The sequence below is a fragment of the Procambarus clarkii genome, chromosome 9 (genome assembly GCF_040958095.1).
Source record: "Procambarus clarkii isolate CNS0578487 chromosome 9, FALCON_Pclarkii_2.0, whole genome shotgun sequence".
NCBI classification, from domain to species: Eukaryota; Metazoa; Arthropoda; class Malacostraca; order Decapoda; family Cambaridae; genus Procambarus; species Procambarus clarkii.
In genome coordinates, this window is record NC_091158.1 from 38,801,288 (window position 1) to 38,873,376 (window position 72,089).

The 72,089-nt window shown below is 44.2% G+C and overlaps 3 protein-coding genes across 3 annotated transcripts; all 3 read left to right on the plus strand.

The window, feature by feature from the left end:
• Positions 1–13,440: 13,440 nt before the first annotated feature.
• On the plus strand, positions 13,441–14,121 carry LOC138362892 (putative surface-exposed virulence protein BigA). Its single transcript, XM_069321468.1, has one exon. The coding sequence runs from the start codon at positions 13,441–13,443 to the stop codon at positions 14,119–14,121; it is 681 nt and encodes a 226-aa protein (XP_069177569.1).
• A 150-nt stretch (positions 14,122–14,271) lies between these two features.
• LOC138362893 (uncharacterized) lies at positions 14,272–14,778 on the plus strand. Its single transcript, XM_069321469.1, has one exon. It carries the CDS (start codon positions 14,272–14,274, stop codon positions 14,776–14,778), a length of 507 nt encoding a protein of 168 aa, XP_069177570.1.
• A 3,457-nt stretch (positions 14,779–18,235) lies between these two features.
• LOC138362894 (trichohyalin-like) lies at positions 18,236–59,607 on the plus strand. The gene is made up of 5 exons (XM_069321470.1): positions 18,236–18,328; positions 25,010–25,322; positions 25,476–25,618; positions 30,019–30,331; positions 59,486–59,607. The coding sequence occupies exons 1-5, from the start codon at positions 18,236–18,238 to the stop codon at positions 59,605–59,607; spliced, it is 984 nt and encodes a 327-aa protein (XP_069177571.1).
• The last annotated feature ends 12,482 nt before the right edge of the window (positions 59,608–72,089 follow it).

Here is a 72,089-nt window from a genome sequence, read left to right on the forward strand (position 1 = left end):
CTGGGTAACTTAACTGAATTGCAGCTACGTGTTGAGAAAACGCATCGACTACAACATTTTGCTTTCGTGGAATATAACCAAATGTGGGATTGAACTCTTAAATTGTAAGCAAATATCTAGCAAAGTTTCCAACTGGATTCTTATTTTTGAAGAAGGGAATTAATAGTTGATGATCTGTAAAAACATGAACTGGGTAATTATAAATTGTATCCCTGAAATGTTTAAGTGCCCTGACAACTGCCAAGGCTTCACGTTCTGTTGCACTATAATTTTTCTCTTCTTTAGATAATGTACGGCTAGCATAAGCTACTGCGTGATCTCTGTGACCTTCTGTTTGAAGTAATGCAGCACCTAAACCTATGTCACTAGCGTCTGTAACCAACATAAAAGGTTTAGAAAAATCTGGGTACCTAAAGACAGGTGACGAGATCAAGGCTGCCTTGAGTTTTTTAAATGACTGATCCTGGGCCTCTCTCCAAACAAGTAAGTAATTATCAAAAGAAGGCACCAAACCGAGAAGGCTATGTAGCACCATCAAAGACGCAAAATAATCAGAGGGCGCTAAATATCACCAAGGATGCCAATACGAGAACAAAAACGCATAAGGCGAACGATATCAAAAGTATCCGAGTCACCAAGAATTCTATCGAGGGACAGGTGACCGCGAGGGGCGGTCGGAAAGCAAGACATACGCTCGTCCTGGAAGTCAGGACATTCAAGAAGGACATGCACGACCGTAAGAGAGACAATGCAACTAGGACAATAAGGAGCAGGGTGGCGCTCCATCAAGTGACCATGGGTTAAGCGAGTATGGCCAATACGCAACCTCGCCAGAGCTGTTTCCCACCGCCGGTTACGGTGGAAGGAGGACTGCCACGAGGAAACACAACATTTAAGAGTACGTAGCTTGTTACCAGTAACAGACAACCAAGAAGCCTGCCAACGGGTAAGGACTGAGGAATGGATAACCGGGTAAAAGTCGGAATATGGAATGCCCTTACGAGAGATGGGACAAGAGCGGACAGCTTCCTTGGCGGCAGCATCCGCATGCTCATTTAAAGACACACCAATATGGCTGGGAACCCAACAAAACTCAACCGACTTAAATTTACTATGAACGAGAAACAGCCAATGCTGGATCTCGACAACCACTGGATGAACTGGATTAAAGGACCCGAGAGCCATGAGGGCACTACGAGAGTCAACAACAACTACAAAGGAAGACTGACAACGAGAAAGTAGGAGACGAAGAGCATAGAGAATAGCATAAAGTTCCGCTGTAAAGATGCTAGTCTCCGGAGGCAAGCGACACATATAAGTGCGATCAGGAAAAACAACAGAGTAGCCAACACCGTCCGCTGACTTAGACCCATCGGTGAAGACAGAAACGGAGCGGGAGTGAGAAGAAAAGTGCTCGAGGAAAAGGCGTTTTAGAACCGTAGGAGGGGTAAAGCTTTAGTGATACGGGTCAAGGAAGTACAAAACCGCGGAAGAGGGACCCTCCACGGGGGCAAAGAAGGAACAACACGAGGAGAAACATCAGAAATACGAACGGAAAGAGAATCCTGCAGGCGAGATAACCGGACAGAAAGAGGGAGGTGGTGGAGAGGAACTGGAACCGCAGGAGGGGTAAAAGTTAAAGCACGACAGAGGCGAGAGGAAGGATGTTGCAAGGATCGCGCAAGATAGCGAAGACAGTAGCGATCACGGCGGTCCTGGAGAGACAGGAAGCCAGTGTCAACATACAAGCTAAGGACGGGAGTCGAACGAAAGGCACCAGAACTGAGGCGCAACCCAGTATGGTGCAAAGCGTCAAGACGGCGAAGAGTAGAAGGAGAAGCAGACGAGTAAGCAGGGCAACCATAATCGAGCTTAGACAGGACGAGAGAGGAATGTAAAGCAAGGAGAGTGCGCCTATCTGCCCCCCAAGAAGTATGGGACAAGACCCGAAGGAGGGTAAGGGCCTTTGAGCACTCAACACGGAGGTAAGAGATATGGGGAGACCAAGACAAACGAGTGTCAAGGAATAACCCCAAAAGCTTCGCGGAATCTTTGTATTCAAGGGGATGACCGTAAAGTGACAAAGAGGGACGAAGAACAACCCGTTTCCGCGTAAATGTCATGGCACAAGTCTTAGAAGTAGAGAACTTGAAGCCATGATCAGTGGCCCAAGACGACACGGCATCAATTGCAAGTTGAAGCCGGCGTTGAAGGAGAGGCGAATCATCACCCTGACAACAAAGGGTAAGATCATCGACATAGAGAGCGGAGAAGACACCAGAAGGAAGAGAGGAAAGAAGACCATTGAGGGCAACCAGAAAAAGAGTAGTGCTCAGAACACTACCCTGGGGTACACCTTCGTATTGCTGAAAAGAGGGAGAGAGAGAGCGGTACCAAGGCGCACCCGAAAGGAACGACGAGAGAGGAAGCTGCGGAGAAAGAGAGGGAGATGACCACGAAGGCCAAAAGAATGAAGTTGAGATAGGATATGATAACGCCAAGTTGTGTCGTAAGCCTTTTCCAGGTCAAAAAGGACGGCAACAACGGAGGTCTTCGCAGCGAAAGCAGTACGAATATAGACCTCCAAGTTCACCAGGACATCTGTCGTGCTGCGGCACTTGCGGAAACCAAATTGAGAAGGGGAGAGGAGGTGATGGTGTTCCAGGAACCACATCAGACGAACGTTAACCATACGTTCAAAGAGTTTGCAGACACAACTTGTGAGAGCAATAGGGCGAAAGTCCTTAGGGGAAGTACCCAGAGACCTCGGTTTGCGAACAGGGAGGACAACGGCATCGAGCCAGTCCTCAGGGACTGACGACGACTCCCAGATCCGATTATACAGACTCAGTAAATACTGAGACGTGCTCGGAGGGAGATGGCGAAGCATCTCATAATGAATACCATCGAAGCCCGCTGCCATAGAACCGCAGAGGGCCAGGGCAGAACGAAGTTCAGAGAGAGAGAAGGGATCATTATAGGGAAGCTGAAGATGAGTGCAGAAATCTATAGGACGAGACTCAAGGACAGGTTTACGAAGAAGGAAAGATTGAGGAAGATGAAGACCAGAGCTAACAGAAGAAAAGTGGGAACCCAGTTCGGAAGCGACCTGCAACGGGTCCGCCACAAGAGTATCATGGAGGTGAAGGACCGGTGAAACATCGGGAACGAACTTACCCGCTATCTTGCGGATACGCTTCCAGATCTGGGCCAGAGGGGTTTCGGACGTAATTGTTGAGACATAAGATGCCCAACATTCACGTTTAGCCGTACGGATGGCCCTACGGGCCACCGCACTCGCTTTCCGAAAGAAAAGAAAAGAATCGGTCGTCTGCCTACGGCGGTGCCTCTTCCAGGCTGCACGCTTACAGCGGACAGCCCGAGCACAGTCCGCATTCCACCAGGGAACGCACTTCCGTGGACCCCGAGAGGAAGAGCGAGGAATAGAGCGGAGGGCAGCATTGAAGACAGTGTCATGAAAAAGGAGGAGAGCGCGAGAGAGAGGCAGAAGGGAGAGGTCAGAGAGAGCAGCACTGAGGGTAAATAGGGTCCAGTCTGCCTTAGCAAACTGCCACCTAGGGAAAGAGAGGGAAGGGCGAAAAGAGAAAAAGGAAACAAGGATGGGGAAATGATCACTTCCATGGAGGTCATCAAGAACCTGCCACGTGAAATCTAAGTAAAGAGAAGAAGAGCAGAGAGAAAGATCAAGACAAGAAAGGGTGCGAGTCCGAGAGTCCAAATGAGTGGGCTCACCAGAATTCAGAAGAGACAGGGAAGAAGATAGGAGAAACGGCTCAAGGAGGCGACCCCGGGTATTCGTCAGAACGTCACCCCAAAGAGAATGACGACAATTGAAGTCACCCAGCAGGAGCACAGGCTCCGGCAAGGAGTCTAGGAGGTGTTTCAAATCAGGAAGAGAGAGCGGGACACTCGGGGGGAGATAAATGGAACAAACTGTGTACCATTTCCCCACAAAGATACGAGCAGCAGAACAATGGAGAGGCGAAGGAAAAAGTAAAGGAACAAAGGGAACATCTGCACGAATCAAGAGAGCAGAAGAATTAGAAGCCCCAGCAATGGCTGGGGGGGGGGAGAGAAAGGAATAGCCACGAAAACGACCAGGACGAGCACCAAGCATTGGCTCCTGGAGACAGACACAAAGGGGCGAAAACCGCGAAATCAGAAGTTGGAGTTCGAGGAAATTGGCGTAATAACCTCGAACGTTCCATTGAAGAATGGACAACGACGAGAAGAGAAAGGACAAAAACAGAGAACAAGGAAGAAACAAAGGCGAAAGAGCAACAGAGCACGTTAAAGAATATCAGGGTCGGGATCAGGGTCAGCAAAGTCAGGGTTATGGGGCATGGGTAAACTGAGCAAAGACGGAGGGAAGGAAACGGGAGAACAGATCAGAGGTGGGCGGGCGGGGTCCGGAGGAGGAGGAGGAAGAGGAGGAGACAACGGAGAGGAGCAGTCAAGGACAGCAGTAGGAAGAGGGGGAGTAGAAAGAGGGGAGCGCACCCCAGCAAGAGCAGCAACCGAAAGGGAAGCAGGGGCCAAAGAAACCTCCATAGCAGGAACAGGGGGCGCAACCACTGAAACGGGAGGGGAAGGAGCAACAGAGCCAGAAGTAGGAGCTAAGGAAGAAAGCGAAGCCTTCTTACCCGCCGGGGAAGAGGAAGGAGAGGAGCCAGGCTTACGCTTCTGACTTAAAGAGACAGGTGTCCCAGCAACTACGTACCGGGCAACGGATTCCAGTGTCTCAACAGGAGAAGCCGAACGAGAGCACACACGACGGCCGTTAGGAGAGCGATGGACATCCGCCTGCACCGACAGGCGGCGGGGAGAGCCGATAGATGGAGGAAGAGGATGGGAAGGAGGATCGGAGGGGGACGAGGAAGAAGACACAGGAGACATGACAGACCGGGTTGAAAGAAGGGGAACCCCAGACAGAGGACCAGGAGGGGGACCCCTCGGGAAAGAACTCAAAGGAACAGAGGAGGGGGCAGTGGGCGTATCAGGGTCCAAGGCCCGGAAACGGTTGAGAGTCTGAGGAAGGGGGGAAGGACGAGGAGAGGAAGAGCGCAACACGCGAGCATAAGAGATGTTAGTATAAGGCGGGAGCCGGCGAACCTGGCGCCTCGCCTCAGGAAAAGATAAACGCTCCCGGTGCTTCAGGTTAAGGACGGCCGCCTCAAGCTTGTAATGGACACAGGCACGGGAGAACGTAGGATGGGCCTCACCGCAGTTGAGGCAGCGAGCTTGGGGAGAAGTGCACTCCGACTTAGAGTGACCTTCACTCCCACACAAAGGACAGAGAGAGACAGTCCCAGAGCAGCGGAGGGCACCATGCCCAAACCTCCAGCACTTATTACAAAGTCGAGGAGAAGGAATATACTCCTGGACAGAGCACCTAGCACCAGCAAGAATGACAGAGGATGGAAGGGTCCTACCATCAAAGGTGATCTTCACAACGCGAAGGGGTTGACGGCGACGACCACGAGGGGGACGAGTAAACGAGTCAACCTGGAGGACAGAATGGCCTTGGGCATCAAGGATATGCCGAATATCATCGTGGCAATCCTGCAGATTCCGAACACCGGTTGCAACATGGGGTGGGAGGAGAATAGTGCCAACACTGGAATTCATCTGAACGTTCTTGGAGACCCGAACAGGGATCTCGCCAAGGCAAGATAAGGCAGCCAAGCGGGAAGCCGCATCCTGAGAAGGAGCAGCAACGACACGTGTACCGAGACGAGTGGGGTTGAAAGTAACACACGCATCCACGGAATCTACAAGATGCCGATGGAGGGAGAAATCGTCAGGAGGCGCAGAATCAAGAGGGAGGAGATCAAAGTATTTGGCCCATGAAGCAGGACCAAACAAGGCCTGATACGCATCAGCACGGGAAGGAATCGAGCGAGTGCGGTTGGGGCGCGAACGGCGTTGAGAACCCCTAGAGAGAGAGGGGTCAAAAGGCGCAGTAGTCACAACAAAAGACTTAGCCACACCAGGGGACGAAGTGGTCACCACCGGGGGCTGGAGGCTCGACCCAACCTCAGAGGAGGGAGGGGAGCTGGGGGAAGAAGTCAGGACGGTCAAAGGAGGAGCAAGGTCGGGGCCCAACGCAGCGGGAGCTACAGAGCCTGGTCTTCCAATACAGGCCGACTCGGGGGCTTGGTCGCCCACCCCACGAGCCTGAGAGGGTACAATGGAAACATTCAACGACATAGAGACGAAAAGTGACAAATTCATCCACGAATGTGCTCCCATACCCACCATGGAGCCACAATTAGAGGCAGGACACCCAACAGGAAGCTATCGCCAATCATGCCGGGGCCCCCTAGGGGTGCGTCGTGAGTATACGCCCCACAAACGCCACCTTAAGAACCATCAGTCCGTCGAGATCGGGTTCAGCGACGAAAGGGGGATTGACAATAAAAGGTTCCCCTCGCTCGAGACGTCGGGTACTACAGTTCTACGGGTGCAAGAGTATGCCTCCTCAAGCACCCGGGAGTCAAAATAGAAGAAGTCCAAAGAAATAATCCAAAACAAGCAAAAGGTCGGCAGGAAACGACAAGCAGATAGGAGAAGAGGGGGGAGAAAAACGAAACATAAGGAAAAGGAAAAGCGATCCGGCACAATTGGAGAAGACAGCAGCAGGAGTGCAAGGCCAGAAAAGGACAGAGGACTGCCCAACGGAGCATCACACTCCGGCAGCCGTCCACCAAGCCCCCTCACGACGCCAACGGGCCGGAAGGGGAGGGGGTCTCTCCAAACAAAGGGTTCATCTTTTCTTTGCAACTTGTAAAGTGGGGCAGCTGTAATAGAGAATCAAGCAATAAATGAATGATAAAATCCTACAAGACCTGTGAACTGTCTTACGGCTTCTGCAGTACGAGGCATTGGAAAATCACGGGCAGCAATAATTTTTTATTCATTCAATGTAATACCTGAAGTTGTAACTGTATGACCTAGGAAATTAATCTTCTCCTTTAAAAATTAACACTTCACAAGCTTTATTTTTAAATTAGCTTCTGCGAGCTTTGCAAGTACTTTCTCAAGGTTCTGGAAATGAGTCTGAACATCTTGCAACATGATTATGAGATCATTAAGGTATACTAGAAGAGTACTTCCTATCAATCTACGAAATAGATTCGTCATGAGCGGTGAAAAGGTTATTGGACTATTCTGCAAACTAAATGGCATTCTTTTGAAATGAAAATGACCATTGGGAGTACTAAAGGCTGTCAACTGCGTACTTTCCTCATCAAGGGGGATTTGCCAGAACCCCTGCATCAAATCTAATGTTGAGAATACTTTGTTTTGACCTATACTTTGCAACAAATCATTTAGGACTGGATGTGGGAAACGATCAGGTATAGTTACTCTGTTAAGCTTCCGATAATCGATTACAGGTCTCAAAGTCCCATCTCGCTATGGTACAAGAATCAATGGAGCATTCCATGGCGAATTACTCGACTCAGTTACATTACTCTGTAACATTTCCTCTATGAGTCTATCAGCTTCTGCTCTCTGAGAATGGGGAAGATGGTAAGCTGGTATATAAATAGCCAAAGTTCCTTGCTCAAGGGGAATTTTATGTGTAATAAGAGGAGTAAGACCTAACTTTTCTCCTGGTAGAGCAACAACGGCTCTATTCCTGTTCAAAATTTCCAAAAGCTGAGCCACAGAGTCAAGAAAATCAGTAGGACTGAGGTGTAGCGCTCGCACCTCTGACTGAGATCCCTGTTCTCCTGGCGTGAGAGAGTGCAAACAATATGATCCATAGAGACATCATCCATAACACGCACCGGTAACGAGTAATGGGCAAAATCTACAACATGGGTACGGGAGATGGATGTCGACATTACTAGTGTTTGCAATATACAATGTAACAGTACCATCCTGCACTGTGTGCCAGGAGGGTTCAACAAACGTACCATTCACTTTATATGTATCACTTTCCACAATCACATTCAATAACGTAGGCACTCCCTGAACCTTAACTCTTATTCTGGTGAGAGAATGAGAGTGCAGCACAGTGTCAGTTGCCGTGGAACCATTGACTTCAGAGATGGAAGCTGCTAGGTGAGCAAGACAACGAGAATCCGTTGGGGCGTCCCCTTCCAGAAAGTCCCGATACTCACTCCCCTTAACAACTGCACAACTATGATGCTTCAATCGAGTGCCCATTTTCTCGGTTATGCTACAACGACAAGGATCTGACAAACCTACGCTAGCAAGGCGGGTGTCAACAAATTTAACGTAGTCCGATTGAAGGTATAACTCATCGCCCTGTTGATACATGCTACACAAGGTTATGATGTGGTCTTTGATACTAATGTTCCAACGATGGGGAAACAATGCAATATTTTCATCAATCATGGTTATCTTGAGATGATTACGGGGCTTTAGTGTCCCCGCAGCCCGGTCCTCGACCAGGCCTCCACCCCCAGGAAGTAGCCTGTGACAGCTGACTAACACCCAGGTACCTATTTTACTGCTAGGTAACAGGGGCATAGGGTGAAAGAAACTCTGCCTATTGTTTCTCGCTGGCGCCCGGGATCGAACATGTGACCACAGGATCACAAGTCCAGCATGCTGTCCGGTCGGCCGACCAGCTCCCAAATGGTGTACAGACCTAGGAGAATGTCGCCAGGAAAATGAATATTGTCAACAACTAAATATGTTACAGACAATATGACGTCATCTAACTTGAGGGGGAGGTCAATTTCATCCTGAACTTTTACTTTCTTTCCTGAAACACCACTTAAAAAAAAGGTATGGGTGACTTTCTTACGGTAGTAGGGTACTTACTTGCAATATCTCTAAGAGCTGGGGCTTGACAATATTAATTTTTGCATCTGAGTCAAGAAAAACTTTTAAAACTCTACCATGGACAATGGCTGAGACAAGGGGGCCATCACTTGAGACTGGACAAATTACTACTTGTGACTTATGTTGCCTGGGATATCTGTGTCTCGTCTGGGTCAAATTCACTGTGGTTCTGTCAACATCTGCAACTGGGCTAGAGTCAGTGTCCTCCTCTGTCAAGTGCCCAAATCTATTTTCGGTAGCTACTGAATACACAGGGAGGGCACTAAGACTGGCTAGTATGAATTGGTTAGCGGTTGGCTTTGGGGGTTTCCCGATGACATCGAGTGAACATTCTGAGCTCCAGCATTCTAGGACTGAGTATTGTAATTCGAAGTTGCATTATAGCTGTGCTGGGAGTTGTAATTACGCGAAATCTGATAATGTCTTGGACGCTTGGGAGTTACGAGGTGGGGATGTCCTTTGCCTAGCTCTACAATCCGCAGTGTGGTGATCAACTTGTTTATGGTACTTGAAATATGGGAACCTAGAATGATTAGATTGACGAGGGAACAGAGAGAATTGTCTAGGAGGTGATGATCTAGGGGCGGACCAACAGTCCCTTGCAAGGTGGTTACTCTTACCACAATGCCAACATGAGGGAGTGGATGGTTGTGGACTATGGCGTCTCGGCCACTTATGAGGAGGCGAATTTGACTGGGGGCTACGAGCATGGGTACGGTTCTGCGACCAAGAGTTTTGAGAGTTTGTGGCAGGATGCTGAGAGCTTGATACTACATTTACAGTATCAGAGGGTGGCAACAGTTGATCCCTTCAGGGAGCTAGTTTATCGGCGGCATTGTTAATAGCTTCAAACACTTCACCAATTTCATGTTTAACTCCAAAATTTTGTTGCTCGATGATCGGTTTAGTATGATCCGGGGCAAAATGCATTGAAGTCCCAAATGCTATCATTATGGCCATAGCCTCAGGGGACAGAGTATTGTCTTTATCTACCCCATGATTAACTAATCATAGCAGACACTAAGGCATACAGATACTGATCGAGACGGCTAGTAAACACATTAAATAATTCACCAGGCTGCATGGTGGCATTGGCAATTTTCTTGACTAACCTATACAGGTCGAGGTCTACTTTGTTAACAAAGCGCCAGCGAAAGAAATCCTTAAATTCAGACCAAGACTGTAGGCTAACAATGACTTTCTCATCAGCGACAAAACGTGCATCACCTTTGGTTGTGTCAACAGCTGACCGTGCAATTGCCAAGTATTCGGCATCAGTAGGTTCGGAAAAACGTGCGATGGTTTTTGCTTCAACTTTACTAAACCATGACTCTAATAAGCGAGATTCACCAGCAAAAAGTGGGATACCCATTTCCTGAGCTGATCTCTGGACATTAGGACAAGCAACTGTTCCAGTTGAGTCTGAAGGAGTTGCAACAGTGGTGGGCATTGTCACTACCGAGGAAGTGGCAGTTGATAGCAAATTATAATTAAATACACTAGGCATAAGAAATAGAGTACACACAAAAAATTAAAAACACTCAAAAAAAACTTGGCTAAGGTAAGGAAATGGCAGAATTAAAGTTATTAAATTGTACAAGGCAACAAATAATTAAAAACAAGCAAAATTGTGAATTAAAAACAATTAAAATTATTAAATTGTACAAGGCAACAAATAATAAAAAACAAGTAAAATTGTGAATTAAAAACTATTAAAATTATTAAATTGTACTAGGCAACAAATAATTATAAACAAACAAAATTGTGAATTAAATTAGCAATCTGGTATGAATATGGCTGGAATTAGAGGCATGGAAATTAATTAAACCAGATAAGCACAGCAATTTAGAATAAAAACTGGAAAGTGCAATTGCAAAATTTAACCAAAATGATTCAACACAACAGGTGGCAATGCAGGAAAAATTGGTTTAGCAAAAACAAACTGGACACAGGCACATGTGTAACATGCTTTGGTAAAAGTTTAAAATAAAAATTTGAAAGGATAAATTTCAAAGTTAGGTCTGGAGAAATATCAAAAATTGTCTTTTGTCTGTGGAAATCTCAAAAACAAATTTCTATTATGCGAAATAAATTGCTAAAATCAATTATGTCTTACTTCTCTCAACTTTGAATTTATCAATAACACTTGTTAGACAATTAATGAACAATAGAATTACTGAGAGATGCAGGAAATATTGAAATGACTCAGTAAAGCAGTGGAAATGGAGTACTGAACCAGCTCCAATATTTAACAAGTCACTGAATGGGTAATTCAGAAGATATTATGGATATTTTTATGTGAATCACTATTAATACATGGTACACGAAGGTGTAGCTCTTAATTACTTAACTCAGGACTGCGGCCAAGCCAATATAACCATAGCCAACACGAAAAAAACGGCGACAAGGCGTGTGAAAAGGTACATATACGCTTTGTTTACATTTGGAGCGACAAGCAGCGCTCCTGGAGGCAGTGGCGTGAAGCTTGGGGGACCCCACACTAGGAATGTGTGTGATGTTGTGGGCGCGACGTACTATATCGATGAGGGCCAGTTGCTATGGTGTCGTGTAGACAGAAGTTCACTGTAGAATGGTGTAGCAGAGGGCTGTAGCGGTGGTGAGAGGAGGCAATGTGGCGACATGAGTGGGAGGAGGCGACGTGGCAATGTGGCGACATGAGTGGGAGCTGGCGACACTAGTCAGACGGTTGCAGTCCACCAACTGTTTCTCAGTAAATTGCACAACACAGCTGCAAAACAGATGAAGCTTGAGAAGATGATTGCAATAGCTGTAACATACACAAAGCTAGGTGATGTGGGATTGGGTGGCGATGGTGGTGGGTGGGTGCCGCAGGTTCCCAGGTGGCGTGAAATTCAAAATGGCTGGCACGGGAATCTTCCTTTCCCCTCACTGATGAAATGCCGTTCTCACAGGAAAATATTGTGCCTTACTTCTGAGACGTTGACCTAGAGTAGTGGTTGATGGTAGGACCCCGGACTGGTACACTATCATTGAATATTGATGCGTGGGTGGCGGGAGGCGCTGGACACACGTGATGTGGGCACTTGAGATTTTGTAGCTCAGAAAATTTATTCTGAATCACACACTGCTACCAGTATTCGTTACCTTCTTGGATGTATGGTTGTTGTAGATATAAACAGTAGAACACTTCAGTAGTTTATTGAGTAAGGTAACAAGGTATATATCTGGCCTGCCGAGGTCCTACGCTAACTCTGGTCTCGAGAGATACTGAGGCCTGCTTGGAGTGCGGCTAGTGCCAGCTCTGTATGGAGTGATGTCAGAGGCCTATTCGCCTGTGATTGGTTATGTCTCAACCGTCATACAATATGAGTATTAACATACCTGTGGCGTCGTGGGCATGTGTGTGTGGGGGGGGGGTTGCTACCTGCAGCGTCGTGGGTATGTGTGGGGGGTGCTACCTGCGGCGACGTGGGCATATGAAAGGTGCTACCTGCGGCGGCGTGGGCATGTGTGGGGAGTGCTACATGCGGCATCATGGGCATGTGAGTGGATGCTACCTGCGGCATCGTGGGCGTGTGTGAGGGGTGCAACCTGCGGCGTCGTGGGCATGTGTGGGGAACCTACTTGTGGCGTCTTTGGCATGTGTGGGGGGTGCTACCTTTGGCGCCGTGGGCATGTGTGGGGAGGTGATACCTGCAACGTCGTGGGCATGTGTGGTGGGAGCTACCTGCGGCGTCCTGGCTCCCTACCTACACATGTCCACGACACAGCAGGTAGCACCCCCTCCCACAAATGCTCACGATGCTGCAGATAGCTGGGAGCTACCTGCAGCATCGTGGGCATGTGAGGGGGGGAGCTCCCAGCGGCGTCGTGGGCATTTGTGTGGGGGGAGCTACCTGCAGCGTCGTGGGCATGTGTGGGGGGGGGGGGCTACCTGTGGCATCGTAGGTATGTGTGGGGTGGGGGGAGCTTCCTGAGGCGTCGTGGGCATGTGTGGGGGGGGGGGAGCTACCTGTGGCGTCGTGAGCATGTGTGGTGGGTGCTACCTGCGGCGTCATCGGCATGTGTGTGTGGGGGGAGCTGCCTGCGGCGTCTTGGGCATGTATGGGGGGGGGAGCTACCTGTGGCGTCGTGGTCATATGTGGGAGTGATACCTGCGGCGTTGCTGGCATAAGTGGGGCGCTACCTGCCGCGTATTGGGCATGTGTGGGGGGGGGGTGCTACCTGCGGCATCGTGTGCATGTGTTTGGGGGGGGGAGTGCTACCTGCGGCGTCGTGTGCATGCGTGGAGGAGTTACCTGCGGCGGCGTCAGTATGTATGGAGCTACTACCTGCGGCTTCGTGAGCATGTGTGGGGGTGCTACCTGCAGCATCATGCGAATGTGTGGAGGCGGGTGATACCAGCGACGTCGTGGGCATGTGTGTGGGGGGTGGGGTGTTACCTGCAGCGTCGAGGGGAAGTGTAAGGGGGCTAACGGCGGCGTCGTGGCTCCCTCCCTACACATGCTCACAACGCCGCAGGTAGCACCCCCCCCCCCACACACACATGCACACGACGCCGCACGTAACTCCTCAACCCCACACATGCCCAGGACAACGCAGGTAGCACCCCCAGACATGCCCACGACGACGCAGGTAGCACCCCCACACATGCCCAGGACGACGCAGGTAGCACCCCCAGACATGCCCACGACGACGCAGGTAGCACCCCCACACATGCCCAGGACGACGCAGGTAGCACCCCCAGACATGCCCACGACGACGCAGGTAGCACCCCCACACATGCCCAGGACGACGCAGGTAGCACCCCCACACATGCCCACGACGACGCAGGTAGCACCCCGCACACATGCCCACGATGCTGCAGGTAGCACCCCCAGACATGCCCACGACGACGCAGGTAGCACCCCCAGACATGCCCACGACGACGCAGGTAGCACCCCCAGACATGCCCACGATGCTGCAGGTAGCACCCCCAGACATGCCCACGACGACGCAGGTAGCACCCCCACACATGCCCACGACGACGCAGGTAGCACCCCCACACATGCCCACGACGACGCAGGTAGCACCCCCACACATGCCCACGACGACGCAGGTAGCACCCCCACACATGCCCACGATGCTGCAGGTAGCACCCCCAGACATGCCCACGACGACGCAGGTAGCACCCCCAGACATGCCCACGACACCGCAGGTAGCACCCCCAGACATGCCCACGACGACGCAGGTAGCACCCCCAGACATGCCCACGATGCTGCAGGTAGCACCCCCACATGCCCACGACGACACAGGTAGCACCCCCACACATGCCCACGACGACGCAGGTAGCACCCCCAGACATGCCCACGACGACGCAGGTAGCACCCCCACACATGCCCACGACGACGCAGGTAGCACCCCCAGACATGCCCACGATGCTGCAGGTAGCACCCCCACATGCCCACGATGCTGCAGGTAGCACCCCCACATGCCCACGACGACGCAGGTAGCACCCCCACACATGCCCACGACGACGCAGGTAGCACCCCCACACATGCCCACGACGACGCAGGTAGCACCCCCAGACATGCCCACGACGACGCAGGTAGCACCCCCACACATGCCCACGACGACGCAGGTAGCACCCCCACACATGCCCACGACACCGCAGGTAGCACCCCCACACATGCCCACGACGACGCAGGTAGCACCCCCAGACATGCCCACGACGACGCAGGTAGCACCCCCCCACATGCCCACGACGACGCAGGTAGCACCCCCACACATGCCCACGACGACGCAGGTAGCACCCCCCCACACATGCCCACGACGACGCAGGTAGCACCCCCACACATGCCCACGACGACGCAGGTAGCACCCCCACACATGCCCACGACGACGCAGGTAGCAACCCCCACACATGCCCACGACACCGCAGGTAACAGGGACCTACCTGCGGCATCGTGGGCATGAGTGGGCGTGTTTCCTGCAGCGTCGTGGGCATGTGTTGACGTGCTTTTCGCGGCATCGTGGAAATGTGTTGGGGAGGGTGCTACCTGCGGCGTCGTGGGCATGTGTTGGGGAGGGTGCTACCTGCGGCGTCGTGTGCATGTGTTGGGGAGGGTGCTACCTGCGGCGTCGTGTGCATGTGTGGAGGAGGGTGCTACCTGTGGCGTCGTGTGCATGTGTTGGGGAGGGTGCTACCTGTGGCGTCGTGTGCATGTGTTGGGGAGGGTGCTACCTGCGGCGTCGTGTGCATGTGTTTGGGAGGGTGCTACCTGCGGCGTCGTGTGCATGTGTCGGGGGGGGGGGGTGGAGCTACCTGCGGCGTCGTGTGCATGTGTGGGGGGGTGGAGCTACCTGCGGCGTCGTGGGCATGTTTGGGGGAGGGTGCTACCTGCGGCGTCGTGGGCATGTTTGGGGGAGGGTGCTACCTGCGGCGTCGTGTGCATGTGTATTCGGGTGGAGCTACGTGCGGCGTCGTTGGCATGTGTGTGAGGAGGGGGGGGCTACCTGCGGCGACGTGGGTATGTGGAGGGGGAGGGGGTGAAGTTACCTGCGGCGTCTGGCCGGGATAGCTTGTTGTGGCTGACATGAACGTTGCTAGAGTAGAAAGGACGTATAAACAGGGAGGAACAAAGGAGCAGAAATATTGGACCGAAAATGTCTTGGACATTACAGTGCGGAACCAGAGAGGGAAACAAACATTTACAGACTTAATATCGGTTACCAGGAAGGTAACGATACATAACAGCAAGATTGGGAGTGAATTCGGGGGCGCTGGTCAAGGAGAAATCGTATTTAGCATCGCACTGACTATTACGGCCCTCTCGGGACGCAACGGGGTTCTTACTCTGATGTTGTTAGAGGAAGATATATATCCGTTCCCAAGCCAGTAGTGGCTATCAAGGGATGTGATCCGTGACGCAAGTAACTTAAAGGGGGAAGGGAAAGGAAGTTAAGAACTTAATATTATAATTACCATCACCAAATAAATGTATAAAAGAGTACACAGGGGGAGGGGTATTAACACTATACAAGGGGATTATTCACAATCATTGTCTTCTGCTGAAGACTCTGGTGCAAAACTCTCGGTGCTGAGTCCTCGGTGCTTCTTCGTGGCCTCACAACGAATCCTTCTGAGAAGCTGAGCCTACCCTGGCCACAGGTCAGCCAAAACACAGGTCCACTGGGGGCACCGCCGTGGAGGCCGTCATCCACAAATCCAGCAGGGGCTCTGCTGGCAGGTTCCGGACCCGCAACGCTGGTCAGGCCACTCCACGAACGATATAAGGGGAACGCCCTAGACAGGAGCCTCGTGTGACACCACAAATCACTCTCCTGTCCTCAATACCCCAGTGGATGATTGTCTCCAACAGTCGGTCCCGGGTAATCCTTTTACTGCCACTCCACTGGCAGGGTAACACACCACAGTGTTCTTCCGGGGGGACGACTTCACAACTGCTGCAGCAAAGTACAAGGTATGGAGACGGCTGCCTCGGGTAGACTGACTCAACTCCCATCACAGCAGTCCCAGGTCGACTCTGTAAGCAGACACGTCATAAATAACTGGGACACACTAAGGCACCTCACTTACAGGTTCAGACACAAACGCCCACCTATCCACTCCATAGATGGCGCTGGTGTCTGAGCACCATCTCACCAGAGGTCAGCAGCGGCTGTGTTGTGAGCTGCACAGGACTGGAAACTGGCCCTTGTGGCCGGTATTCGCCGTCCTCACCCGGTGTCGTCGTCGTTTGGCGGGGGTTTCGGGAGCTGACCCACAGATGGCGCAGTCGTTACTGCTCCGTGTTCGGACGCTGGATCCGGGTTCGTAACACTGACGAGTTTAGTCATTGACTTCCAGGCATTAACGAGTTAAGAAGAATACATTAGACGAATTGGGACAGTGGGATGTCTCGTATTTAGGGTTGTGTGGCTTCATGGGTAAATGAAAGGCGGCTGGATAATGTTGATCCGGATTGTAAAATCATTTGCAAACGTTACGTCTGAAGTCCAGTTGACAAAAAATGGATAAGCATTGTAATACTAATGAGGTAGTAAGAGAGGCAGCGGCAGGCAAACAATTTAAAGATGAGGTTTTATCTGGAGCAAAAATGTATCGACTTACCCAGAGCCGGTAGAGAAAAATAGGAGAGTTCTGTTAGGTTCGTCAAACTGTAATTAGGTAGAGAATCAGGAAAGTGATGAGTGAGGCAGGCCAAGTAACTCATGATAACTCATAATGTGTGGTATTCTGGATAAGTGATATTTCACTGAGTTTACTGGAGGAATGTTTGACGTTTGACCTTCAGCTGAAAATATCTATATTGGTGATGAGGGGACAACTTCACTCCCTTGGCTGCCATCAAGGGGTAGCTCTGGAAACACATACTGTAACTGTCTCTATTTTCCGCTTGTTACAACTTGTAATAAAGTTGTTACATCTTGGCTTAACGTGATTATGACGTATTAGAACGTTGTTACAACCTGCTATATTGGTTATTATAACTGGTTAGGAGGTATTAAAACTTGTTCGAACGTTGTAGCAACGTCGTAATTTCGGTGTGTGTTTGGCGGGGGGTCACTAGACAAATGACAGAATTAAGGTTTAAAAGAGTTCCCTGGACGGAATGAAGACATTTACATGGTTCTTAGAGAAAGTAAGCATGACTTGCATGAGTGCCTCTCTTGCATACTTAATGAATCATTGGAGTGGAGTAGAGTGCCAGAATATTGAAGGGTTGCGAGTGGACGTTGGCGTTTGAGACTGAAGATACATTATCTGTGTTGATATTTTATCGTCTGGCTTGAAGTCAAAGGCGGGAGAGTTACTTCAAACGATAGATGTTAAGATGGGCCACTTATATCTTGAAGAATATAGATTGGTGTGAACTCAAAGCGTGGTCTTACTAGGGGTTCCAGGTATTTGACTGGTACACCTAAGGTTCAATATACTGCTCAATACACACACTGTTTAACACAATGACAGATGTGTTAAATTACACATCTGGCACTAGGGAAGAGTTGTGACAGATGGGGATTGTAGGATCCTCCAAGAACATTTGAACAGGTTGCAGAGATGGTCAGAGAAATGGCTACTGGAGTTCAACACGAGCAAATGTAAAGTTATGGAAAAGGGATTAGGAGATAGGAGACCAAAGGGACAGTATACAATGAAGGGGAACTGCCTACCTGTGACGACTCGAGAAAGAGACCTGGGCGTTGACGTAACACCTAATCTAACTCCTGAGGCACATATATATAGGATATCGACAGCTACGCATTCTACACTGGCGAAAGTTAGAACATCCTTCAGAAACCTAAGTAATGAGGCATTTAGGGCGCTTTACACTTCCTACGTGAGGCCAGTCCTAGAGTATTCCGCTATTGTGACTCCTCGTCTGCACTTAGAGTATGCCGCTCCATCATGGAGTCGCCACCTGAAGAAACACATAAGGAAACTGGAAAAGGTTCAGAAGTTTGCGCTTCTATGAGCTTCAGTGAGCTTCTGTTGCTCACTGTGAGTTCTACATTAGGACGAGTCATTACTCAATAGTTTGGATCGATGTAGATTCAGTGAATGTTGAGAAATATTTTATTACAGTATATTGATAAGATACTCTGTTGCAGAGGTTTATGCAACACTTTAAACGTTTTGGTGCATATTACTTTTCTGAAGAGGTCAGGATTACAGTTTTTTTTATCGGAAGAGACTTGAACCCTAAAACTTTATCTTCTGTTCCTAGTTAAGTCATTATCATTGAAAATGTTAATTAGCCAGTTAGAAATGTCAGTCAGTAGTTAAATAATTGAAGTATTGTTTGACTGAATTATACTAAGTCTCTGAAATAATAGAAAAAGAAAGAATGTTAAATCTCATTTTCCCTGAATAGAATTAAGTTAGGAAAAACATTCATATTTATTATATAATGATTAAGACGAATGACTCTCCAGATAAAGGTTCGCCTATTATATTGTCTGGATTGAAGTTCCAAATATTGGTGTAATTTATTTCTCAAATAATTTTGATAGATAAAATTTTACCCTTAGTAAGATTTAAATTTATGTTTTCTGTAATTTAAATATTTGTCTCTAAAACTTTTGTTATTAATTGTTTTTAAGTAACAATCATTACAATATATTAAAAGTGATATATTACGTTACTATAAAAGGTAATTCACAGCAAACGTTTGAGAAATGCATAATGCATATTTTACAGAATATTTCATCTTTACTGTCCATAGCACTGCTAAAAATGGTTGAATTATCTTTGAAAAATTATTCCTAAAATTCCGAGCATAGACAGATCATCCATGGGATCTGTAATCCTTTTGAATGAAGTTTTGATTTCGTAAATTTCAACCCAAAATTCAAAAATCTTCCTGAAAAAGGTATATGAGTATCTTCAGATCAAACAAAATGTTATTTCTCTTTCTTATTTATGTTAATTGCTTGTTGATATTTTCCCATATGATCCGTTTGATATGGAGCAGCCAAGCTAGGTGTTGGGCATGTTGTATCTTTCACAAGTACCGTCAGAATAAACATTTATTTTAGATTATCTAGGCGTGAGTATTCCAACCTGTTATATGTCTTCAATTTGTGTTAAGATAAATACTCTCTTTTCTTGGCTTCGATTAGCACAGATATGACCGATGTACAAGAGTCATTGAATCAGCTCCTGTGCCAACCCGTCCTCTAAAAAACAACGTCACTTTTCGCTCGTATGCGCGCTATGGCCAAATTTGGACGTAATTTGAAATGAAATCGACTCACAAAAGTGACGTACTGTTCCGTTTTCTGTTTGACTCGTCCCGCTTACTCGGCAAGCATAGAAGAGACAACTTTCCACTAACGTTTTTCATACCGTTTTGAAACTTTATGAAAATTTCCTGCCCACCAAACCTATCAGAGGACCCTTAACTTACTGTTCTTGAAAAAAAAATCCCAAATATAATTTCATTTTTTTTTCATTTCCAAATTACGTCCATATTTGGCCATACGGGCAAACGGCCAAAAGCTACGTTCTTTTTAAGAGGACAGGTTGTTGCACACACCCAACACTCATGGAAACAATTGTATTAGTTGCAATTTGAATATTATCAGTGTCGTCGTCAAGTAGGTACTTAAACTTAACCAGGTGAGCAATGGCGGCCTTCATCCATATATTGTGTTGTAGAGAATATTTTGTCATTACTGGCAGCAAAAATCTGCGAGTGAGATACAGTGAAGGAGGCAATGACAAGGAGACCCCAGACAGGTCGTCACCATCACTCATAGTTTCACACACGCAATGATGACACATAGGGCAAATTTTTACCCCCATTGAACATGTTTCTTCTAATATACATAACGCACTCTCTGTCTAAAATATTTGGTACGGCAGGCCTCTTTACGGCTTCTTTAAGGCATTATTCTTGGTCTCATAGATGATGATAACTTCGTGAGGCTGATCAATGCCGTGTATCCATCTCGTGGCAACATTTCCATAGTCGCATTTCCACAATTCGCACATCGTCTAAATTATCTGTGCAGCCCGTCTCCCTGAGCGCTCACAACGTCACTAAACTGATGTTCTAGATTGCCCGAACTTAACCTAACAGAGGACCTACGAATATAAAACTGCACATCACGCCAATATTACGAGCCACTATAATTTCCAGTGAATCAGATTTTGGTCTTGGAGGATTTATCCTTCAAATTCAATGTACAGTTCAAAAGGAGGACTTGAGCTTTGAGAACGGCCGCACGCAACCAGTTCCTGCACCTCACTTCTCTCCATCTGGAAGAAGTTGTATATAGTACACGGCCCAAACACCGAGTACTTTTAGGAGATCTATGTAAATATGACCTGATTGGTAACAGTACTGGTGGTAGCTACTATAGTAGTTGTTGTACTGGTTGGCTGACCACTGGTAGTGTCAACAGTACTGGTGGTAGTTACTATAGTAGTTGTAGTACTGGTAGTGTGAGCACTGGTTGTGTCAACAGTACTGGTGGTAGCTACTATAGTAGCTGTGGTACTGGATGGCTGACCACTGGTAGTGTCAACAGTACTGGTGGTAGCTACTATAGTAGCTGTGGTACTGGAAGTGTCAACAGTACTGGTGGTAGCTACTGTAGTAGTTGTGGTACTGGTAGTGTGAGCACTGGTAGCGTCAACAGTACTGGTGGTAGCTACTATAGTAGTTGTGGTACTGGTAGTGTGAGCACTGGTAGCGTCAACAGTACTGGTGGTAGCTACTATAGTAGTTGTGGTACTGGAATGCCAGTAGCAGTAGCAGCGTTGGCACTATAATATGGCTGCCACTACAGCACAGAAAATGTATAAACATCCTCATCCATAAATTTGGTTAAGCAAGATTAACGAGTAAAATAAACACGAATATTATGTTCTCAAATTGAATGATCAATAATATCTGCCTGACCGCCAGCACAACGGTACACATCATTAATCACGTCCAAATAACAGAAACGCATGCAAAATAGAGACAAAAAAACTTGCATAAAGTAACACGGGAAATACAGAGAAGGGGCAATGCAAACGAAGAAGAATTATATTCCTCCGAAAATTCGGAAAACTGGGAAGACGTCTAAATAAGAGTTTCATTATGTGTGTGTCATTGACGGGTGGGTAGTTGGGAAGGCTGCCTTCTCCTTGGGCAGCAGGGAAGGCTGCCTTTCCCTCGGGAAGCAGAGATGACTGCCTTCTGGGCAGTCATCTTTTAGTTATATTATATTATATATATATATATATATATATATATATATATATATATATATATATATATATATATATATATATATATATATATATATATATGTCGTACCTAATAGCCAGAACGCACTTCTCAGCCTATTATGCAAGGCCCGATTTGCCTAATAAGCCAAGTTTTAATGAATTAATTGTTTTTCGGCTACCTAACCTACCTAACCTAACCTAACCTAACTTTTTCGGCTACCTAACCTAACCTAATCTATAAAGATAGGTTAGGTTAGGTAGGGTTGGTTAGGTTCGGTCATATATCTATGTTAATTTTAACTCAAATAAAACAAAATTGACCTCATACATAATGAAATGGGTAGTTTATCATTTCAAAAGAAAAAAATTAGAGAAAATATATTAATTCAGGAAAACTTGGCTTATTAGGCAAATCGGGCTTTGCATAGTAGGCCAAAATGTGCGTTCTGGCTATTAGGTACGACATATATATATATATATATATATATATATATATATATATATATATATATATATATATATATATATATATATATATATATATATATACATATATATATATATGTATATATTGTGACGGTGTTCCCCCCCTTATATTTCTCCCACGCCTGCAGTAAGAGTCATGTCCACTTTACCCGAGCGTTCTCTACGTCGCAGGTATCAGTTTGGTATATGTGGGAGAATGTAGTGTTCTCGAAGTGCCGAGAAATTGATAAAAGAAGAGTATTTTGGCCTGTGGTTTAGGCCCTTTAGGAAGCCAAAATGGCGCTGGCTCTTCTGTTTTCCCGCCAAAACTGTGTGACGTCAGTAACACCAGATTGGTCGCCGACAGCGACGTGGCACAGGGAGCCAATGAAAACCTCCCGTGGCGAATATGACGTCACGAAGGAAGGGGGGTCCGGTCATCGCGCCGCGCTGACGCCATCAGTCTAAGACAGCACGTCAAGGAGGTCGGACGTGCGCTGGGGGGTCCTGTCAGTTGGACAGTTTACCCCATCTCCGGAGGACTTACGCATCACCCGTGGTCTGCCATCACCTGTGGGGTCTTCCTTCGTTCATGTGTTGGACCAGAGAAGGAATTGACAGAATGTTGAGCAACAAGTGCTCCAGGAACAGGTGTTGTGCAAGAGTGGAGTCTAGGCAGCGACGTATGCGACGGCTGATAGCTCCACAGTGATGACGTAGGGAATGAGCCAATCCTCCATGAGGGAATCAGTCTGACACGACACGTCAAGGTGGTTGGACGTGCGAAGATTGGTCCTGTCAGTTTGACAGTTGTTTCCCGCTCCCGTGGATTTTACGCGTCACCCGAAGTCTGCCAGTACTCTGTGAGGTCTTCCTTCGTTCATGTGTTGGACCAGAGAGGGAATCGACGGGATATTGAGCAACAAGTGCTCCAGGACAGGTACTATGCAAGAAGAAGTGAAGTCTGTGCAGTGACGTATGCGACGTCTGAGGCAGTTTACCCGTTTGTGACGGCGTAGTGGCTGGACCGAGCCACCGGGAAGCAGCGGAAGAAGAAAACTATTCGGGAATCCGAACGACTGCAGCCGAGACGTAGGCGGGCAGCCGTAGCTGGGAGGAGAAGTCGACGGCCGGGAGACCGACTCCAACCCCAAAAGAAGTCGAGGAGGAGCACGGACCTGCAGTGAAAAGGCACAGAGACGACGCGCTTACGGTGGGACGTTGTTTGAGTTCCTGGAGGACACGACAGTGTGTGTGTGGGGGCGTTCCCTACACGAGGCAGGAGCCAGGACCAGGAGCTACAACTCAATTCTCACCAGAGGATAGGTGGAAGTAGGTGATACTAGTTTCCCTCCCAATTCCCCTTTAGTCAGCTATATTATTTAGCCTGAGTATTTTGTATGTCGTGAGCAAGGCTCACCTATGTCACAGTAAGGCACAAGTGTGCAGTGGGACTATAAAGAGTACTCACGATATTTATGATTATTATTGGTGTATGCAGGCACCCGGAGTAATTGATGAATTTACTGTGTGGATAATGTCTTTAATGAGACTTTAACATGATCATATAGTGAGAGAATATATATATATATATAAATATGCCAGTATTTGGGAGTTAGGCTATGTGCCCAGTAACTATGTCATTATCATTATTGACGTCTATGACTCATCCACATATATATATATATATGTCTATGCTTGTGTATTGAATGATCATTCATGTGTGCAGTGATTAATTGTGTTATCGCCCACAGAAGGAATTACTGAGAACTCCAGTGATATATACTTGCATACGTTATCATTAAATGAAGGGCAGTGTGTAATACCATGACAGTGAATTATTGTCACCGTTAATATAGAAATGTTTGATTGAGCTCAAGATCAGTGTAGCGAAGCATTTACGTGCTATTGTCGCAAATATTGTGTGTTCGAACTTCTAGTGATCTTTGAGAACTTAAAGAAACTGGCGCGTCACGTTTACAAACAAACAGATAAAGTAACATTCGCGCGCGGGTAGTCGCCCAGCTGATTTTGACATTGACGAGAGGGGGAGCGTTGCCGGCTTGGTGAGTTCATATTATATGTGTGGGAACGAGCGACTCCCACCTGAAACAGCTGTTTGCTTATTGATATAATCTTGTGATGTCTTTGAATGAGTTTTAAGTAAAATACAAAGTACATTGGTGTTTATATCATCCCCTCCATATTTCTTGTGGCTATATAATACCTGAAAGCAGAGAGCGATAAAAGTAAAGACCTGCCTGATATCAGACATATTGAGTGTGTTCTTGCCACTGTTACCACAATTCGACAAAACCACTGACGTGTTACTGGACACCGAAAACACCAGTTGGCGACCTTGTGGTTAGTAGTAGAGCCCTATGTTGGGGCGGGCATACAACAGTTAAGTGAACAAGTTGTGTTCCCACTCCTTCTCGATCAGAGGCCGGTTGGGATTGACTGGGATACTCTCCTGGCGTACAGTGGCGCCGCGAGGATAGAGTGAAGACCCGCAGGGCTATGGTGAGTGACCTTGAGTGTACTGTTACTCGCCCCTTTCCCCTCTCATTGGAGGAACCCCGACATTGGCGACCTTGCCAGGATCACGATCAAGATAAAGGTTGCAGTTGTGGTACTTTGCAGTGGTATTAGATATCAGGTACAGGTTATTACTCATAGCACAAGATGGAGGATGATAAAGTAACAAGGTTCATTGACACTAGAGATGAGCAGGTGCTGGAGGAGTGCACCAAGGCACAGTTACAGGCAATAGCAGACCATTTTGGGATAAAGCTGAGATCTTCCAGAGTGGGAGAGAGAAGACTGGAGATAATGGCACAGCTCAGAGCACGAGATGAAGCTTTGGGGGAGGAACGGCCACAAACACCTGCCAGTATGGGAGAACACCTGAGCATTGGTGGAAGCAGCAGGGGATCCAGCGGCAGCAGGCACAGCGTTAAGCTGGAGATAATGAAGCTGCAGCTGGAAGTGCAGTTGAAGCGGGAAGAGCGAGAAGCAGAGGCACAGCAGCGCAAACAAGAGCGAGAAGCACAGCTGAGGAGAGAGGAGCACGAGCGAGAATTTAGGCTGAGACAGCAGGAGATAGAAGCTAACAAGCAGGTGGAGCTGAAGCGAGCTGAACTAGGACTAGGTGCACCTGCTCCGCCACAACAGGAAGACCGCCGAGCGAGGGAGCGAGATCTGCGGGTCTTTATACCAAATGAAGCTGAAGGTTTCTTCGACCAATTCGAGAAGATCGCTACCTTGAAGAAGTGGCCGAGGGCGGAGTGGGCGGAGCTGGTTCAGAGTAGGCTCACTGGTGAAGCTCGTGAAGCCTACAATATGCTTGACCTCCAAGAGTGCACCAACTACGATGCTGTAAAGAGAGCTGTGCTCCATTCTTTCAAGCTCACGCCAGAATGTTACAGGAAGAGATTCAGGGAATGTACCCGTTCGCCAGGAAAATCTTATGCAGAGACGGCGAGGGACATGGAGAGAAAGTTCCTTAAGTGGCTGGAGTCTGAAAAAGCAAGGTCGGCTGAAGAGGTCAAAAGGCTTATGGTCATGGAGAAGTTTATGTCCGGGCTCTCTCCTGAGATCAGGGTTAGAGTAAAGGAGGCGGACATAAAGGACCTGAGAGCCGCGGCCGACAGAGCCGACATGCTGGAAGAAGCTCTGCGACCACACTGAGAGGGACGGCCCGACCGACCAAACACTCCGGAAATGGAAGAAGTTATACAAGGACAGACGAATGGAGGACAGGAGTGAGTTCTCCTGAGTCCCATCTCTCGAGTGGAGACAGGAAAGGCTCAAAGAGTGCTGTGGAGCCGGTAAAGAAGTCCCAAGCTGAGAGCTCTAGAGTTGTTGCCGAAACCGAGGAGTCGATGAATGGCGCGAGGAAGATCCACCGAAGAAGGGTCCGCTGCTACAACTGAGGAATATTCGGACACGTCAAGCGGGAATGCAGATACCCTGAGCAGCGGGGAAACGTTGCTTTCGTGAGGGTCGAGGACCAGATGGCCGAGTGGGTGCGGGATGAACCCGTACTGAGTGGGGAGAAAAGAGTTCACCCATTCGTGAGTGAGGGGACCGTAAGGATGGGGGACGCAGACCCCATCCCGGTGAAGATATTAAGAGACACTGGGGCAGATTTTACCCTGGTGAGTGAAACCCTGTTCCCCGAGGGTTACGAGAGTACCAGTGTGGGGATGGCAAGTGTGACCACTGTGGGAGGCCCGGTGAGGATGCCCCTACACCAGGTGACTCTGAATTCTGATTATGGCTGCCAGACCCTTGTGGTGGGGGTCTGTGCATCGATGCCCAAGATGGAGGAACAAGTCATCTTGGGAAATGACGCATGTGGAGGATATGTCCTCCCGAATCTCGCGAAAGGCGAGGAGTGCATAGAGCACTATGAGGAGACAGGCGGAGTGTTAGACGCCTGTGGGGACGAGAAAGGAATCGCCACGGCGGCGTTCCCGGTTTGTGCTATGATGACGAGGCAGTGCGAAGGACACGGAGGGTGTGGATCTGATAGTGCTGACGAGGAGACGTCCGACAGTCTGGAAATCGATCACCTCTTCATGGGACCTGGAGAACGAGCGGAGGGCGAAGGCAGCCCGGATGGTGAGATGCAGGTGACCCTCACCAGTTCTCTAGGGGTAGACCGCACTCGTCTTGGAGAGTTGCAGCAGATAGAACTCCCCGAATTGATTCATGAGGCCAGTGGAGGACGTGTTGGTCCTGAGAGGGCCACTCATCGTTACATACAGGACGGCATGCTGATGAGAGTGTTCTGCACAGAGCAGGGAACTGAGTGGGATGAAGCAGTATGTCCTGCGTTGTTTGCCATGCGTAACGCAGTGGTAGGATCGTTAGGTTTCTCACCTTTCCAGCTGGTGTATGGACGAGAGGTGCAAAGTCCTCTGTCCATGCTGAAGGAACAATGGACATCAGGAGTGACCGTGAGAACGGTCGACGGATACGTAAGGAGCGTCTCGCATTGGCGGCAGGAATACTGGTTGGAAATTAAGCTCATCCGATGGGAAGACAACGTAGTAGCAGATGCCCTGTCCTGTATGCACTAACCAGACATGACTCTTATTTTAAGGGGAGGGGTATGTGACGGTGTTAACCCCCTTATATTTCTCCCACGCCTGCAGTAAGAGTCATGTCCACTTTACCCGAGCGTTCTCTACGTCGCAGGTATCAGTTTGGTATATGTGGGAGAATGTAGTGTTCTCGAAGTGCCGAGAAATTGATAAAAGAAGAGTATTTTGGCCTGTGGTTTAGGCCCTTTAGGAAGCCAATATGGCGCTGGCTCTTCTGTTTTCCCGCCAAAACTGTGTGACGTCAGTGACACCAGATTGGTCGCCGACAGCGACGTGGCACAGGGAGCCAATGAAAACCTCCCGTGGCGAATATGACGTCACGAAGGAAGGGGGGTCCGGTCATTGCGCCGCGCTGACGCCATCAGTCTAAGACAGCACGTCAAGGAGGTCGGACGTGCGCTGGGGGGTCCTGTCAGTTGGACAGTTTACCCCGTCTCCGGAGGACTTACGCATCACCCGTGGTCTGCCATCACCTGTGGGGTCTTCCTTCGTTCATGTGTTGGACCAGAGAAGGAATTGACAGAATGTTGAGCAACAAGTGCTCCAGGAACAGGTGTTGTGCAAGAGTGGAGTCTAGGCAGCGACGTATGCGACGGCTGATAGCTCCACAGTGATGACGTAGGGGATGAGCCAATCCTCCGTGAGGGAATCAGTCTGACACAACACGTCAAGGTGGTTGGACGTGCGAAGATTGGTCCTGTCAGTTTGACAGTTGTTTCCCGCTCCCGTGGATTTTACGCGTCACCCGAAGTCTGCCAGTACTCTGTGAGGTCTTCCTTCGTTCATGTGTTGGACCAGAGAGGGAATCGACGGGATATTGAGCAACAAGTGCTCCAGGACAGGTACTATGCAAGAAGAAGTGAAGTCTGTGCAGTGACGTATGCGACGTCTGAGGCAGTTTACCCGTTTGTGACAGCGTAGTGGCTGGACCGAGCCACCGGGAAGCAGCGGAAGAAGAAAACTATTCGGGAATCCGAACGACTGCAGCCGAGACGTAGGCGGGCAGCCGTAGCTGGGAGGAGAAGTCGACGGCCGGGAGACCGACTCCAACCCCAAAAGAAGTCGAGGAGGAGCACGGACCTGCAGTGAAAAGGCACGGAGACGACGCGCTTACGGTGGGACGTTGTTTGAGTTCCTGGAGGACACGACAGTGTGTGTGTGGGGGCGTTCCCTACACGAGGCAGGAGCCAGGACCAGGAGCTACAACTCAACTCTCACCAGAGGATAGGTGGAAGTAGGTGATACTAGTTTCCCTCCCAATTCCCGTTTAGTCAGCTATATTATTTAGCCTGAGTATTTTGTATGTCGTGAGCAAGGCTCACCTATGTCACAGTAAGGCACAAGTGTGCAGTGGGACTATAAAGAGTACTCACGATATTTATGATTATTATTGGTGTATGCAGGCACCCAGAGTAATTGATGAATTTACTGTGTGGATAATGTCTTTAATGAGACTTTAACATGATCATATAGTGAGAGAATATATATATATATAAATATGCCAGTATTTGGGAGTTAGGCTATGTGCCCAGTAACTATGTCATTATCATTATTGACGTCTATGACTCATCCACATATATATATATATGTCTATGCTTGTGTATTGAATGATCATTCATGTGTGCAGTGATTAATTGTGTTATCGCCCACAGAAGGAATTACTGAGAACTCCAGTGATATATACTTGCATACGTTATCATTAAATGAAGGGCAGTGTGTAATACCATGACAGTGAATTATTGTCATCGTTAATATAGAAATGTTTGATTGAGCTCAAGATCAGTGTAGCGAAGCATTTACGTGCTATTGTCGCAAATATTGTGTGTTCGAACTTCTAGTGATCTTTGAGAACTTAAAGAAACTGGCGCGTCACGTTTACAAACAAACAGATAAAGTAACATTCGCGCGCGGGTAGTCGCGCAGCTGATTTTGACATTGACGAGAGGGGGAGCGTTGCCGGCTTGGTGAGTTCATATTATATGTGTGGGAACGAGCGACTCCCGCCTGAAACAGCTGTTTGCTTATTGATATAATCTTGTGATGTCTTTGAATGAGTTTTAAGTAAAATACAAAGTACATTGGTGTTTATATCATCCCCTCCATATTTCTTGTGGCTATATAATACCTGAAAGCAGAGAGCGATAAAAGTAAAGACCTGCCTGATATCAGACATATTGAGTGTGTTCTTGCCACTGTTACCACAATTCGACAAAACCACTGACGTGTTACTGGACACCGAAAACACCAGTTGGCGACCTTGTGGTTAGTAGTAGAGCCCTATGTTGGGGCGGGCATACAACAGTTAAGTGAACAAGTTGTGTTCCCACTCCTTCTCGATCAGAGGCCGGTTGGGATTGACTGGGATACTCTCCTGGCGTACAGTGGCGCCGCGTGGATAGAGTGAAGACCCGCAGGGCTATGGTGAGTGACCTTGAGTGTACTGTTACTCGCCCCTTTCCCCTCTCATTGGAGGAACCCCGACATTGGCGACCTTGCCAGGATCACGATCAAGATAAAGGTTGCAGTTGTGGTACTTTGCAGTGGTATTAGATATCAGGTACAGGTTATTACTCATAGCACAAGATGGAGGATGATAAAGTAACAAGGTTCATTGACACTAGAGATGAGCAGGTGCTGGAGGAGTGCACCAAGGCACAGTTACAGGCAATAGCAGACCATTTTGGGATAAAGCTGAGATCTTCCAGAGTGGGAGAGAGAAGACTGGAGATAATGGCACAGCTCAGAGCACGAGATGAAGCTTTGGGGGAGGAACGGCCACAAACACCTGCCAGTATGGGAGAACACCTGAGCATTGGTGGAAGCAGCAGGGGATCCAGCGGCAGCAGGCACAGCGTTAAGCTGGAGATAATGAAGCTGCAGCTGGAAGTGCAGTTGAAGCGGGAAGAGCGAGAAGCAGAGGCACAGCAGCGCAAACAAGAGCGAGAAGCACAGCTGAGGAGAGAGGAGCACGAGCGAGAATTTAGGCTGAGACAGCAGGAGATAGAAGCTAACAAGCAGGTGGAGCTGAAGCGAGCTGAACTAGGACTAGGTGCACCTGCTCCGCCACAACAGGAAGACCGCCGAGCGAGGGAGCGAGATCTGCGGGTCTTTATACCAAATGAAGCTGAAGGTTTCTTCGACCAATTCGAGAAGATCGCTACCTTGAAGAAGTGGCCGAGGGCGGAGTGGGCGGAGCTGGTTCAGAGTAGGCTCACTGGTGAAGCTCGTGAAGCCTACAATATGCTTGACCTCCAAGAGTGCACCAACTACGATGCTGTAAAGAGAGCTGTGCTCCATTCTTTCAAGCTCACGCCAGAATGTTACAGGAAGAGATTCAGGGAATGTACCCGTTCGCAGGAAAATCTTATGCAGAGACGGCGAGGGACATGGAGAGAGAGTTCCTTAAGTGGCTGGAGTCTGAAGAAGCAAGGTCGGCTGAAGAGGTCAAAAGGCTTATGGTCATGGAGAAGTTTATGTCCGTGCTCTCTCCTGAGATCAGGGTTAGAGTAAAGGAGGCGGACATAAAGGACCTGAGAGCCGCGGCCGACAGAGCCGACATGCTGGAAGAAGCTCTGCGACCACACCGAGAGGGACGGCACCGACCGACCAAACACTCCGGAAATGGAAGAAGTTATACAAGGACAGACGAATGGAGGACAGGAGCGAGTTCTCCTGAGTCCCATCTCTCGAGTGGAGACAGGAAAGGCTCAAAGAGTGCTGTGGAGCCGGTAAAGAAGTCCCAAGCTGAGAGCTCTAGAGTTGTTGCCGAAACCGAGGAGTCGATGAATGGCGCGAGGAAGATCCACCGAAGAAGGGTCCGCTGCTACAACTGAGGAATATTCGGACACGTCAAGCGGGAATGCAGATACCCTGAGCAGCGGGGAAACGTTGCTTTCGTGAGGGTCGAGGACCAGATGGCCGAGTGGGTGCGGGATGAACCCGTACTGAGTGGGGAGAAAAGAGTTCACCCATTCGTGAGTGAGGGGACCGTAAGGATGGGGGACGCAGACCCCATCCCGGTGAAGATATTAAGAGACACTGGGGCAGATTTTACCATGGTGAGTGAAACCCTGTTCCCCGAGGGTTACGAGAGTACCAGTGTGGGGATGGCAAGTGTGACCACTGTGGGAGGCCCGGTGAGGATGCCCCTACACCAGGTGACTCTGAATTCTGATTATGGCTGCCAGACCCTTGTGGTGGGGGTCTGTGCATCGATGCCCAAGATGGAGGAACAAGTCATCTTGGGAAATGACGCATGTGGAGGATATGTCCTCCCGAATCTCGCGAAAGGCGAGGAGTGCATAGAGCACTATGAGGAGACAGGCGGAGTGTTAGACGCCTGTGGGGACGAGAAAGGAATCGCCACGGCGGCGTTCCCGGTTTGTGCTATGATGACGAGGCAGTGCGAAGGACACGGAGGGTGTGGATCTGATAGTGCTGACGAGGAGACGTCCGACAGTCTGGAAATCGATCACCTCTTCATGGGACCCGGAGAACGAGCGGAGGGCGAAGGCAGCCCGGATGGTGAGATGCAGGTGACCCTCACCAGTTCTCTAGGGGTAGACCGCACTCGTCTTGGAGAGTTGCAGCAGATAGAACTCCCCGAATTGATTCATGAGGCCAGTGGAGGACGTGTTGGTCCTGAGAGGGCCACTCATCGTTACATACAGGACGGCATGCTGATGAGAGTGTTCTGCACAGAGCAGGGAACTGAGTGGGATGAAGCAGTATGTCCTGCGTTGTTTGCCATGCGTAACGCAGTGGTAGGATCGTTAGGTTTCTCACCTTTCCAGCTGGTGTATGGACGAGAGGTGCAAAGTCCTCTGTCCATGCTGAAGGAACAATGGACATCAGGAGTGACCGTGAGAACGGTCGACGGATACGTAAGGAGCGTCTCGCATTGGCGGCAGGAATACTGGTTGGAAATTAAGCTCATCCGATGGGAAGACAACGTAGTAGCAGATGCCCTGTCCTGTATGCACTAACCAGACATGACTCATATTTTAAGGGGAGGGGTATGTGACGGTGTTAACCCCCTTATATTTCTCCCACGCCTGCAGTAAGAGTCATGTCCACTTTACCCGAGCGTTCTCTACGTCGCAGGTATCAGTTTGGTATATGTGGGAGAATGTAGTGTTCTCGAAGTGCCGAGAAATTGATAAAAGAAGAGTATTTTGGCCTGTGGTTTAGGCCCTTTAGGAAGCCAATATGGCGCTGGCTCTTCTGTTTTCCCGCCAAAACTGTGTGACGTCAGTGACACCAGATTGGTCGCCGACAGCGACGTGGCACAGGGAGCCAATGAAAACCTCCCGTGGCGAATATGACGTCACGAAGGAAGGGGGGTCCGGTCATTGCGCCGCGCTGACGCCATCAGTCTAAGACAGCACGTCAAGGAGGTCGGACGTGCGCTGGGGGGTCCTGTCAGTTGGACAGTTTACCCCGTCTCCGGAGGACTTACGCATCACCCGTGGTCTGCCATCACCTGTGGGGTCTTCCTTCGTTCATGTGTTGGACCAGAGAAGGAATTGACAGAATGTTGAGCAACAAGTGCTCCAGGAACAGGTGTTGTGCAAGAGTGGAGTCTAGGCAGCGACGTATGCGACGGCTGATAGCTCCACAGTGATGACGTAGGGGATGAGCCAATCCTCCGTGAGGGAATCAGTCTGACACAACACGTCAAGGTGGTTGGACGTGCGAAGATTGGTCCTGTCAGTTTGACAGTTGTTTCCCGCTCCCGTGGATTTTACGCGTCACCCGAAGTCTGCCAGTACTCTGTGAGGTCTTCCTTCGTTCATGTGTTGGACCAGAGAGGGAATCGACGGGATATTGAGCAACAAGTGCTCCAGGACAGGTACTATGCAAGAAGAAGTGAAGTCTGTGCAGTGACGTATGCGACGTCTGAGGCAGTTCACCCGTTTGTGACGGCGTAGTGGCTGGACCGAGCCACCGGGAAGCAGCGGAAGAAGAAAAGTATTTGGGAATCCGAACGACTGCAGCCGAGACGTAGGCGGGCAGCCGTAGCTGAGAGGAGAAGTCGACGGCCGGGAGACCGACTCCAACCCCAAAAGAAGTCGAGGAGGAGCACGGACCTGCAGTGAAAAGGCACGGAGACGACGCGCTTACGGTGGGACGTTGTTTGAGTTCCTGGAGGACACGACAGTGTGTGTGTGGGGGCGTTCCCTACACGAGGCAGGAGCCAGGACCAGGAGCTACAACTCAACTCTCACCGGAGGATAGGTGGAAGTAGGTGATACTAGTTTCCCTCCCAATTCCCCTTTAGTCAGCTATATTATTTAGCCTGAGTATTTTGTATGTCGTGAGCAAGGCTCACCTATGTCACAGTAAGGCACAAGTGTGCAGTGGGACTTTAAAGAGTACTCACGATATTTATGATTATTATTGGTGTATGCAGGCACCCGGAGCAATTGATGAATTTACTGTGTGGATAATGTCTTTAATGAGACTTTAACATGATCATATAGTGAGAGAATATATATATATATAAATATGGCAGTATTTGGGAGTTAGGCTATGTGCCCAGTAACTATGTCATTATCATTATTGACGTCTATGACTCATCCACATATATATATATGTCTATGCTTGTGTATTGAATGATCATTCATGTGTGCAGTGATTAATTGTGTTATCGCCCACGGAAGGAATTACTGAGAACTCCAGTGATATATACTTGCATACCTTATCATTAAATGAAGGGCAGTGTGTAATACCATGACAGTGAATTATTGTCACCGTTAATATAGAAATGTTTGATTGAGCTCATGATCAGTGTAGCGAAGTATTTACGTGCTATTGTCGCAAATATTGTGTGTTCGAACTTCTAGTGATCTTTGAGAACTTAAAGAAACTGGCGCGTCACGTTTACAAACAAACAGATAAAGTAACATTCGCGCGGGGGGGGGGGGGGGGGTAGTCGCGCAGCTGATTTTGACATTGACAAGAGGGGGAGCGTTGCCGGCTTGGTGAGTTCACATTATATGTGTGGGAACGAGCGACTCCCGCCTGAAACAGCTGTTTGCTTATTGATATAATCTTGTGATGTCTTTGAATGAGTTTTAAGTAAAATACAAAGTACATTGGTGTTCATATCATCCCCTCCATATTTCTTGTGGCTATATAATACCTGAAAGCAGAGAGCGATAGAAGTAAATACCTGCCTGATATCAGACATATTGAGTGTGTTCTTGCCACTGTTACCACAATTCGACAAAACCACTGACATGTTACTGGACACCGAAAACACCAGTTGGCGACCTAGTGGTTAGTAGTAGAGCCCTATGTTGGGGCGGGCATACAACAGTTAAATGAACAAGTGTTCCCACTCCTTCTCGATAAGAGGCCGGTTGGGATTGACTGAGATACTCTTCTGGCGTACAGTGGCGCCGCGAGGATAGAGTGAAGACCCGCAGGGCTACGGTGAGTCACCTTGAGTATACTGGTGCTCACCAAGTAAACCCCGACAATATATATATATATATATATATATATATATATATATATATATATATAAATATATATATATATATATATATATATATATATATATATATATATATATATATATATATATACGTAAATATATATACGTATATATATATATATATATATATATATATATATATATATATGTCGTACCTAATAGCCAGAACGCACTTCTCAGCCTACTATTCAAGGCCCGATTTGCCTAATAAGCCAAGTTTTCATGAATTAATGTTTTTTCGTCTACCTAACCTACCTAACCTAACCTAACCTAGCTTTTTTTGGCTACCTAACCTAACCTTACCTATAAATATAGGTTAGGTTAGGTTAGGTAGGGTTGGTTAGGTTCGGTCATATATCTACGTTAATTTTAACTCCAATAAAAAAAAATTGACCTCATACATAGAGAAAAGGGTAGCTTTATCATTTCATAAGAAAAAAACCAAAGTAAATATATTAATTCAGGAAAACTTGACTTATTAGGCCAATCGGGCCTTGAATAGTAGGCTGAGAAGTGAGTTCTGGCTACTAGGTACGACATATATATATATATATATATATATATATATATATATGTCGTACCTAGTAGCCAGAACTCACTTCTCAGCCTACTATGCAAGGCCCGATTTGCCTAATAAGCCAAGTTTTCATGAATTAATGTTTTTTCGTCTACCTAACCTACCTAACCTAACCTAACCTAGCTTTTTTTGGCTACCTAACCTAACCTTACCTATATATATAGGTTAGGTTAGGTTAGGTAGGGTTGGTTAGGTTCGGTCATATATCTACGTTAATTTTAACTCCAATAAAAAAAATTGACCTCATACATAGTGAAAAGGGTTGCTTTATCATTTCATAAGAAAAAAATTATAGTAAATATATTAATTCAGGAAAACTTGGCTTATTAGGCAAATCGGGCCTTGAATAGTAGGCTGAGAAGTGAGTTCTGGCTACTAGGTACGACATATATATATATATATATATATATATATATATATATATATATATATATATATATATATATATATATACGTATATATATATACGTATATATATATATATATATATATATATATATATATATATATATATATATATATATATATATATATATACGTATATAAATATATATATAAATATATATATATATATATATATATATATATATATATATATATATATATATATATATATATACGTATATATATATATACGTATATATATATATGTCGTACCTAATAGCCAGAACGCACTTCTCAGCCAACTATGCAAGGCCCGATTTGCCTAATAAGCCAAGTTTTCATGAAATAATATTTTTTTGACTACCTAACCTACCTAACCTAACCTAACCTAACATTTTCGGCTACCTAACCAAACCTAATCTATAAAGATAGGTTAGGTTAGGTTAGGTAGGGTTGGTTAGGTTCGGTCATATATCTACGTTAATTTTAACTCCAATAAAAAAAAATTGACCTCATACATAATGAAATGGGTAGCTTTATCATTTCATGAGAAAAAAATTAGAAAAAATATATTAATTCAGGAAAACTTGGCTTATTAGGCAAATCGGGCCTTGAATAGTAGGCCAAAAAGTGAGTTCTGGCTACTAGGTACGACATATATATATATATATATATATATATATATATATATATATATATATGTCGTACCTAGTAGCCAGAACTCACTTCTCAGCCTACTATTCAAGGCCCGATTTGCCTAATAAGCCAAGTTTTCCTGAATTAATATATTTACTATAATTTTTTTCTTATGAAATGATAAAGCTACCCTTTTCACTATGTATGAGGTCAATTTTTTTTTATTGGAGTTAAAATTAACGTAGATATATGACCGAACCTAACCAACCCTACCTAACCTAACCTAACCTATATATATAGGTAAGGTTAGGTTAGGTAGCCAAAAAAAGCTAGGTTAGGTTAGGTTAGGTAGGTTAGGTAGACGAAAAAACATTAATTCATGAAAACTTGGCTTATTAGGCAAATCGGGCCTTGCATAGTAGGCTGAGAAGTGAGTTCTGGCTACTAGGTACGACATATATATATATATATATATATATATATATATATATATATATATATATATACGTATATATATATATATATATATATATATATATATATATATATATATATATATATATATATATATATATGTATATATATATATATATATATATATATATATATATATATATATATATATATATATATATATATATATATATATATATATATATATATATACGTATTTATTATTAAATATGACAGAAAAAGTAAGATTAATAATTCTAACACGAATTTTATCAATCTTTAATACATTTCTTTTCACTGTTGGAGGTAATTCAAAAATTGATTTTTGAATTACCTCCAACAGTGAAAAGAAATGTACGAAAGATTGAGAAAATTCGTGTTAGAATTATTAATCTTACTTTTTCGGTCATATTTAATAATATATGTCTACAGGAAAGACTGCTACCAAAATATACTAATATATACGTATATATATATATATATATATATATATATATATATATATATATATATATATATATATATATATATATATATATATATATATATATATATATATATATATATATATATATTAATAAATATGACCGAAAAAGTAAGATTAATAATTCTAACACGAATTTTCTCAATCTTTCGTACATTACGCTTCACTGTTGGAGGTAAATCAAAAATCAATTCTCCAAAATTCATTTTTATTTCTAGTCTGACGCGACACGGGCGCGTTTCGTAAAAATTATTACATTTTCAAAGACTTTAGTTCACAAATACACAACTGAATAGAACTTACGTATCTCCGATTTTATATCTGCATTTGAGTGAGGTGGAAGGGGTGATGTGGCATTAACACAAGACAGAACAAAATGTGGTATTAATAGGGTATTAATTTCATCAACACAAGACAGAACAAGAGTATTAATAGGGTATTAATTTCATCAACACAAGACAGAACACGAAACAATGGATATTGAATAGAAGTGTTTGTAGAAAGCCTATTGGTCCATATTTCTTGATGCTTCTATACTGGAGCGGAGTCTTGAGGTGGGTAGAATATAGTTGTGAAATAATTGGCTGTTGATTGCTGGTGTTGACTTCTTGATGTGTAGTGCCTCGCAAACGTCAAGCCGCCTGCTATCGCTGAATCTATCGATGTGTTGTTTACTAGGATTTCTCTGGCGATGGTTTGGTTGTGGGAAGAGATTATATGTTCCTTAATGGAGCCCTGTTGCTTATGCATCGTTAAACGCCTAGAAAGAGATGTTGTTGTCTTGCCTATATACTGGGTTTTTTTGAGCTTACAGTCCCCAAGTGGGCATTTGAAGGCATAGACGACGTTAGTCTCTTTTAAAGCGTTCTGTTTTGTGTCTGGAGAGTTTCTCATGAGTAGGCTGGCCGTTTTTCTGGTTTTATAGTAAATCGTCAGTTGTATCCTCTGATTTTTGTCTGTAGGGATAACGTTTCTATTAACAATATCTTTCAGGACCCTTTCCTCCGTTTTATGAGCTGTGGAAAAGAAGTTCCTGTAAAATAGTCTAATAGGGAGTATAGGTGTTGTGTTAGTTGTCCCTTCAGAGGTTGCATGGCTTTTCACTTTCCTTCTTATGATGTCTTCGACGAAACCATTGGAGAAGCCGTTATTGACTAGGACCTGCCTTACCCTACAGAGTTCTTCGTCGACTTGCTTCCATTCTGAGCTGTGGCTGAGAGCACGGTCGACATATGCGTTAACAACACTCCTCTTGTACCTGTCTGGGCAGTCGCTGTTGGCATTTAGGCACATTCCTATGTTTGTTTCCTTAGTGTAGACTGCAGTGTGGAAACCTCCGCCCTTTTCCATGACTTACATCTAGAAAGGGCAGCTTCCCATCCTTTTCCATCTCGTAAGTGAAACGCAGCACGGAACTCTGCTCAAATGCCTCCTTCAGCTCCTGCAGATGTCTGACATCAGGTACCTGTGTAAAAATGTCGTCAACATACCTGCAGTATATGGCCGGTTTCAACTTCATGTCGACTAAGACTTTTTGCTCGATGGTACCCATGTAGAAGTTTGCAAACAGGACACCTAGGGGAGAACCCATGGCGACCCCATCTACTTGCTTATACATGTGCCCATCCGGGCTCAAGAAGGGTGCCTCTTTAGTAAAAGCTTGGAGTAGTTTCCTCAGAATATTTTCTGAGGAAACCGGATGGGCACATGTATTAGCAAGTAGATGGGGTCGCCATGGGTTCTCCCCTAGGTGTCCTGTTTGCAAACTTCTACATGGGTACCATCGAGCAAAAAGTCTTAGTCGACATGAACTTGAAACCGGCCATATACTGCAGGTATATTGACGACATTTCTACACAGGTACCTGATGTCAGACATCTGCAGGAGCTGAAGGAGGCATTTGAGCAGAGTTCCGTGCTGCGTTTCACTTACGAGATGGAAAAGGATGGGAAGCTGCCCTTTCTAGATGTAACAGTCATGGAAAAGGGCGGAGGTTTACACACTGCAGTCTACACTAAGGAAACAAACATAGGAATGTGCCTAAATGCCAACAGCGACTGCCCAGACAGGTACAAGAGGAGTGTTGTTAATTAACGCATATGTCGACCGTGCTCTCAGCCACAGCTCAGAATGGAAGCAAGTCGATGAAGAACTCTGTAGGGTAAGGCAGGTCCTAGTCAATAACGGCTTCTCCAATGGTTTCGTCGAAGACATCATAAGAAGGAAAGTGAAAAGCCATGCAACCTCTGAAGAGACAACTAACACAACACCTATACCCCCTATTAGACTATTTTACAGGAACTTCTTTTCCACAGCTCATAAAACGGAGGAAAGGGTCCTGAAAGATATTGTTAATAGAAACGTTATCCCTACAGACAAAAATCAGAGGATACAACTGACGATTTACTATAAAACCAGAAAAACGGCCAGCCTACTCATGAGAAACTCTCCAGACACAAAACAGAACGCTTTAAAAGAGACTAACGTCGTCTATGCCTTCAAATGCCCACTTGGGGACTGTAAGCTCCAAAAAACCCAGTATATAGGCAAGACAACAACATCTCTTTCTAGGCGTTTAACGATGCATAAGCAACAGGGCTCCATTAAGGAACATATAATCTCTTCCCACAACCAAACCATCGCCAGAGAAATCCTAGTAAACAACACAGAAATCATCGATAGATACAGCGATAGCAGGCGGCTTGACGTTTGCGAGGCACTACACATCAAGAAGTCAACACCAGCAATCAACAGCCAATTATTGCACAACTATATTCTACCCACCTCAAGACTCCGCTCCAATATAGAAGCATCAAGAAATATGGACCAATAGGCTTTTTACAAACACTTCTATTCAATATCCATTGTTTCGTGTTCTGTCTTGTGTTGATGAAATTAATACCCTATTAATACTCTTGTTCTGTCTTGTGTTGATGAAATTAATACCCTATTAATACAACATTTTGTTCTGTCTTGTGTTAATGCCACATCACCCCTTCCACCTCACTCAAATGTAGATATAAAATCGGAGATACGTAAGTTCTATTCAGTTGTGTATTTGTGAACTAAAGTCTTTGAAAATGTAATAATTTTTACGAAACGCGCCCGTGTCGCGTCAGACTAGAAATAAAAATGAATTTTGGAGAATTGATTTTTGATTTACCTCCAACAGTGAAGCGTAATGTACGAAAGATTGAGAAAATTCGTGTTAGAATTATTAATCTTACTTTTTCGGTCATATTTAATAATATATGTCTACAGGAAAGACTGCTACCAAAATATACTAATATATATATATATATATATATATATATATATATATATATATATATATATATATATATATATATATATATATATATATATATATATATATATATATATATATATATATATATATATATATATATATATATATATGACAATGTCAGACCACGGAGGAAAAATGAAACAGGAAATTTCCTGTTTCATTTTTCCTCCGTGGTCTGACATTGTCACATTCTTAATCACGTGTTTATTTTCGTGATATACACACACATATATATATATATATATATATATATATATATATATATATATATATATATATATATATATATATATATATATATATATATATATATATATATATATATATATATATATATATATATATATATATATACAGATTCAGACACTACCTCTGACCAACAACAACAACAATAACAACAACAATGACAATACGAGGATGAGTCTATAGCAGACCTAACTCTAAACCCCCTGCTTTCTGATGAGCCGGCCTTATGCACTCGTCAAACATCTACTCCAACAACTGAAGAGCTGGATTCCACAGCCTCATCCCTGAGTATCTTAGTATCAGCCATAAAGAAAACTCCTAACATGAACCTGTTTGAAAATGCGGATTTATCTCGGGCTGCTGCTACTGCTGCTGGTGGTCCTTGGCAAGTGTTGGATACGCCCACGTATTAAATACCTACGATAACCCCCCAGTAGGAGGACCAGGGCAGTAAGGAGGAAATTACGAAGGCCATCCCCCTATGTAAGAAGTATTGGAGTACGCCCTATAAAAACCAATTTTTCTCCCTCCCCAGGTAACTTCGAATTTACAGGGTCCTTCCACATCTAAGTGCGTAGTAGTACAAACAATATCAGACAGCGATGATGATATTTTTATGAATCTTGCTGAAGCAGGTGATAATGCTGAACAAGTGAATTCGAAGAACAGGGGTTTGTGGAATACGTCATTTATACGCACTTGCGTCAGCAGCAGTAGTAATAATGACAGCAATTCACCCTCCCAATATGCGCAGCGATGGGAGGACGATCCTAATTTTAAAAGGATAATGGCTGATGACTATCAACAAAATATAGAAAAAGAAAATAAGGTATCTAGGCGATTATTTTAGTCGATGTTATTATCCTCTGTTTTATTTTTAAAATATTGCCTTTATAGTACTCTATATATTTGTATATATACATATTTTTCATGTGTGTAATAATAAACACTAAAATGTATAACTGTATTCATCTTTACCTATTGCATTTTATTGTCTGTTAAATGTGGGAGAGGCTTAAAAGAGCACGGCATAGGATGCGCATAGGATGCTTTGTGTTTTTTTTTTTTATACCTGAGCAGCTGTAATTTTTTTAAATGATAAAATGTGCAATATACAACCCTTAATATAACTTAAAGATGGACAAGCACGCCTGTGATGGGTTAGGATTGGGATCGGATAGGATAGGTCCGGTTATAAACAAGGCCCGGATTAGAGGATAGGACTAGATATATCAGAACTAGCTGATCTGGGCTAATTTAGGTCTAGTTCGGTTTAGTTTCGATTGGAGGATAGGATAGGTTAGGTTTGGATTGGATGATAGGATGTGATAGCACCAGTCAGTTAGACTAGGATAGGTTAGGTTTAGATCCGATTGGAGGGTAGGATATGGTAGTGCTAGCTGGAGTAGGATAGGTTAGGTTTGGATTGGAGGATAGGCTGTAATAGTACCAGTCAGTTAGACTAGGTCAGGTTAGGTTTGGTTTGGAATGAATACGATTGTGTATGGCTAGAGTATGATAGGTTAGGTTAGGTCGTGTTAGGTTTGGTTTGAAATGGGTCAGGATATGTTAGTGCTAGTGGGAGTACGATAGGATAGGATGGGTTAGGCTGTTTGGTTGAACTTGAGAATGCATAAAAATATTACATCTCCAGACACATTTTTTTCGCTGTAAACTTCTCAGGACTGGGGGAAGAAATGACTTGCTGATAAACACACAAATGTATTGAGGTGCCAGATGTACGAGAAAACAGTTTTGTGTAGTATAAAGTGCATAATTTATATACAGTGTTGCATAATTGCTGTTACTGTGGGGAATTCCCTCGTTTATGAAAATGCTTGAGGAACTGAAATGATGCTCTCCCCCTACAATGGAGCAGCAGTAGCAGCACTAGTGTGATTATTGCGATCAGCATCTAGTTTATTACTTTTTCTGACGTGAAAAGTGTATTTTGTCATATAACTAGAATGCTAACTATGTTTTTGCGAATAAAATAATATATATGTATAAAATTTTTATTCACCAGCCCTAAATGAGGATGGGTATTAGGACAATTTACCTATTGTGCGGCCAGATGTACGATTCTGCTAAAATCTGCGGTACAACATTGAGGTCGCGATTTTAGTTTTGAACCCATCATTGCATAATGATTGCAGTTGTGGTTGATTAAAAATGCATATTATTAGGTTAGGCTAGTCTAGCCATTGTGAATAATAACATCAAATACAATACATAGGCAAGTAGGAGACCAACGCTGCATTTCACATCTGGTGACGTCATACATAGTTGAACTGTCAGGTTGTTGTGGTGCCTTAACACCTATTTGTTAATGGGAGCTAATACTCCATCCCCATACTGAGGTCGCTTTTTGTGACGTCGCTAAACAACGACGAGTCTGTAGAAATGTATTTGTTTGTTATATATTAAGTTAGGTTAGGATGGTTTGTTAGGGCTTATGAATTGAATAACAGAAAATATGAGCAATGAGCGAAAAACTATGAGCAAAGGTACCTGAATATCGCTTGTGATGTCAGAGAGTACAGTTGAGGTATTCCGAGCGATTAAGAGATTGCACTAACGTGTGAACCTCCTAGGAACCGCATTTAGAACGTTGGCAAAAAGCTGTGCACTCATTGGTGCATTGCACCGCATTAGGGATAAAGACCTTAGAATGAAGATAACTTCAGGCCTTATTTAAAAAATATGAGAGGCTTGGTTTTACTCATTGTAGTTCATATATATGTACACTGAATGCGTATTTTGATTTGTTATATGCTACAGTAGGGTGTGGGAGGCATGTTTTTGAGTGAATGTGAGATGTGCATGTATATTTATGCACGTGTATATATGTATGCGTTTATGCAGCAATATTGGATTACTACTGAACTCGCAGTGAAGTCACCATGCCTGGGGAGGGGGCTGTTTTCATACAAATGATTGATAGTGGGTTTTCATTTTTATTTGCCCTATGCTCAGTAAGCAATCTCTGAAGAAAGATTGACAAAGCTTAAATTACATTATCTAAAAAGGCGAAGAAATAGCTGTGACACGATAGAGGTGGGACATGACAAAGGGGGGATATTAATAGGCTATTAATACTATAAACACGAGACAGAACCCGAAACAATCTTGAGACTATCTTGAGATGATTTCGGGGCTTTTAGTGTCCTTGCGGCCCGGTCCTCGATCAGGCCTCCATCCCCAGGAAGCAGCCCGTGACAGCTGACTAACACCCAGGTACCTATTTTACTGCTAAGTAACAGGGGCATAGAGTGAAAGAAACTCTGCCCATTGTTTCTCGCCGGCGCCCGGGATCGAACTCGGGACCACAGGATCACAAGTCCAGTGTGCTGTCCGCTCGGCCGACCGGCTCCAATGAGTATAAATTTGACAAGTTTTAGATTTAGGAAAAAATACCTGAGTAAATACTGGTTGGGTAACAGGGGTAAACGCTGAGGTACATGTTACTCCATGCTCTGTGTTGCTCCCCCTTGTTTCATACGAATAAGAGATAGTGGATTTCATTAATTTCTATGCTCTATAAACGATCCTTGGCTGGACGCTATAAATATAAGCTTCCAGATAAGTAAGGGAATAAATAGGACCTTCTGAATATTAATGGAGTTGCATAATCAATGTGTATAAATGGAGAAGAAAGGAGGTATTAATTGGGAATAGACCTACTGAAGTTCATCTGATAGTGACAATTAACGTTCTGGTCAACATAGACTGGAAGTAAAATAGATTAGGAATGACGTTATTAAACATTCGGTTTCAGGGTCTCCGAGGTAACGCAAAACACATGACTCACAGACCGGCTATTTAATCCCTTTGAACGAAATGGCTGGACCTAGAAGGCTAGCAATCACTCGCTGGGGCAACGAAAACGGACCGGGCCATAGACCAGCTTGTTATTTCCACTAGAAGGTGCCTGTGCATGGGTACTGAGCAGACAGCTGATGAAGTCATTGACCATTAGCGATGCCTGTGCAAGGGTTGCTGAGGTAACGCAAAACACACGAGACAGAGACCAATCTTTTAATCCCCTTGAGCTAAATGGCAGGGGCCATAGAGCAACTTGTGGAAAAATTCGAGAAAATCCAGGGGCCATAGACCGGCTTGGAGGAAAAAATCGAGAAAACTCAAGGCCATAGACCGGCCAAAGAAAAAAAATCGAGAAAACCAGGGGCCATAGACTGGACTATGGTACCAGGGGCCATAGACTGGCCTTGGAAAAAAAACAAATGGCCGGTCTATGGCCCGGTTTCCACTACTACCGCTACTCACTCAAGCAACGCTACTCATTGTCAAGCAACGCTACTCATTCTCAAGCAACGCTACTCATTCTCAAGCAACGCTACTCATTCTCAAGCAACGTTACTCATTCTCAAGCAACGCTACTCATTCTCAAGCAATGCTACTCATTGTTAAGCAACGCTACTCATTGTTAGGCCACGCTACTCATTCTCAAGCAACGCTACACATTCTCAAGCAACGCTACTCATTCTCTAGCAACGATACTCATTCTCATGAAACGCTGCTCATTCTCAAGGAATGCTACTCATTGATAATAAACGCTACTGATTCTCAAGCAACTCTACTCATTCTCAAACAACGCTACTCATTCTCAAGCAACGCTACTCATTCTCAAGCAACGCTACTCATTCTCAAGCAACGCTACTAATTCTTAAGAAACGCTACTCATTCTCAAGCAACGCTACTCATTGTTAAGCAACGCTGCTCATTGTTAAACAACGCTACTCATTCTCAAGCAACGCTACTCATTCTCAAACAACGCTACTCATTCTCAAGAAACGCTACTCATTGTTAAGCAACGCTACTCATTGTTGAGCAACGCTACTCATTCTCAAGCAACGTTATTCATTCTCAAGCAACGCTACTCATTCCCAAGCAACGATACTCATTCTCAAGCAACGCTACTCATTCTCAAGCAACGCTACTCATTGTTAAGCAACGCTGCTCATTGTTAAGCAACGCTACTCATTCTCAAGCAACGCTACTCATTGTTGAGCAACGCTACTCATTCTCAAGCAACGTTATTCATTCTCAAGCAACGCTACTCATTCCCAAGCAACGCTACTCATTCTCAAGCAACGCTACTCATTCTCAAGCAACGCTACTCATTGTTAAGCAACGCAACTCATTGTTAAGCAACGCTACTCATTCTCAAAAAACGCTACTCATTGTCAAGCAACGCTTCTCATTGTATAACATCGCTACTCATTGTCAAGCAACGCTACTATTCTCAAACAACGTTACTCTTTGTCAAGCAATGTTACTAATTCTCAAGCAACGTTACTCATTCTCAAGCAACGCCACTCATAGTCAAGCAACGCTACTCATTGTCAAGCAACGCTGCTCATTGTCAAGCAACGTTACTCATTCTCAAGCAACGTTACTCATTCTCAAGCATCGCTACTCATTCTCAAGCAACGCTACTCATTCTCAAGCAACGCTATTCATTGTCAAGCAACGCTATTCATTGTCAAGCATCGCTACTCATTCTCAAGCAACGCTACTTATTCTCAAGCAACGCTACTCATTGTCAAGCAACGCTACTCATTGTATAACAACGCTACTCGTTCTCAAGCAACGCTACTCATTGTCAAGAAACGCTACTCATTCTCAGGCAACGCTACTCATTCTCAAGCAACGCTACTCATTCTCAAGCAATGCTACTCATTGTTAAGCAATGCTACTCATTGTTAAGCAACGCTACTCATTGTTAGGCCACGCTACTCATTCTCAAGCAACGCTACTCATTGTCAAGCAACGCTATTCATTGTCAAGCATCGCAACTCATTCTCAAGCAACGCTACTCATTCTCAAACAACGCTACTCATTCTCAATCAACGGTACTCATTCTCATGAAACGCTACTCATTCTCAAGCAATGGTACTCATTGTTAATCAACGCTACTCATTCTCAAGCATCGCAACTCATTCTCAAGCAACGCTACTCACTCTCAAGAAACGCTACTCATTCTCAAGCAGCGATACTCATTCTCAAGCAACGCTACTCATTGTTAAGCAACGCTGCTCATTGTTAAGGAACGCTACTCATTCTCAAGCAACGCTTCTCATTCTCAAGTAACGCAACTCATTCTCAAGTAACGCTACTCATTCTCAAGCAACGTTATTCATTCTCAAATAACGCTACTCATTCTCAAGCAATGGTACTCATTGTTAATCAACGCAACTCATTCTCAAGCAACTCTACTCATTCTCAAGCAACGCTACTCATTCTCAAGCATTGCTACTCATTCTCAAGCAACGCTACTCATTGTTAAGCAACGCTAATCTCTGTTAAGCAACGATACTCATTGTTAAGCAACACTACTCATTCTCAAGCAACGCTACTCATTCTCAAGTAACGCAACTCATTCTCAAGCAACGCTACTCATTCTAAAGCAACGCTACTCATTGTCAAGCAGCGCTACTCATTCTCAAGCAACGCTACTCATTGTTAAGCAACGCTGCTCATTGTTAAGGAACGCTACTCATTCTCAAGCAACGCTTCTCATTCTCAAGTAACGCAACTCATTCTCAAGCAACGCTACTCATTCTCAAGCAACGTTATTCATTCTCAAGCAACGCTACTCATTCCCAAGCAACGATACTCATTCTCAAGCAACGCTACTCATTCTCAAGCAACGCTACTCATTGTTAAGCAACGCTGCTCATTGTTAAGCAACGCTACTCATTCTCAAGCAACGCTACTCATTGTTGAGCAACGCTACTCATTCTCAAGCAACGTTATTCAGTCTCAAGCAACGCTACTCATTCCCAAGCAACGCTACTCATTCTCAAGCAACGCTACTCATTCTCAAGCAACGCTACTCATTGTTAAGCAACGCAACTCATTGTTAAGCAACGCTACTCATTCTCAAGCAACGCTACTCATTGTCAAGCAACGCTTCTCATTGTATAACATCGCTACTCATTGTCAAGCAACGCTACTATTCTCAAACAACGTTACTCTTTGTCAAGCAATGTTACTAATTCTCAAGCAACGTTACTCATTCTCAAGCAACGCCACTCATAGTCAAGCAACGCTACTCATTGTCAAGCAACGCTGCTCATTGTCAAGCAACGTTACTCATTCTCAAGCAACGTTACTCATTCTCAAGCATCGCTACTCATTCTCAAGCAACGCTACTCATTGTCAAGCAACGCTATTCATTGTCAAGCAACGCTATTCATTGTCAAGCATCGCTACTCATTCTCAAGCAACGCTACTTATTCTCAAGCAACGCTACTCATTGTCAAGCAACGCTACTCATTGTATAACAACGCTACTCGTTCTCAAGCAACGCTACTCATTGTCAAGAAACGCTACTCATTCTCAGGCAACGCTACTCATTCTCAAGCAACGCTACTCATTCTCAAGCAATGCTACTCATTGTTAAGCAATGCTACTCATTGTTAAGCAACGCTACTCATTGTTAGGCCACGCTACTCATTCTCAAGCAACGCTACTCATTGTCAAGCAACGATATTCATTGTCAAGCATCGCAACTCATTCTCAAGCAACGCTACTCATTCTCAAACAACGCTACTCATTCTCAATCAACGGTACTCATTCTCATGAAACGCTACTCATTCTCAAGCAATGGTACTCATTGTTAATCAACGCTACTCATTCTCAAGCATCGCAACTCATTCTCAAGCAACGCTACTCATTCTCAAGAAACGCTACTCATTCTCAAGCAGCGCTACTCATTCTCAAGCAACGCTACTCATTGTTAAGCAACGCTGCTCATTGTTAAGGAACGCTACTCATTCTCAAGCAACGCTTCTCATTCTCAAGTAACGCAACTCATTCTCAAGTAACGCTACTCATTCTCAAGCAACGTTATTCATTCTCAAATAACGCTACTCATTCTCAAGCAATGGTACTCATTGTTAATCAACGCAACTCATTCTCAAGCAACTCTACTCATTCTCAAGCAACGCTACTCATTCTCAAGCATTGCTACTCATTCTCAAGCAACGCTACTCATTGTTAAGCAACGCTACTCTTTGTTAAGCAACGATACTCATTGTTAAGCAACACTACTCATTCTCAAGCAACGCTACTCATTCTCAAGTAACGCAACTCATTCTCAAGCAACGCTACTCATTCTAAAGCAACGCTACTCATTGTCAAGCAGCGCTACTCATTCTCAAGCAACGCTACTCATTGTTAAGCAACGCTGCTCATTGTTAAGGAACGCTACTCATTCTCAAGCAACGCTTCTCATTCTCAAGTAACGCAACTCATTCTCAAGCAACGCTACTCATTCTCAAGCAACGTTATTCATTCTCAAATAACGCTACTCATTCTCAAGCAATGGTACTCATTGTTAATCAACGCTACTCATTCTCAAGCAACTCTACTCATTCTCAAGCAACGCTAATCATTCTCAAGCATCGCTACTCATTCTCAAGCAACGCTACTCATTGTTAAGCAACGCTACTCTTTGTTAAGCAACGATACTCATTGTTAAGCAACACTACTCATTCTCAAGCAACGCTACTCATTCTCAAGTAACGCAACTCATTCTCAGGCAACGCTACTCATTCTCAAGCAACGCTACTCATTGTCAAGCAATGCTACTCATTGTCAAGCATCGCTCCTCATTCTCAAGCAACGCTACTCATTCTCAAGAAACGCTACTCATTCTCAAGCAACGCTACTCATTCCCAAGCAACTCTATTCATTCTCAAGCAACGCTACTCATTCTCAAGAAACGCTACTCATTCTCAAGCAGCGCTACTCATTCTCAAGCAACGCTACTCATTTTTAAGCAACGCTGCTCATTGTTAAGGAACGCTACTCATTCTCAAGCAACGCTTCTCATTCTCAAGTAACGCAACTCATTCTCAAGCAACGCTACTCATTCTCAAGCAACGTTATTCATTCTCAAATAACGCTACTCATTCTCAAGCAACGCTACTCATTCTCAAGCAATGCTACTCATTGTTAAGCAATGCTACTCATTGTTAAGCAACGCTACTCATTGTTAGGCCACGCTACTCATTCTCAAGCAACGCTACTCATTGTCAAGCAACGCTATTCATTGTCAAGCATCGCAACTCATTCTCAAGCAACGCTACTCATTCTCGAACAACGCTACTCATTCTCAATCAACGGTACTCATTCTCATGAAACGCTACTCATTCTCGAGCAATGGTACTCATTGTTAATCAACGCTACTCATTCTCAAGCATCGCAACTCATTCTCAAGCAACGCAACTCATTCTCAAGAAACGCTACTCATTCTCAAGCAGCGCTACTCATTCTCAAGCAACGCTACTCATTGTTAAGTAACGCTGCTCATTGTTAAGGAACGCTACTCATTCTCAAGCAACGCTTCTCATTCTCAAGTAACGCAACTCATTCTCAAGTAACGCTACTCATTCTCAAGCAACGTTATTCATTCTCAAATAACGCTACTCATTCTCAAGCAATGGTACTCATTGTTAATCAACGCAACTCATTCTCAAGCAACTCTACTCATTCTCAAGCAACGCTACTCATTCTCAAGCATTGCTACTCATTCTCAAGCAACGCTACTCATTGTTAAGCAACGCTACTCTTTGTTAAGCAACGATACTCATTGTTAAGCAACACTACTCATTCTCAAGCACCGCTACTCATTCTCAAGTAACGCAACTCATTCTCAAGCAACGCTACTCATTCTAAAGCAACGCTACTCATTGTCAAGCAGCGCTACTCATTCTCAAGCAACGCTACTCATTGTTAAGCAACGCTGCTCATTGTTAAGGAACGCTACTCATTCTCAAGCAACGCTTCTCATTCTCAAGTAACGCAACTCATTCTCAAGCAACGCTACTCATTCTCAAGCAACGTTATTCATTCTCAAATAACGCTACTCATTCTCAAGCAATGGTACTCATTGTTAATCAACGCTACTCATTCTCAAGCAACACTACTCATTCTCAAGCAACGCTACTCATTCTCAAGCATCGCTACTCATTCTCAAGCAACGCTACTCATTGTTAAGCAACGCTACTCTTTGTTAAGCAACGATACTCATTGTTAAGCAACACTACTCATTCTCAAGCAACGCTACTCATTCTCAAGTAACGCAACTCATTCTCAAGCAACGCTACTCATTCTCAAGCAACGCTACTCATTGTCAAGCAATGCTACTCATTGTCAAGCATCGCTCCTCATTCTCAAGCAACGCAACTCATTCTCAAGCAACGCTACTCATTCCCAAGCAACTCTATTCATTCTCAAGCAACGCTACTCATTCTCAAGAAACGCTACTCATTCTCAAGCAGCGCTACTCATTCTCAAGCAACGCTACTCATTTTTAAGCAACGCTGCTCATTGTTAAGGAACGCTACTCATTCTCAAGCAACGCTACTCATTCTCAAGCAACGCTACTCATTGTTAAGCAACGCAACTCATTGTTAAGCAACGCTACTCATTCTCAAGCAACGCTACTCATTGTCAAGCAACGCTTCTCATTGTATAACATCGCTACTCATTGTCAAGCAACGCTACTATTCTCAAACAACGTTACTCTTTGTCAAGCAATGTTACTAATTCTCAAGCAACGTTACTCATTCTCAAGCAACGCCACTCATAGTCAAGCAACGCTACTCATTGTCAAGCAACGCTGCTCATTGTCAAGCAACGTTACTCATTCTCAAGCATCGCTACTCATTCTCAAGCAACGCTACTCATTCTCAAGAAACGCTACTCATTCTCAAGCAGCGCTACTCATTCTCAAGCAACGCTACTCATTTTTAAGCAACGCTGCTCATTGTTAAGGAACGCTACTCATTCTCAAGCAACGCTTCTCATTCTCAAGTAACACAACTCATTCTCAAGCAACGCTACTCATTCTCAAGCAACGTTATTCATTCTCAAATAACGCTACTCATTCTCAAGCAACGCTACTCATTCTCAAGCAATGCTACTCATTGTTAAGCAATGCTACTCATTGTTAAGCAACGCTACTCATTGTTAGGCCACGCTACTCATTCTCAAGCAACGCTACTCATTGTCAAGCAACGCTATTCATTGTCAAGCATCGCAACTCATTCTCAAGCAACGCTACTCATTCTCAAACAACGCTACTCATTCTCAATCAACGGTACTCAATCTCATGAAACGCTACTCATTCTCGAGCAATGGTACTCATTGTTAATCAACGCTACTCATTCTCAAGCAACGCAACTCATTCTCAAGAAACGCTACTCATTCTCAAGCAGCGCTACTCATTCTCAAGCAACGCTACTCATTGTTAAGTAACGCTGCTCATTGTTAAGGAACGCTACTCATTCTCAAGCAACGCTTCTCATTCTTGTTACGTACTCCTAGCAGAATACGTATATAAATTTAAAATAAATATTATTTTATTTTATCATTGCATGTATATGTACACACATTGTGTTTTGGGTAAATTGTCGTGTGGTTTGGCAGCGTCAGTGGACAAGAGCGCGGTTGTCTCTGCACACGTCTATTACTTGATTGATACGGGAAAGCTGGACCTGTTCAGTTTGAGAGTTCCAGATGTCACTTTTATTTAGTTAGGAAATGTTTTATATACTGTAATTAAACAGGTGTCATTGTACTTATATATTTTGTAAGTAACTATTATATGTAACTTGCAGTCTTATGTGTTTTGAGAACAAGTGGTTGTTCAATTAGTTTATAATATTAAAAAGTCCTTAGTTTCCATCCCTCATCCTGGGATGAGGCAGACGGGAGGTGAGAATGTGGGTGGCGACAGAGCGAGAGTTCAGTAGCTTCGGGGAACTAGGAGGAGTAACAAGTGGGAGATAAGTCTGTTATTATTCATTTGTTGCCATAATTACTATTATATATATTGTGCCATGACTATACAATCATATTCTATAAGTTAACTTTACCATCTGTGTTTTTATATTATACTGTTTTGAATATATAGCTATCATATTGTGTATCTATTCTTCAGTCCTAAACGAAGATTGTTAATTATGTGCTCATTACCTATTAAGGGGTTATACTGGTGATTCGCTATTGAGAACAGCAGTTGTGTCGTATCCCTAGATGTAATTAAAGTTTGGCTGCTGTAGAGTCACGAGCCGTAACGTACGATAGGTAACAATTCTCAAGTAACGCAACTCATTCTCAAGTAACGCTACTCATTCTCAAGCAACGTTATTCATTCTCAAATAACGCTACTCATTCTCAAGCAATGGTACTCATTGTTAATCAACGCAACTCATTCTCAAGCAACTCTACTCATTCTCAAGCAACGCTACTCATTCTCAAGCATTGCTACTCATTCTCAAGCAACGCTACTCATTGTTAAGCAACGCTACTCTTTGTTAAGCAACGATACTCATTGTTAAGCAACACTACTCATTCTCAAGCACCGCTACTCATTCTCAAGTAACGCAACTCATTCTCAAGCAACGCTACTCATTCTAAAGCAACGCTACTCATTGTCAAGCAGCGCTACTCATTCTCAAGCAACGCTACTCATTGTTAAGCAACGCTGCTCATTGTTAAGGAACGCTACTCATTCTCAAGCAACGCTTCTCATTCTCAAGTAACGCAACTCATTCTCAAGCAACGCTACTCATTCTCAAGCAACGTTATTCATTCTCAAATAACGCTACTCATTCTCAAGCAATGGTACTCATTGTTAATCAACGCTACTCATTCTCAAGCAACACTACTCATTCTCAAGCAACGCTACTCATTCTCAAGCATCGCTACTCATTCTCAAGCAACGCTACTCATTGTTAAGCAACGCTACTCTTTGTTAAGCAACGATACTCATTGTTAAGCAACACTACTCATTCTCAAGCAACGCTACTCATTCTCAAGTAACGCAACTCATTCTCAAGCAACGCTACTCATTCTCAAGCAACGCTACTCATTGTCAAGCAATGCTACTCATTGTCAAGCATCGCTCCTCATTCTCAAGCAACGCAACTCATTCTCAAGCAACGCTACTCATTCCCAAGCAACTCTATTCATTCTCAAGCAACGCTACTCATTCTCAAGAAACGCTACTCATTCTCAAGCAGCGCTACTCATTCTCAAGCAACGCTACTCATTTTTAAGCAACGCTGCTCATTGTTAAGGAACGCTACTCATTCTCAAGCAACGCTACTCATTCTCAAGCAACGCTACTCATTGTTAAGCAACGCAACTCATTGTTAAGCAACGCTACTCATTCTCAAGCAACGCTACTCATTGTCAAGCAACGCTTCTCATTGTATAACATCGCTACTCATTGTCAAGCAACGCTACTATTCTCAAACAACGTTACTCTTTGTCAAGCAATGTTACTAATTCTCAAGCAACGTTACTCATTCTCAAGCAACGCCACTCATAGTCAAGCAACGCTACTCATTGTCAAGCAACGCTGCTCATTGTCAAGCAACGTTACTCATTCTCAAGCATCGCTACTCATTCTCAAGCAACGCTACTCATTCTCAAGAAACGCTACTCATTCTCAAGCAGCGCTACTCATTCTCAAGCAACGCTACTCATTTTTAAGCAACGCTGCTCATTGTTAAGGAACGCTACTCATTCTCAAGCAACGCTTCTCATTCTCAAGTAACACAACTCATTCTCAAGCAACGCTACTCATTCTCAAGCAACGTTATTCATTCTCAAATAACGCTACTCATTCTCAAGCAACGCTACTCATTCTCAAGCAATGCTACTCATTGTTAAGCAATGCTACTCATTGTTAAGCAACGCTACTCATTGTTAGGCCACGCTACTCATTCTCAAGCAACGCTACTCATTGTCAAGCAACGCTATTCATTGTCAAGCATCGCAACTCATTCTCAAGCAACGCTACTCATTCTCAAACAACGCTACTCATTCTCAATCAACGGTACTCAATCTCATGAAACGCTACTCATTCTCGAGCAATGGTACTCATTGTTAATCAACGCTACTCATTCTCAAGCAACGCAACTCATTCTCAAGAAACGCTACTCATTCTCAAGCAGCGCTACTCATTCTCAAGCAACGCTACTCATTGTTAAGTAACGCTGCTCATTGTTAAGGAACGCTACTCATTCTCAAGCAACGCTTCTCATTCTTGTTACGTACTCCTAGCAGAATACGTATATAAATTTAAAATAAATATTATTTTATTTTATCATTGCATGTATATGTACACACATTGTGTTTTGGGTAAATTGTCGTGTGGTTTGGCAGCGTCAGTGGACAAGAGCGCGGTTGTCTCTGCACACGTCTATTACTTGATTGATACGGGAAAGCTGGACCTGTTCAGTTTGAGAGTTCCAGATGTCACTTTTATTTAGTTAGGAAATGTTTTATATACTGTAATTAAACAGGTGTCATTGTACTTATATATTTTGTAAGTAACTATTATATGTAACTTGCAGTCTTATGTGTTTTGAGAACAAGTGGTTGTTCAATTAGTTTATAATATTAAAAAGTCCTTAGTTTCCATCCCTCATCCTGGGATGAGGCAGACGGGAGGTGAGAATGTGGGTGGCGACAGAGCGAGAGTTCAGTAGCTTCGGGGAACTAGGAGGAGTAACAAGTGGGAGATAAGTCTGTTATTATTCATTTGTTGCCATAATTACTATTATATATATTGTGCCATGACTATACAATCATATTCTATAAGTTAACTTTACCATCTGTGTTTTTATATTATACTGTTTTGAATATATAGCTATCATATTGTGTATCTATTCTTCAGTCCTAAACGAAGATTGTTAATTATGTGCTCATTACCTATTAAGGGGTTATACTGGTGATTCGCTATTGAGAACAGCAGTTGTGTCGTATCCCTAGATGTAATTAAAGTTTGGCTGCTGTAGAGTCACGAGCCGTAACGTACGATAGGTAACAAAGAGTTATGGGGGCCTGTGCCGGGAAATATTGTCCCATTTTTAACTTAACTATGCTAATCTAACCTTGCCTTCCTAGGTACCAGTGTCAAGTGTCTCAGTGTGTTTCTTAAGAACTATTCCATGTGCCAAGCAAGCCTTCCTGTGTGTCAAGTAACAACGTTTCACGATTTTGAGGTAAGTCATCCTATATATTTTGTTTGTGCAGTGAGGCCAAGCGAATTTTCAGTGTGGTGACAATTTTACAAGTGAAGTGTAGTGCAGTGCCATTGTGTTAATTATTTTTGTGAATAAAGTGCCAAGTGTTAGTAACGATGGAGGAGAAAGTTGCAGCGTTGGTGGCTCACCCAGACTTTGAAGGGATTCAGAACCTTAAAAAGACTGAGTTAATACAAATGGCAAATCATTTGGATTTGACCGCCAGCAATAGAATGGTTAAAGCCCAAATATTGAAAGTCATTGTGACGCATTTTGTTGAGAATGGGGAGTTAGGTGAAGAAATTCTAGAGGAGTTAAGAGAGGAGTCGAGTGATCAGATGACGTTAAAGCGTCTTGAGTTAGAAGCTCGCCAATTAGAGCTTGAAGCTCAAAAAGAACAGAAAATATTAGAGGCTGAAGCTCGTCAAAGAGAGATTGAAGCTCAACAGCAACAGCAAATATTAGAGGCTGAAGCTCAGCAAAGGGAGCTAGAGACTAGGCGTTTAGAAATTGCGGCACAAAACCAGAGAGGTTTAATTGAGTTGCAACTTGAAGCCACAAAGAAGCAACAAGCCGAGGAACAAACTAGGCAATTAGAGATTCAACAACAAATGGCTGACACTAACTTCAGGCTTGAATCACAGCGTATGGCAGCTGGGCATGGAAATACTAGTAATGTTTCAACAAATAGTGATAATAATCCCATCAGGATGAATAAGTATATAGAGTTGCCCAAGTTCAATGAGGAAGATCCTGAGGTTTTCTTTGCACATTTTTATAAAATTGCCATCAGTATGAACTGGCCAAGGGATCAGTGGGTAGCCATTATGCAGTCTCAATTTAAGGGGCGTAGTCAGGAGGTTTTCACATCCTTACCTGACGCTCATAGTTTTGATTATGACTTTGTAAAGAAAAGCATCTTAAATGCTTATCAACTAAATCCAGAGGCACACAGGCAAAAGTTCAGAAATCTAAGAAGGACAAGTGATCAGACAATAGCAGATTTTACTCGTCAGAAGACGAAATTTTGTAACAGATGGTTAAAGTCACTTCCAGTCACTGATTTTGATGCTCTAAAGAATCTTCTTATAATGGAAGAAGTATTGTCATGTCTTCCAGACCAGTTGTCTACTTTTATGGCAGAACAAAAGAATGTAACAGACATTGATGAGCTGTCAAAGCTCGCGGATGAGCATGAGTTGTTGACTAAGGCCCCGTTTACGGCCACTTCACCTAAGTCTAGTCGTAGAGTAAATTATAATGCTCACCGTACTCCTTATCAGAATCCATCCCGTCCTAGTACTCCAGTTACTCCCATGAGCTCTTCTCTTACAAAACCTAACCCTGCTACTTCATTGTCAGGAATGTCAAATAATAATAAGGTTATTTCTAAACCTACAGTTGGTTCTACCAGTGTGTCCACTGTAAGGTCCAGTTCCCATTGTAAGAGAAAAGGCCATGGAATTCATTCATGTTTTATATTGCACCCTGAGTTACGACCAACTGGTCTCATTTATTGCAGAGGTGTGCAAAATAAATTTACTAATAAACATGTAACTGTAAACCCCAATTGGGTGAAACAGTATTCACCATATATGTCTTCAGGTGAAGTCTTGTGTATTAATGGAAAGTGGAAGCCAGTGGTTATTCTTCGTGATACAGGTGCTTCCCAAACCATAATTTCATCCAGTATTCTTTCTGATGTTGAAAAGAGAGATACTGGAAAGTTTGTTGTTCTTCAGAGTGTTGCAGGATGTAAAACTGTACCTCTAATAGACATTAATTTCAGATCCACCATTACACCACGTTTATGCACTGTGGGTGTTAGTACACAGTTGCCCATCCCAGGTGTGGATGTTATATTGGGTAATGATGTGGCCATAAATCATGTTGTGGGTGAGATTGATCCCCGTTTGTGTAAACAGCCAGTTGCAGACCATGTTTATTCTGCCTGTGCTGAAGTTAGTTCTATGAATGAACCTGTTGTAGAAGATGGTTTTGTCCATTCTACCTGTGCTGATGTCAGTACTAATATAAATCCAGTTGTCAGTTCTGATGTTGTTACTCAAGCATTTGTTCCAGTAACCAGTACCCCTTCAGTGGAGAAGTGGGATGTGGTTGTTCCAGATTCCTGTGTGGCCGATTTAGTTGTTGAGAGTAAGCCTGATACTATGACTCTGCTTTATTCCAATAAATTGGGAAAGGATGTCCATGTACCATTGTCTTGCCCGCTCACTACGAACGTTGTGCCAGGAGTTGAGAGAAACTTAAAAGCCACGACTATGTATTCCAGCCAAGTGAATGGTTTAGGACAAGATGTCGGGTTGGCAGAAGTATTCCCGCTCACTCCAAGTTTAGAATCAGTTGTCGAGAGTAAGTCCGTTGTGGAGGCCCCGCCTCACCCTAGTCAAGGTGATATAATAGGGGAGGAGGTCAAACTACCTGTTACTTGCCCGCTCACTTCAGATTCCCTTCATTTAATTGCTTTGAGTAGAACTGACCCTAAGATTTCAGAGAGAAGCAAGGAGACAGTCTGTACTGTAGATCCAGTTTTGGAGAGTGTGGGAAAGCAGCCAGAGGATCAGCTTCTGTTGAGTAGATGGAGACCCATTGAGCCTCCCTCTTCAGTTGTCTGTGAGGATGTGACCCAGCTTGGTAGTGATATTGTTGATTGTGAGCAGACAGTACTCCAAGCAGCTCCAGAAGTCATGGGAGGAAATTTTGGTAAAATCATTAAGAGTGGTAAAGTAGCATTTGGATCTAAGTTGCGGAGTTGTGATTCTTATTCTATGTGGAGTAAGTATTTCTCATTGGGTACATTGAGTCAGAGTGTGTGTTGGATGTTGAAATCTACTTTTATTCTGCAGGAGCCATTTTCTTGTGAAGTAATGGACTGTGGGACATCTTTGTTAAGCCTTGTGGTTGAGCAGAGAGAGTTTACTCAAGTAGGTTGTGCATCCAGTTCTGAGGAAGTGGTGAGTTATGCTAGAGCAGTGTCTCTATATTCAGATCCAGTTAATTTTGATGCACGAGTGATAAAAGTGTATGTTCCACTCAAGTGTGGTGTTGATTTTCAGAGTCATATTGTGGGTGAAGGATTAAATCATACTGGGGAGCAGATGTTTGAGGCTCCAGGTGTGCAATTCAAGTTGGAGGATAAGGTTATCCTACCTAGAGTTAATCATTGTGAAGGGTTTCAGATTGTCCTTGGGCGTTTTCCAGGTAATCTGCTGTTCATCTTCAAGATGTTCAGACCCTTAAACCTCTTGGTTGATTGGTTGTCATCAGACGTAAATCACTTGGGAAGTGATGGTGAAGGTTGTAAAGTTTTCGGCATGTTTTATTTAGTCTCTTTGAAGACTAGACGGTTGATGAACGTGTGTGTTGTGTTCAAGTTCACCATCAGAGGGTGTGAACTTGTCTTGAGAGTTATGATTGAGATATGGTGCCTAGGCATATGCCTGTTTTCTTTCACTGATCGTTATGACAGAGTTATGAGGCAATTGATTTCTGTGTTCCTTATGGATCATCTGAGTCAGTTCGATCAGGTAGTCTTTGCACTTATCTTGGGTTGTATTTCTTGGTTGGAAGGTCAAAGGTTTGATAAGTCGGTGTCTTGTGTTTCGGAAGGTTCTATGAATGGGAAAATCTTATGCATAATTGTGAGGTTTAATGCTGATTTCTCTAATTTTAGTATCCATTGGGCGAGAGTATGTGTTCCACAGAGGATCAAAAGTGATGATGAGCCGATGTCTGTGTCAGAGCATACCCAGGAGAAGTCCCAACTCAACTCAACATACAGCCTGCTTCAATTAAGCAGTTCAGCTCCAGAAAAAGGGAGTAATGGAAAATCGAGGCTGTCTTGGGAAAATTCACCATGTGGAAAAGGAATCACATGGAAAAATGAAACTGATCTTGGAGAAATAGTAGAAACATATGAAAAGCAAAATTGCCATGATAACTGTGTGAAAGCAGCTACCTTTATTGACAATTCTATTCATGCTACTAATGATAATGTAGATAGGAGTGTGAAATATGATCTAAAACAAAGTGAAATAAATGAGATAGTACCTTGGAGAGATAAATTTGCATACTCCAGTGACACATATGTAGAACATTGTCATAAGACTGAAATTTCTGAGTTTCCTGTAAGACTATATTTGGAGTGTTTTCATTTTTGTCCAGAGATGTGTTCTTATTACTTATACATGTTTGGTGTAATTAATACCATAAATCTCAAGTGTCATACATTTTACTTTAAAAAAATGCCATATATCTTCAATCTATTGCATTTTTTTTCTTGGAGGTGGAAGTGTTACGTACTCCTAGCAGAATACGTATATAAATTTAAAATAAATATTATTTTATTTTATCATTGCATGTATATGTACACACATTGTGTTTTGGGTAAATTGTCGTGTGGTTTGGCAGCGTCAGTGGACAAGAGCGCGGTTGTCTCTGCACACGTCTATTACTTGATTGATACGGGAAAGCTGGACCTGTTCAGTTTGAGAGTTCCAGATGTCACTTTTATTTAGTTAGGAAATGTTTTATATACTGTAATTAAACAGGTGTCATTGTACTTATATATTTTGTAAGTAACTATTATATGTAACTTGCAGTCTTATGTGTTTTGAGAACAAGTGGTTGTTCAATTAGTTTATAATATTAAAAAGTCCTTAGTTTCCATCCCTCATCCTGGGATGAGGCAGACGGGAGGTGAGAATGTGGGTGGCGACAGAGCGAGAGTTCAGTAGCTTCGGGGAACTAGGAGGAGTAACAAGTGGGAGATAAGTCTGTTATTATTCATTTGTTGCCATAATTACTATTATATATATTGTGCCATGACTATACAATCATATTCTATAAGTTAACTTTACCATCTGTGTTTTTATATTATACTGTTTTGAATATATAGCTATCATATTGTGTATCTATTCTTCAGTCCTAAACGAAGATTGTTAATTATGTGCTCATTACCTATTAAGGGGTTATACTGGTGATTCGCTATTGAGAACAGCAGTTGTGTCGTATCCCTAGATGTAATTAAAGTTTGGCTGCTGTAGAGTCACGAGCCGTAACGTACGATAGGTAACAATTCTCAAGTAACGCAACTCATTCTCAAGTAACGCTACTCATTCTCAAGCAACGTTATTCATTCTCAAATAACGCTACTCATTCTCAAGCAATGGTACTCATTGTTAATCAACGCAACTCATTCTCAAGCAACTCTACTCATTCTCAAGCAACGCTACTCATTCTCAAGCATTGCTACTCATTCTCAAGCAACGCTACTCATTGTTAAGCAACGCTACTCTTTGTTAAGCAACGATACTCATTGTTAAGCAACACTACTCATTCTCAAGCACCGCTACTCATTCTCAAGTAACGCAACTCATTCTCAAGCAACGCTACTCATTCTAAAGCAACGCTACTCATTGTCAAGCAGCGCTACTCATTCTCAAGCAACGCTACTCATTGTTAAGCAACGCTGCTCATTGTTAAGGAACGCTACTCATTCTCAAGCAACGCTTCTCATTCTCAAGTAACGCAACTCATTCTCAAGCAACGCTACTCATTCTCAAGCAACGTTATTCATTCTCAAATAACGCTACTCATTCTCAAGCAATGGTACTCATTGTTAATCAACGCTACTCATTCTCAAGCAACACTACTCATTCTCAAGCAACGCTACTCATTCTCAAGCATCGCTACTCATTCTCAAGCAACGCTACTCATTGTTAAGCAACGCTACTCTTTGTTAAGCAACGATACTCATTGTTAAGCAACACTTCTCATTCTCAAGCAACGCTACTCATTCTCAAGTAACGCAACTCATTCTCAAGCAACGCTACTCATTCTCAAGCAACGCTACTCATTGTCAAGCAATGCTACTCATTGTCAAGCATCGCTCCTCATTCTCAAGCAACGCTACTCATTCTCAAGAAACGCTACTCATTCTCAAGCAACGCTACTCATTCCCAAGCAACTCTATTCATTCTCAAGCAACGCTACTCATTCTCAAGAAACGCTACTCATTCTCAAGCAGCGCTACTCATTCTCAAGCAACGCTACTCATTTTTAAGCAACGCTGCTCATTGTTAAGGAACGCTACTCATTCTCAAGCAACGCTACTCATTCTCAAGCAACGCTACTCATTGTTAAGCAACGCAACTCATTGTTAAGCAACGCTACTCATTCTCAAGCAACGCTACTCATTGTCAAGCAACGCTTCTCATTGTATAACATCGCTACTCATTGTCAAGCAACGCTACTATTCTCAAACAACGTTACTCTTTGTCAAGCAATGTTACTAATTCTCAAGCAACGTTACTCATTCTCAAGCAACGCCACTCATAGTCAAGCAACGCTACTCATTGTCAAGCAACGCTGCTCATTGTCAAGCAACGTTACTCATTCTCAAGCAACGTTACTCATTCTCAAGCATCGCTACTCATTCTCAAGCAACGCTACTCATTCTCAAGCAACGCTATTCATTGTCAAGCAACGCTATTCATTGTCAAGCATCGCTACTCATTCTCAAGCAACGCTACTTATTCTCAAGCAACGCTACTCATTGTCAAGCAACGCTACTCATTGTATAACAACGCTACTCGTTCTCAAGCAACGCTACTCATTGTCAAGAAACGCTACTCATTCTCAGGCAACGCTACTCATTCTCAAGCAACGCTACTCATTCTCTAGCAATGCTACTCATTGTTAAGCAATGCTACTCATTGTTAAGCAACGCTACTCATTGTTAGGCCACGCTACTCATTCTCAAGCAACGCTACTCATTGTCAAGCAACGATATTCATTGTCAAGCATCGCAACTCATTCTCAAGCAACGCTACTCATTCTCAAACAACGCTACTCATTCTCAATCAACGGTACTCATTCTCATGAAACGCTACTCATTCTCAAGCAATGGTACTCATTGTTAATCAACGCTACTCATTCTCAAGCATCGCAACTCATTCTCAAGCAACGCTACTCATTCTCAAGAAACGCTACTCATTCTCAAGCAGCGCTACTCATTCTCAAGCAACGCTACTCATTGTTAAGCAACGCTGCTCATTGTTAAGGAACGCTACTCATTCTCAAGCAACGCTTCTCATTCTCAAGTAACGCAACTCATTCTCAAGTAACGCTACTCATTCTCAAGCAACGTTATTCATTCTCAAATAACGCTACTCATTCTCAAGCAATGGTACTCATTGTTAATCAACGCAACTCATTCTCAAGCAACTCTACTCATTCTCAAGCAACGCTACTCATTCTCAAGCATTGCTACTCATTCTCAAGCAACGCTACTCATTGTTAAGCAACGCTACTCTTTGTTAAGCAACGATACTCATTGTTAAGCTGTAACACTGTAAAAGTGTTTGGTTTAGGTTAATACATACATAGAGTACATGAGTCACAGACAAGGATCGGAGAGGCGCCAGTTGTCTGCCTGAGATCTCACACCTCAAAGCGTTAATGACCCCAAGTGACCTGAGGTCAGATCATGAGAATTTCACCTTGCTTCCGCTAAGCTTATAATTGTAGTCTGGTAGCCTTCAAACATGCCGACGTTTAAGGAGTAGCTTGGTAGTGCCGGAGGCTATCTACTTGTGGGCGGAGTTAGCTACTAGGTTCCCCAATATAAACTCGGAGAGCTATCCAGCATGAGGCATTAACAGACAGAACGGCAGTCAGGATTGCAGAAGAGACGGCCTAGCAGGAAGGCTGTCGGCCGGCAGGGCGGGAGTCTCTGTCAACTACAGACCCCCCCCCCCCTCTATCCAGCTATAGGCAGAGACACTTGGTGAGTGAACAGTAAGGTGACTTGTCGTGTTTTACAAGTGTTGTGTGATGATCAGGGGCAGTCAAGTTGTAGGGTTCTCGAATTCTTGGATGATGACTCACTTTGCATATTAAACTGGAACATTTTAATTGAATTGCTAAATTATGATACTTCATGTGAAATATAATTATGAATTTATTATTTAAATTGTGTTTAACTTTGTTCCCTAGAGCTTTGAGTTGAGGATTTGAGAAAGCCTCTGTGGTTACTGGGTTCATGATATAAATGAGTGCATGTTTGGAGTTGATACATGGTACAGAGGGAACATACTAATAATGAACTCATGATAACATCCTTTGAGAATTTTGTGATACAGGCAAGTTCCATTCCTTGTCTTGTATATATTGATCATGAATGGATGGTGGCAGCATTTCGTCTTCTACTATCTACTCTTCTACTTCTACTATCTACTCTTCTACTTCTACCTATCTACACCTCTCCCTCCACCCCCTCTCTAAACTCTCACTTTCAACTAATGACCCTCCTCGCTCCTCCCACCTCTCTCCCTCTCACCCCCAAGCCCTCACTAATTACTTCACTATTCATTTCTTTCCTTTCGTTTTCTCTTATACGTTTGTGGCAGTGATTCGGTATTCTAGAGTTCTCTCTGGAGTTCCGGGTAACTGATCAAGTCTCGGCGCCTTGTAGTCTTAGCACCTAGGTAGTCAAATACCTAGGTTACAAGGTGTTGAACGAGAGAGGTTGCCTTAGGAACTCTGGGAGTGCTTTAGAATAGTTAGCTAACTGGGGACGGGATAACGGACTAGAGAGAGCTGTTTCCCCCGGCCTCGTTAGTTAACTGGGGGGGTGGAATAATGGACAAGATAGAGCTATTTCCCCCACCCCCCGTTACAATGTTGGCAGCGGTGTTGAACAATGTTGTAGGTAGTTGGTGTTCTTTTAACATTGTTCAGTCCCACGTGTCTTTTGCCGCTCAGGCGCTATCAGGGAGATCTTGACAGGTGTTTTACTTTCGCGATTTTGCGAGTTTTCAGGTTAGGAGATAGTGATTCTCTGGTGTTGTGGTTTAGTGATTTTGTGAGTTTTGTGGTGTTCAGGGAATGTTCACCAGAACTTGCGTGTGTAGTGATTAATGTTAGTGATAAGATTTGGTGATTTTGGAACTTAGCGGTGTTGGTAGTGCAGGTCAGCTGAGTGTGACAGGTGACCTCGCATGTCCCACGGGGACACCCAGCCACCGCTGGTCTCCAGGTCAGTGGGGAGTGGCAGGTGTAGTTTTTAAGTAGTGGTTCTGCTCAGATTATTGCGATCGACTGTTTTACTCCATTTGAACGCAATAACCCGAGGTTTACTGGTATTGTACAGCATGCTAGGGGGAGGCTTAGTGTGTCAGTAGACTTCACGTTGGGGACGCTCGACGTTAGATAGTCTGGTCACAGGGGTGGCAACAGTTTTGAGTTGTTTACCGGCGGAGATGCTAGGGAAACACTCTGGGTCACGTAGGTGGCTGTAGGTTAAGGGTGGGAGTAATGGTTAATTATGTACTCAAGATTAGGAAAGGTACAGTTAAGTGAGGCTAGGGTTTTGTCTATTAGTGTTGATATTTATTGTGGAGATTCGTTTAGTGACAAATTACAAGTAGTGATGACCTTATTCTCTCTTCTCTAAACTTTCCTCTGTTACTGTTTTATGTTCCACCAAGTCAGTATCATTCAGTGTCAATTGGATTATTTAAATTTAAGTGTAGTCGTTGCCAGGAGGAGAGCGGTATGACTGGACTGTGTAACCCTATACAAACTACAGGGTCACATAACATATCTTGGGAGCACGATATTGTCGCCTTTCTGTTCACCCACAGGTGGGAGCCAGAAGAGAGGAGAGACGCACATACAAAAGAGGGAGACGGCTGCTGTGTACCACACTCACGGGCGTTTATCACCACCACCACGACCAGCCCACTACCTGGAGGTCATGGCTCCACCACCATCACCACCCCAGGGGACCCCAAGATGCAGCCCTCTCGGTCAGTCAACATTGGTCTACCCAGTGGACCCCAGGTCGTTCTGCAGACGACCCCAGACGACCCAGTAATGATGGAAGAGGAGCAACAACGACTCCAGTCTGTCCCACCAACATCGGTCTACCCAGGATGGACCCCAGGACGGACAGACCCCCAATGGACCCCAGGTCGCTTGTCTAAGACCCATGGGAGGAGGAAGAGAGAAGAAAGAAGAGAGAAGAAAGAAGAAAGAAGAAAGAAGAAAGAAGAAAGAAGAGAGAAGAAATAGAGAGAAGAAAGAAGAGAAGATAAGACAAGCTGAGTGAGACATGATACCTAGTGTCCCTTGCTGGTGTCAGCATCATTGCATGGAGCGTAATTGCAAGACAGGATCGTTTGCCTTGACTGGCCGCCCCTCCTGCAAGCAGGTAGCTCTGTTGAGTGATTCTTCCTGTGTCATGCAGACTTGATGTGGCTGTCAGAAGTAGCTCTCTGAAGGAGGCGTGCTGGAGCAACAGGGAGGAAGAAGAGTAGGATGGGATTTCTACTGTTGGCAACTATATGAAGGTCTCGAAACTTGTAGTCCCTATAGCTGTGAAGAACCCCAATATACGTCTCTCATGGTGACTGACGTAGGGCCAATTACAGATCAGCTGGGACAACCGAATTCCACGGTCCTGTGCGCAGTTCAAGTAGTAACGGCTTTCGGGTTGACCAAGGGTTGTTGTGCGTTAACGACGGAGAAGCGACGGAGGCAGTTGTGTTGAAGAAATGTGGTACAGGATTATCTACAAGACCAAGCAGTGACGTCGCCCAGCCAGAGACAATGGACGTCTGTCTACATATTTCATTTTTTAGAGTAGGATGATGTATATTTGTTTAGCTAGGATGTATTCTTTTCGTTAATAAAGTTGTCGCACACAGCTAGCTTGCTTTAGCAGTGTTGCAAAAACTTTATTTTCGGGGAGAAGGGGAGATGTAACACTGTAAAAGTGTTTGGTTTAGGTTAATACATACATAGAGTACATGAGTCACAGACAAGGATCGGAGAGGCGCCAGTTGTCTGCCTGAGATCTCACACCTCAAAGCGTTAATGACCCCAAGTGACCTGAGGTCAGATCATGAGAATTTCACCTTGCTTCCGCTAAGCTTATAATTGTAGTCTGGTAGCCTTCAAACATGCCGACGTTTAAGGAGTGGCTTGGTAGTGCCGGAGGCTATCTACTTGTGGGCGGAGTTAGCTACTAGGTTCCCCAATATAAACTCGGAGAGCTATCCAGCATGAGGCATTAACAGACAGAACGGCAGTCAGGATTGCAGAAGAGACGGCCTAGCAGGAAGGCTGTCGGCCGGCAGGGCGGGAGTCTCTGTCAACTACAGACCCCCCCCCCCCTCTATCCAGCTATAGGCAGAGACACTTGGTGAGTGAACAGTAAGGTGACTTGTCGTGTTTTACAAGTGTTGTGTGATGATCAGGGGCAGTCAAGTTGTAGGGTTCTCGAATTCTTGGATGATGACTCACTTTGCATATTAAACTGGAACATTTTAATTGAATTGCTAAATTATGATACTTCATGTGAAATATAATTATGAATTTATTATTTAAATTGTGTTTAACTTTGTTCCCTAGAGCTTTGAGTTGAGGATTTGAGAAAGCCTCTGTGGTTACTGGGTTCATGATATAAATGAGTGCATGTTTGGAGTTGATACATGGTACAGAGGGAACATACTAATAATGAACTCATGATAACATCCTTTGAGAATTTTGTGATACAGGCAAGTTCCATTCCTTGTCTTGTATGTAATGATCATGAATGGATGGTGGCAGCATTTCTTCTTCTACTATCTACTCTTCTACGTCTACTTTCTACTCTTCTACGTCTACTTTCTACTCTTCTACTTCTACCTATCTACACCTCTCCCTCCACCCTTCTCTAAACTCTCACTTTCAACTAATGACCCTCCTCGCTCCTCCCACCTCTCTGCCTCTCACCCCAAACCCTCACTAATTACTTCACTATTCATTTCTTTCCTTTCGTTTTCTCTTATACGTTTGGGGCAATGATTTTGTATTCTAGAGTTCTCTCTAGAGTTTCGGGTAGCTGATCCAGTTACGGCTCCTTGTAGTCTTAGCACCTAGGTAGTCAAATACCTAGGTTTACAAGGTGTTGAACGAGAGAGGTTGCCTTAGGAACTCTGGAGGGTGCTCTAGAATAGTTAGCTAACTGGGGACGGGATAACGGACTAGAGAGAGCTGTTTCCCCCGGCCTCGTTAGTTAACTGGCGGGTGGAATAATGGACAAGATAGAGCTATTTCCCCCACCCCCCGTTACAAAGCAACACTACTCATTCTCAAGCAACGCTACTCATTCTCAAGTAACGCAACTCATTCTCAAGCAACGCTACTCATTCTAAAGCAACGCTACTCATTGTCAAGCAGCGCTACTCATTCTCAAGCAACGCTACTCATTGTTAAGCAACGCTGCTCATTGTTAAGGAACGCTACTCATTCTCAAGCAACGCTTCTCATTCTCAAGTAACGCAACTCATTCTCAAGCAACGCTACTCATTCTCAAGCAACGTTATTCATTCTCAAATAACGCTACTCATTCTCAAGCAATGGTACTCATTGTTAATCAACGCTACTCATTCTCAAGCAACTCTACTCATTCTCAAGCAACGCTACTCATTCTCAAGCATCGCTACTCATTCTCAAGCAACGCTACTCATTGTTAAGCAACGCTACTCTTTGTTAAGCAACGATACTCATTGTTAAGCAACACTACTCATTCTCAAGCAACTCTACTCATTCTCAAGTAACGCAACTCATTCTCAAGCAACGCTACTCATTCTCAAGCAACGCTACTCATTGTCAAGCAATGCTACTCATTGTCAAGCATCGCTCCTCATTCTCAAGCAACGCTACTCATTCTCAAGAAACGCTACTCATTCTCAAGCAACGCTACTCATTCCCAAGCAACTCTATTCATTCTCAAGCAACGCTACTCATTCTCAAGAAACGCTACTCATTCTCAAGCAGCGCTACTCATTCTCAAGCAACGCTACTCATTTTTAAGCAACGCTGCTCATTGTTAAGGAACGCTACTCATTCTCAAGCAACGCTTCTCATTCTCAAGTAACGCAACTCATTCTCAAGCAACGCTACTCATTCTCAAGCAACGTTATTCATTCTCAAATAACGCTACTCATTCTCAAGCAACGCTACTCATTCTCAAGCAATGCTACTCATTGTTAAGCAATGCTACTCATTGTTAAGCAACGCTACTCATTGTTAGGCCACGCTACTCATTCTCAAGCAACGCTACTCATTGTCAAGCAACGCTATTCATTGTCAAGCATCGCAACTCATTCTCAAGCAACGCTACTCATTCTCAAACAACGCTACTCATTCTCAATCAACGGTACTCATTCTCATGAAACGCTACTCATTCTCGAGCAATGGTACTCATTGTTAATCAACGCTACTCATTCTCAAGCATCGCAACTCATTCTCAAGCAACGCAACTCATTCTCAAGAAACGCTACTCATTCTCAAGCAGCGCTACTCATTCTCAAGCAACGCTACTCATTGTTAAGTAACGCTGCTCATTGTTAAGGAACGCTACTCATTCTCAAGCAACGCTTCTCATTCTCAAGTAACGCAACTCATTCTCAAGTAACGCTACTCATTCTCAAGCAACGTTATTCATTCTCAAATAACGCTACTCATTCTCAAGCAATGGTACTCATTGTTAATCAACGCAACTCATTCTCAAGCAACTCTACTCATTCTCAAGCAACGCTACTCATTCTCAAGCATTGCTACTCATTCTCAAGCAACGCTACTCATTGTTAGGCAACGCTACTCTTTGTTAAGCAACGATACTCATTGTTAAGCAACACTACTCATTCTCAAGCAACGCTACTCATTCTCAAGTAACGCAACTCATTCTCAAGCAACGCTACTCATTCTAAAGCAACGCTACTCATTGTCAAGCAGCGCTACTCATTCTCAAGCAACGCTACTCATTGTTAAGCAACGCTGCTCATTGTTAGGGAACGCTACTCATTCTCAAGCAACGCTTCTCATTCTCAAGTAACGCAACTCATTCTCAAGCAACGCTACTCATTCTCAAGCAACGTTATTCATTCTCAAATAACGCTACTCATTCTCAAGCAATGGTACTCATTGTTAATCAACGCTACTCATTCTCAAGCAACACTACTCATTCTCAAGCAACGCTACTCATTCTCAAGCATCGCTACTCATTCTCAAGCAACGCTACTCATTGTTAAGCAACGCTACTCTTTGTTAAGCAACGATACTCATTGTTAAGCAACACTACTCATTCTCAAGCATCGCTACTCATTCTCAAGTAACGCAACTCATTCTCAAGCAACGCTACTCATTCTCAAGCAACGCTACTCATTGTCAAGCAATGCTACTCATTGTCAAGCATCGCTACTCATTCTCAAGCAACGCTACTCATTCTCAAGAAACGCTACTCATTCTCAAGCAACGCTACTCATTCCCAAGCAACTCTATTCATTCTCAAGCAACGCTACTCATTCTCAAGAAACGCTACTCATTCTCAAGCAGCGCTACTCATTCTCAAGCAACGCTACTCATTTTTAAGCAACGCTGCTCATTGTTAAGGAACGCTACTCATTCTCAAGCAACGCTTCTCATTCTCAAGTAACGCAACTCATTCTCAAGCAACGCTACTCATTATCAAGCAACGTTATTCATTCTCAAATAACGCTACTCATTCTCAAGCAACGCTACTCATTCTCAAGCAATGCTACTCATTGTTAAGCAATGCTACTCATTGTTAAGCAACGCTACTCATTGTTAGGCCACGCTACTCATTCTCAAGCAACGCTACTCATTGTCAAGCAACGCTATTCATTGTCAAGCATCGCAACTCATTCTCAAGCAACGCTACTCATTCTCAAACAACGCTACTCATTCTCAATCAACGGTACTCATTCTCATGAAACGCTACTCATTCTCGAGCAATGGTACTCATTGTTAATCAACGCTACTCATTCTCAAGCATCGCAACTCATTCTGAAGCAACGCAACTCATTCTCAAGAAACGCTACTCATTCTCAAGCAGCGCTACTCATTCTCAAGCAACGCTACTCATTGTTAAGCAACGCTGCTCATTGTTAAGGAACGCTACTCATTCTCAAGCAACGCTTCTCATTCTCAAGTAACGCAACTCATTCTCAAGCAACGCTACTCATTCTCAAGCAACGTTATTCATTCTGAAATAATGCTACTCATTCTCAAGCAATGGTACTCATTGTTAATCAACGCTACTCATTCTCAAGCAACTCTACTCATTCTCAAGCAACGCTACTCATTCTCAAGCATCGCTACTCATTCTCAAGCAACGCTACTCATTGTTAAGCAACGCTACTCTTTGTCAAGCAACGATACTCATTGTAAAGCAACACTACTCATTCTCAAGCAACGCTACTCATTCTCAAGTAACGCAACTCATTCTCAAGCAACGCTACTCATTCTCAAGCAACGCTACTCATTGTCAAGCAATGCTACTCATTGTCAAGCATCGCTACTCATTCTCAAGCAACTCTATTCATTCTCAAGCAACGCTACTCATTCTCAAGCAAAGCTACTCATTATCAAGATACGCTACTCATTCTCAAGCAACGCTACTCATTGTTAAGCAACGCTACTATTTGTTAAGCAGCGATACTCATTGTTAAGCAACGCAACTCATTCTCAAGCAACGCTACTCATTCTCAAGCAACGCTACTCATTGTCAAGCAACGCTACTCATTGTCAAGCATCGCTACTCATTCTCAAGCAACGCTACTCATTCTGAAGCAACGCTACTCATTCTCAAGTAACGCTACTCATTCTCAAGCAACGCTACTCATTCTCAAGAAACGCTACTCATTCTCAAGCAACGCTACTCATTCTCAAGCAACTCTATTCATTCTCAAGCAAAGCTACTCATTCTCAAGTAACGCAACTCATTCTCAAGTAACGCTACTCATTCTCAAGCAACGTTATTCATTCTCAAGTAACGCTACTCATTCTCAAGCAACGCTACTCATTCTCAAGCAACGTTACTCATTCTCAAACAACGCTACTCATTCTCAATCAACGGTACTCATTCTCATGAAACGCTACTCATTCTCGAGCAATGGTACTCATTGTTAATCAACGCTACTCATTCTCAAGCATCGCAACTCATTCTCAAGCAACGCAACTCATTCTCAAGAAACGCTACTCATTGTCAAGCAGCGCTACTCATTCTCAAGCAACGCTACTCATTGTTAAGCAACGCTACTCATTGTTAAGGAACGCTACTCATTCTCAAGCAACGCTTCTCATTCTCAAGTAACGCAACTCATTCTCAAGCAACGCTACTCATTCTCAAGCAACGTTATTCATTCTCAAATAACGCTACTCATTCTCAAGCAATGGTACTCATTGTTAATCAACGCTACTCA

What these genes read in the sequence shown, in the direction of transcription:
- LOC138362892 (XM_069321468.1), top strand. Translation starts at nt 13,441, where the DNA reads ATGCCCACGACGACGCAGGTAGCACCCCCACACATGCCCAGGACGACG.
- LOC138362893 (XM_069321469.1), top strand. Translation starts at nt 14,272, where the DNA reads ATGCTGCAGGTAGCACCCCCACATGCCCACGACGACGCAGGTAGCACC.
- LOC138362894 (XM_069321470.1), top strand. Translation starts at nt 18,236, where the DNA reads ATGGAGTCGCCACCTGAAGAAACACATAAGGAAACTGGAAAAGGTTCA. An exon ending in GTGAGCTTCTGTTGCTCACT is followed by an intron (nt 18,329 to 25,009) that starts GTGAGTTCTACA and finishes CTGGAAGTGCAG; the next exon opens with TTGAAGCGGGAAGAGCGAGA. An exon ending in GTGGGCGGAGCTGGTTCAGA is followed by an intron (nt 30,332 to 59,485) that starts GTAGGCTCACTG and finishes CTCTAATTTTAG; the next exon opens with TATCCATTGGGCGAGAGTAT.